This window comes from Cupressus sempervirens, chromosome 8 (assembly GCF_028749045.1).
Source record: "Cupressus sempervirens isolate cs-2001-9-10 chromosome 8, ASM2874904v1, whole genome shotgun sequence".
In the NCBI taxonomy this organism is placed as follows: domain Eukaryota; kingdom Viridiplantae; phylum Streptophyta; class Pinopsida; order Cupressales; family Cupressaceae; genus Cupressus; species Cupressus sempervirens.
Window position 1 is genome coordinate 831,028,419 of NC_143125.1, and position 72,089 is coordinate 831,100,507.

A 72,089-nucleotide genomic window follows, 5' to 3' on the forward strand; every position below is an offset into this window, starting at 1 on the left:
AAATAGAAATGAACCCCATGTCTTGCATGTTTTGGGATTGTGCATTTTTGTGCATCTTAGACTTCTCTCTTTTCATGAAAAGTAAGACCATTAAAGTATGTGACGCATGTACCAAAAGTTTTTAGCAAGATCATCTACAAAAACTTAGGAGTGCTTCTAGCGAGTTCATCCACCTCTAGTAAGCACGACACCTTTGGTGAGAAGCTCAAACAAGTAAATAGTTTGGCTGGTATATAAATGAGGGGAAGGGTAAACCTTCTTGCTCCATCTCTTCAGTTTGAGCAGCATGTTTCTGCGAGTAGTCTGAGGTGGGAAAACTTTTCCACAATTTTATCATGTCCAAAAAAGACCCTTAAGTGGATCACAACAAGTAACAACCATTGTAGAGACTCCATACACCCATTTACAACCCTCTTAGTCTAAAGTATCTCACTTTCTTTCATGGTATGTTATTCACAATGCAAGGGAAATAACATCCCTCAAGATTACTCACCATTGTGCTCCCTTGGTAGAGGCATAAGGCCACTTGGGTTTCATCTCCAAGGGTCATTGTTCTCGCAAAAGGGGAACTTCTATTTTCCATGCCTTGAAGGTTCTCTGATGTGTATCCTTTGTCGATCGACTCTTGTATCAACTCACCTCTTCGATTAGAGGGAAATATTGCACTAGAACCAGGAGATATCAAGTTGTGGGCCGTTGAATAACATATGACAATCAAATTCTGACTTGTAGGGATAAAGTGTGTGTTTGAACTGTCTTAAATTGTGCTCAAGACCTCTGAAAACATTTGTTGAACATACAAAATTCAGTGGTTACTATCCAAAAAATCCTTTTGCTAAAGAGATCAACTATTTGTATTTCTCAAAGTTTCTTTGTCCTTTGACAAATTGTTTGCTCATTTATCCTTGTATCAGAAGAAAGAAAGTTTCACCTTTGTCATTTCCAAACAATGGTTGTTAGCAAGTCCATTCGCAACAACTACTTGTCTCCCTAGTCATATTTGTCCATTTGTTTCAAAGTGACCTACTTATTCCCTCAAAAATCACTAAGAAGAACCTATGTTATAAATCCTTTGTTGGCTCAAAGTCTTGCTCTTTTTAAAAAATACCTTTTCCATTTACCCTACTTGACCAAAAATATCACAAATTTTATCTTTGAGAGACCTCACCTTCATATGTAAGAAATGGTTGTTAGCAAGCCCACTCGCAACATCATACTTTTAAGTTTACCTTTTGCCTACACTTATTACCTAGAGAATACCCCACAAAAGTCTAGTTACCAATGAACCCCTTTTTCTCTAAAAAGATCCAATAGTTGCTCATTTCAATATACCTTTTGCTACCAATCTACTTGACCAAAAATGACACATTTTTCCTTGCCTAGAAGTTAGTTAGCCAAATTCATCCTGAAAAAAAATCCAAAACTTGCTATTTCTCAATTGGTTTATGTTCCAACCCAAGGTCTAGAAGGTATACTTAGCATAGTCACTACCTCCAAAAACCCCATGGTTGTGATTTAAATCCTTGGAAATATCTCATGTCAAGCCATTCCAAGACTAAGTTTAAGAAGGCTAAGCTTCCTCAACTACTAGCCTATAAGGAAATCGAAGTAGAGCATAAGAAACATACCCCTAACCCTAGGTTGCCAAATTGGATCAAATTGAGAAAGACAAAGCTGAGGTAGCATTGCAAACTGAATGAGACTACAAAATCCAAAACCTAACCCTTCGACATGGTGTTAATATGAGCCTTATCAACAACTCTACTATTACTCATTCTGAATAGATCCTTCCTTTCTCCACACACACTTACACACTTATAGGTTTAGTCTCTCATCTAGGAATTGCACTATCCCATTCAAGCATTTGAAGTTAGACCATCTCCTTTCATCTTACGTTGTTGAAGAAGAATCCTCCACATGCATTTTTAAAATCTTAGTGTTATTTCCTCACTCACTTAGAAACATTTTTGCATCACATCTCTCATCATCTTGAGTATCCTTGAAACACAACACTTTGCTAGGAATAGGTTGTTATTGGTGTCCCACATCACCTTGAGCCAAAGATTAGTGTCACACGTTTCACATCACCATCACATTTTCACATTCATATTTTAAGAAAACACAAGTCTCTTGCACTTAGCACCATATCGTTTAGACTTCCGTAGTATCATACATCCTTAGTATCATCCCTCACGATATTTGCATCTTTAGAAAAAGTATCCTTTCATGCCACCCATCACATGTTTTGGAAGGAACACATGAAAAAAAAGGATATGGATCCTACTCATAGTGGTAACACATCTTGAGCTTAGCCATACTCTGTAGTATCCATGACACCATCAGACCCACCACCACAAATCTTAGAAGAACCAAGATCATCCATAGATATTGAGGCTTTCATGAACCAACCTAGTCATGCTACCATCATAAATGCCATCATAGATTGCAATAAGGAAAACATAATGGAAAATTTCTTATGGGATATTTTTGGTGTCTTTGAGTTTGGACGTCCACCACCTATTGACATAACAGATCCTACTCACCCATTGTTTGGATGGAAACCACCATAGTTAAAACCAGCAGACCCAAATATAACCTCGACCCAAGTACCAGTTCCCATTCCACATAATACTCATCCCATTCTCACTCAACCATTAGTGCATACTACATCTCAACCAACCTCAAGTATACCATCTGCATCTGTTTCCACCACTCATTTTTCTGCTCCACCAAATCCTCCATTTGCATCTAGCAGCATGACCTTTTCACTTCCGCCCCATATCACATCTAGTCCATTTTCTACTCAAATACCACCATTAGGGTCCAATACCTCATCTTCCATCACACCAAACATCGCTATCAACCCTTTTGTAACTAGCCAAAGCTCTTTAGCTGCATTTCCTTTGGGACCTTGGAATACTACTGTAGCATAGGTACCTATCACTAGTCTTCCCCCTAGCACTATAGTCAAGTTTGCACCTCCAACACTGTCACTAATTATTTCTCCATGCCACCTTTAGGAAATAGCCAAAATCCACCCTCACTATAGTTCCCTACAGTAAACACTTTGCCTCAAATTAACTACCTTGCACCTATTCCAAATCAGTCCTACTCTCAAGCAAGCATACAACCCACATATATTGGGCATGGTATATATTCCCAGAGCATAGCACAAGCATCATCTGCATTACCACCATTTTAGCCATAGTCTTCACATCAACAGTATGCCCAAGCACCCACACAAGACTATCTCATAGGGCATCAACCTCATAGTTATCTACCACACCAACCTCAGTAGATGCAATAGTATGCACAACCCACATTCTAGCAAAGCATAGTAGCCTCTCCACTAGTTATGCAACCTATTTTTCCACAGACACCATATGGTCATCAAAATTCTCCACATCACACTTCAAATTTTGGCACGTATCCTACATCGAGGGCACCTAATTGCCCACCTATAAATTCTAAATGGGAATAGATAAAAAATACCCTCAAAGCCCTCAAGGATGGGACAGACACCAAAACTTTCAAATTTGAAAATGATTGCCCATATCCTTTTGATAGGACTATCACATTGACTCCATTTTCTAAAAATTTTGAGATCCCCAAGTTTGAAAAATTTATGGGGAAGAGTAATCCAGTCACACATGTTAAGGAATTCTATATGCATTGTCAAGAGCTAGCTTATAATGATGTGTTCCTCATGTGGCTCTTTCCCAAGAGCCTAGCAGGACCAGCCTTGGAATGGTTCTATCATATCCCTCCAGGTACTATTAAAACTTTTGTAGAACTTTTTGAGGCCTTTGTTCCTCAATATACCCATCTTGTTGAAATTGAATTATCTATAGTAGACCTCATCCACACTAAACAAAAGGGAGGAGAAAGCTTTGCAGAGTACTTACAATGCTGGTAGATCCTCACAACAAGGATCTCTTGTAACATCCCTGAGCGCCATCTTGTTAGGATGTTCATAAACAATGCACACCCTAGCCTCGCTCATCATATGGTTATGAACTATTTGCAAACATACAAGGACATCAAAGAAAAAGGAATGGGCCTTGAGCAAGGCCTCATTAAGGATGGTGTCATCAGATTGTACAAAGAAAACACCCAAGATCATGGTCTAAGAAGTGACAAAACCCTATTTTGGAACAAAAGCAAGAATACAGTGACAGATGGTGCCACTAACACTCAAAAGGTCCATATTGTTGGGGTGCACCAATGTTCCCACCACATTTTTCCAACAACAAACTTATCAATAGAAACCCCATGTGTATCACCAACCACCCATGCAAACTCATCAGCAAATACCTATTCTTCATAATCAAACTAATACTATCACACTATCGGCATGTAGTAAACCTCGTGTTCAAAGGAAATCACGAACATACACCCCATTGGGGGAACCTCTTGATACAATCTTTGAAAAATTGGCCAAAGATAACCTTGTTTGATATCCACAAACACAACCCTTGGAACCCAATCAATCTAGAGCATCCTAGTACAAAGCTAATGAATATTGTAAATTTCATCGTGTCAAAGGGCACACTACCCTTAAATGCATGCAACTTAAGGATTATGTACAAGAACTCATTGATCAAGAAGAGATCATAGTGGGGGCACAACCCTCACCTAATGCTGGATTAATGATGTATCAAAATGCTTTCCCTCCTCAACACGAATCTAGGAAAGGCACCTACAAACCCTCCTATCAATAAAACTAACAATGCTTCAGGTAAACAAGGTGACAACTAAGACATGTCTCAAAATTATACCTTAGCATACTTAGACTATGGTATCTTAATTGGTTGCATATCACAAGTTGAACCATCCATCAATGTAATCAATATACAAGGCCCAGACACTCAATGTGCAGTTGCTACCCATCAAACATGACTTTATATAGCTGGTCCACCTATATCTACACAAATTAGACCACCATTAACGTGACCACCTCCATCTCAAGCATCTCCATCAGAATCACCTTCACTAGGGCCATGGTATAACATCTTGGAACACCTTGGAAACACATCAGCCTAGATCTCCATCCTAGATCTCTTACGGACAAGTCCACTTTATCAAGAGATCCTTAACAGCACTCTACATGAGTCATGCATCCCCTCCAACATAAACACCACTGAGTTTTACAACTTGATTGGCCATCTGTTAGCCTCATGTGGCTTATCCTTCAAAACCACTAATATCCCAACAATTGAACCCGATCACATCCTCCCACTTCGCATCACTATCATGGTTTTTGACTTTACAGTTAAATGTGTCATGATAGATAATGGATCAGCTCTAAACCTATGTACTATAAAGTTCATCAAACAGGAAAGATATACTGAAGTAGATATCATCAATGAGGTGAACACCATCAAGGCATATGCTAATTTGGAGCGTACTACTGAGGGAACCATCTTGCTCCCTATTAGAGTTGGCCCAACCACTCAAGAAACACTCTATCACGTAGTTGATCTTAATCTTCCATATAACATCCTCCTTGGTCATCCATGGATTCATGCCATGAAGGCCATTCCATCCACATATCATCAGTGTGTCAAATTTTTTCACAATGGCACTGAGATAACCATCCATGCAGATCGTGAACCCTTTGCTTATTGCAATGTGGTTCAAGCTTCATACACCAATCACTATCTTGGGATCAAAATTGGTACCACCATGGCTAGCTCCTCTGGCACCTACCATGATCTAGACATGATTTTAGCCTCCATTCTTTCCATAGTTAAGATCAACTACCAGGGTTGTGGCAAGTATAGTCTCAAAGATGCTTTTGTTGTTGGCACACTACCACTTGACCCACATACTCAAGGATGCCCAACACATCAAGGGCCTATATCAAAAACCACCTCTCGACTTCACTAGTTGGGCCCTACCACATTTTTCACCAAAGGTATCCTTGTTGGAGTAGAAAACACACCAGACATTAACACATGGCTATACAAAGAGCCACCTCCTAAAAGTGAAGCACTTCTTGATCACTTTAAATAGAAATATCCCTGGTCACATCGCTTGGCCATGGAGCAATGGGATTATCAAGGAGGTGGCTTAGGCCACCAAGAATCAAGTATGAGACACCCTATAGTAGCAAACCAAGGATAGAAAACCAAAGGCTTGGGCTATGGACTCCCCACAATTGGGGGCACTACAATGGAAGGCCATGCCTTTATGAACATCCAAAACACTCTCATTGAGGTTGAAGACATCCCTAAGGAAGTTGAAAAGAAAGCTTATGATGTTATTTTCCTTGACAAAATAATCCTTGGAGCCTCTGTGCTCTACCAATTATCCTTGAATCTCATAGACCTCCCCCTCGCTCACCCTGAACTAATAGATTGATACCAACCAATTGTCGTTCATGTTGATGAGTTCTCTATCGAGCATGTGCTCCTTAAATTCATGGGGGTAAAAATGCCACATAAACGGCCATCACCACCATCGGCATATGTCTATAAGTTGGATCCCGTAGGTTACTTTGGGGAGGAGGAAATCTCTTGTCGCAAAAATGAAATTCAAAAAGAAACAAAAAAGAAAAAAGAAAAAAGAAAAACATCCCATCGTGAAAAATCCTCTGGAGCACCATTGGGTGACTCAAAAAATGAAACAAAAATAAAGGATGTATCTGATGGTGAAAACCTCTCAGAGGCACTTGAGGATGGAGATTTTCTCCTCCCCCCACAAGAGCATCGACCTCCTATATCTTCAATTTTGAAAAAAGAAACTCGACCTATAAATATTAGTTTGACAGAAATACCATTTATCACATACCTTGCAGCCTCTCTACCACCTGAGCAAGCAGATCTTCACATTGAGGTTCTCCATGAGAATGTGGGTCATTTTGCATGGTCATATCAGGACATGCTAGGTTTGGACCCCAAACTAGTTGTGCATCATCTAGCAGTGGATCCACAGGCCAATCCTGTCAAACAGAAACTTCAAAAAATGTACCCCAAGGTGGCTTTATTAGTCAAAGCAGAGCTAGAGAAGTTGTTAGAGGCCAAAATCATTCAACCAATAGATTATTCTAAATGTATTTCTAATATGGTATCTGTTACCAAGTCCTCTGGTGATATCAGCATTTGCACTGATTTCAAGGATCTTAATAAAGCTAGTCCAAAGGATGACTTTCCACTACCAAATATCGACATGATTATGGATCTTACCATAGGTCATGAACTCTTATCGCTAATGGATGGTTTTTTTGGGTATAATTAGATTCATATTGTAGAAGAACATTAGCATAAAATGACATTCACTACACCTTGGGGAACATTCTGCTACACCATGATGCTATTTTAGTTAAAGAACATCGGGGCAACCTATCAGCACATTATGATGGTTATCTTCCATGACCTGATCCATAAGATACTTGAGGATTACATGGATGATATTCTAGGCAAGTCTCTCAATGCTTTGGATCACTTATCTCACCTCAAGGAAGTGTTCAATCGACTGGTAGAATATCATCTCATGCTAAATCTAAAGAAGAAGTGTCTTCAGTGTTACTTCAAGAAAGCTCCTAGGCTTCATTGTGTCACAGCATTGTATTGAGATTGACCCTAAGAAGGTCAAAGCCATCATGGATATGGCCCCTTTGAAGACACTCAGGCACCTTCATTCTTTGCAAGGAAAACTCCAATCAGTTTGGTGGTTCATTTCTTAGCTTGCTGATAAGTGTCAACCTTTCACTCACCTGCTTAAGAAAGATTAGAATTTCAAATGGGACTCAGCTTGCCAATGCAATTTTGAGCTCATCAAACAATACTTAGCTAATCCACCTTTTTTGGTTCCTCCAGTTGTAGGGCACCCACTCATATTGTACATCATAGCTACTCACACAGCATTAGGTGCTCTCCTAGCACAACTTGACAATGCAGGAAAGGAACAAGCTATTTATTACATCAACCAAAAATTAGTGGGCTATGAGCTCAACTACATGCCAATTGAGAATGCATGCTTAGCAGTGGTGTTTGCCACCCAGAAGCTATGTCATTACATGTTGAGTCATATTGTGCAACTAATATCAAAGATTGATCCATTGAAATATATGCTCTCTCGCATAGTACTCACTAGACGCCTGGCAAAATGGGTTATGCTTCTCAGTGAGTTTGACATTCAATATGTTGATAGAAAGGCCATCAAAGGCTAGGCTATTGCAGATCACTTGGCTGATGCACCCTTCATTGTAGATGACCCACTCATCATGGAATTTCCAGACAAATACCTCTATTTGATAGAAAAACAATCACTCTAGAAGTTATATTTTGATGGTTCCTATACATCTCATGGCTTCAGTGTGGGCATACTCTTGGTTACACCTAAAGCCAATTATATTCCTAAATCTTTCAAGCTACAATTTTGATGTACCAATAACATTGCAGAGTATGAGGCCCTTGTTGCAAGACTAAAAATCACCATTGAATGGAATATCACAGAGCTTCAGGTCTATGGTGATTCTCATCTTATCATCAAACAAGCATTGAATGAATACCAAACCAAGGATGACAAGCTACTACCTTACAAAGATCTAGTTGATCAATTAAAGGAGAATTTTACTCAGATCTAGTTCATATAGGTACCTAGACTCTAGAATAAGGCAACTGATGCTATGGCTATTATTGGTTCTCTCTTGAAAATACTGCACGAAGCTACACAATATGAATTCTTGGTTGAGTAGTTGCACGAACCTACATATGAGAATGATGAATCAAAATGGGTTTGTATCTTGGTTGGTCCCCAATCTCCATGGTACCACAAAATTCATGGTTACCTACTAAATGGTATCATATCTCCTCACCTCACATGAACCTAATGCCAAAACCTTATTCGCAAAGCTTCCCATTACATTATCATCACCCAAACCCTATATCATCGTGGTTATCATGATACTCTCTCTTGATGTTTAGATCAAAATGAGGCTGTGATGGCTCTTAAAGAGATACAAACTAGACTTTGTGGTGCTCACACGAGTGGGATGGTGCTAGCAAAGAAGATCCTTTGAGCTGGATATTATCGACCTACTCTAGAACATGATGCATGTGAATTTGTGAAATGATGTTTACCTTGTCAACAGCATGCTAATTTAATCTGAGCTCTAACACAGGACTTGCAACCCATTGCACCACCATGGCCTTTTTCCTGTTGGGGATTTGATCTTGTTGGTCTTATTGTGACACTTTCTTTAGAAGGGCACAAGTGGATAATTAGAGCCACTGATTATTTCACTAAGTGGGTCGAAGTAGTTCCCTTTGTTACTGTCATGGGAGTTCAAGTGTCCAAGTTTATATTGTATCATTTCATATGTCACTTTGGCATCCCAACTACCATTTTCATAGACCATGGAGCTAATTTTGAAAACCTAAATATGGAAGAATTGTGCACTTCTCTTCACATCTATCACCACTTTTCTAGCCCATATTTCCCACAAGGTAACAGTCAGGTAGAGGCAACTAATAAAACCCTACTTAGAATCCTCAAGAAAGTTGTCAATGACTCTGGCCGTGATTGGCATTTGCAAATTAATCCCACCCTATGGGCATATTGCACTTCATTCTATATAGCCACTGGCACAACTCCATACTACTTGGTCTATGGTGCTGAAGTAGTCCTACCTATTGAGGTTGAACTCCCATCACTTTGCATTTCTCTATGAGGATAGATATCTGATGAAGAATATAGAGTGGCTCAACTTACTCAACTTGATCTACTTGATGAAAAAAGGCAACAGGCCTATGACCACCTTATGGTCTATCAAAGTCACCTCAAGTGCCATTTCAGCAGGAAAGTCCATCAGCATAGTTTTTAGGAAGGTGATATGGTCCTTAAAGAGAATATGAAGGTTCAAGTTCACAAAGAAAAGAAAGGCAAGTTCGAGCCCACATGGCTTTGTCCTTATGTGGTCACAACGTCTTTTGGCTCGGGAGCCTATCAACTATCTATACTTGAAGGTGAAGTCCTAAATGATCCTACCAACATTATTCACCTCAAGAAATTCTATGCATAAGAGCAGAATTTGCAAATAAAGAAAAAAAGGCATAGAAAAATAAAGTGTCCAATGGTGAAAACTTGGCAATTCAAGCACCTTGGATAGGTCCCTAGTGAAAACCTAGCAAATAGGCGCTAGGTGTACTATAGCTCTTCCATTATCTATCATAGACATGCACCCCTCTATCACCCCTCCATATTATATCACTCATCCCCCCTCGCTTTTCCAAGGTGTTTCTTATTGTTTTACTATTCTCCATGCTTCGTAGCATCATCCTCTAGCACTTTGTACTATGCAACATCCCACCTCATTCCTGTATTATAGCACCTCATGTATCATACTCGATGTATTTTACCATTGTAATCTACTAGATGTACCCTCTCAAGTTCTTTTTATCCTTGGACTTTACCATATGTAGCATATACAGCCCATATAACATGTGTCTCATACCCCTGCACTAACCATTGTCTCCCATGTACCATACCTATGTAAATGCAGCAATATCTAGACCCTTGTACATAAATCATGCTTTACATAATCCCACCTAAAAAAACCCGTGTATCATAGCAATGGTATCTCCTCATCTTGAGCTTTCCCTCATCATGCATATATGTTTTGTTATCTAGTCTCAAGTTTCCATGTCCTTGAATAGTCATACTTGTACGTACTATCGAGCTCTTGTGGAGCCCTCTTGTGTCCCTAAGCCCATCAGTAGCTCATTAGTTGGTCTCTTTAGTAAAAGGTAACTTTTTCACACTTTGCAAAATCTTTTGTTGTATATTTTTGTTGATCATTTCCATGTATCTTTCATTGTTTCCTCCTCAAAATCACCATGATCATTTCATATCATGGTGTGTTTTGACTAGGGCAACTTAGGAGGTTGGTTTTGATCATGGCCTTTTTTTTCTTAAGAGTCAGTGTGATATTATTCTTTCATATTTCAAGCATGTTTTCATCTTTCGATAAAACATGATGCACTTGGGTAATCTCATTTGTTGGTGGATCACTCAACATCATTCCAACAATGATCTCTCTGAGACTCATGTGTGATGCTAGGGCAATCCTTGCGTGCTTGTTGGAGTCAGTCCTATGGAATTTTGGGGAAAAGGCCTTAACATTCTTAGTAACCTTGGTAGATCCCTAACAATCCTATAACAAATAAAGTGCTCACACTACATAGTGGTACTTCCTCACGAAGTACCCCATGCTCAAGCTTCTCCTATGCCTCACATTTATTTTTTGACACCCTGGTATCCTTCTCCTTTTCATCACCTCTCTCCCTTGAACTATCATTTTTTCCACCCTCAGAATCATTTGATTCAAAACCTTCAACATCAATTCTTATTCATTCTCATCATGATGTGATCCCTATCATAAGTTACTATCACTAGTACATTTGAGACCATTTTTCGACCATTAACGGTCGAAATTTTGACCCAATTTTCAACCAAACTTTGACCAACTTCAACCAACCCATTGGTCAGAATTTTTTTGGTCAAAATTTCCACCAACCTTATGTTGGTCAAAATTTTGACCAATACGTTGGTCAAAAAACCTCAATTGCCATTTGCAAGTTTTGACAGGAATTGGTCGAAATTTCGACCAATAAAGGTAGAAATTTCCACCAATGAAGGTTGAAAGTTTTGACAAAGCAAGGTAGAAATTTTGACCAATGAAGGTCAAAAATTTTGACTGGTGAAGGTCAAAAATTTTGACCAATGAAGGTAGAAATTTTGACCAACAAAGGTGAAAGAAGTTGAACCAAAAAAAGTAGAAATTTCGACCAATAAAGGTCAAAAATTTTGACCAACGAAGGTAGAAATTTCTACCAACAGAAAGGTGTAAATTTTTTCAGGCATTCTATAAAACAGTCATATGTCTTGCGTATGATATGACATTTTGCATGCATCTTGCACTCTCTCATCCGGCTGATGATGGATTATGGAGAGTGATCTGAAACCATGATGCTAAAAAACACACACAATCAAATCCAAAATGAACTTGCATTACAAATGGATTGTGGAAATCTGATATTGTTAATTTTGCATGCATGTCTACCAGGACAAATATATGTTTAAGTTGTGATTGTCCTGGTAGACATGCATGCAATTTTACCAATATCAGATTTCCACAATCCATTTGTAGTGCATGTTCATTTTGGATTTGATTGTGTGTTTTTTAGCATCATGGTTTCAAATCACTCTACGTAATCCATCATTAGCCGGATGAGAGAGAGTGCAGGATACATGCAAAATGTCATATCATACGCAAGACATGTGACTGTTTTATAGAATGCCTGAAAAAAATTTACCAGTGAGTTGGTCAAAATTTTGACCAGATAAATTTTGACCAATGGGTTGGTCAAATTTGGTCGAAAATTTGATCAATGAAGGTCAAAAAATGAACCCAAATGCACTAGTATGCTCGCCAAGTTGACTCTTTGAGTTCGGTCATCAAGCCACCCCAACAAAGTGCCTCAACAAGGTCAATCTTTAGGTCTACTCATCGAGCTTACTCCCCAAGTCAGCTCGCCATGTCACATCTCTAAGTGGCCTCGCTAAGTCGGCTTGCCAACTTGCCCCACCAAGTTGCCACTTTAAGCCCACTCACCATGTTAGATCGCCAGGCCAGCTCCCAGCCAAGTCAGCTCACCAAGCTGACAATTGAAGTACGCTCACCAAGTCAACTCTCTAAGTTCACTCACCAAGTCCGCCCCCTAGGCCAACTCTCTAGGTGAGCTCACCAAGTCACCCCCACCCAGTCACCTCAACGAGTTGACTCATTAAGTCAGCTCACGAAGTCGACTCACCCAATGGTTTTACCACCTTGCCCCACCAAGTGAGCTCACTCAGTGTGCTTACAAACTTGCCCCATGCAGTTGCTTCTCTAAGCTCGCTCACCATGTAAACTCACTTGGTTGGCACGCTAAGTTTTGTTATCAAGTCACCCCACCAAAGCACCTCATCAAGATTAGTCTTTAAGTACACTTAGTAGGTCAGCTCACCAAGTTGCTTTGTGAAGTCGCCTCACCAAGCGGCCTCGATGATTCAGCTCACCAACTTGCACCACCAAGTTTACACTTTAAGTCGACTCACCATATCAGCTTGCCAAGCTAACTCTCATAGTCAGCTCGCCAAGCTAACAATTCAAGTACACTCACCAAGTCAACTCTTTAAGTTTTCTCACCAAGTCCGCCCTAGGTCAACTGTCCAGGTCAGCCCACCAAGTCACCCCCATCAAGTCACCTCAACAAGTTGACTCTTTAAGTCAGCTCACCAAGTCTACTGTTCAAGTACGCACGCCAGGTCGGCTCGCCAAGCCCACCAAGTCATGTCACCAAGTTGATTGTTCCAGCTTTGTTACTTTTATACCAACTAAAGCTTGTGCTTGGACTATTGACTTGACCTATCAGAGGCTCTGCAAATGATTCTTCTTTTACATTGACTGAAGGAAGTGTATAGCCTGAAATTTTTTTTGTACTTGCAGAGTTAAGGGCACTACTGAAAAATGGCCCAATTCCTGATGTTGATGGTTGAACTTCCTAAAATTAGAAAAGACGACATCAATTCATCAAGCAAATTGTTATGTGCTCTACTTTTCTAACATAAATATTGGAAAAGCACCCAAATGCTATTGTAATAATCAATAAAGCACACAAAAAAATAATATGAAAGATTAAATTGTATAATGAACATATAACCCTGTCAAACTTAAGCCAAGAAATATGACATAACTTCACATTTCATTACTTTGTAATTCCAATAAGCAGGAAAGCCAACCTGGTTTAATATAGTTTTTCCAATTATAGTTACCTTTTGGTCAACTTAACTAAATTGCTAATATAATAATATTTTTAGCTCAAAAAAGGGACATGTCCCCTTCTCAGTCTTAATGCATATTAAAAACTTGGTGTATGCAATGTAAAGGTGGAAGGCGATTCAATGATCATTAGCCATGCCATTCAAAGCAGGAGATTTTCAAACTGGACAAGCATCAATATTAAACAAAAACATTGACTTATCCTATATCGTCAGAGCCCTTTCCCTACACCATGTATATAGACTTTAGAGAAATCAATGATGAAGCAACTAATCAACTAACTATACCATTGATAAAGAAGTGGAGTGCGTAATTGACAAACATGTAGATGCGTAGAAATCTTTTGATACTATGAAATTATTAAAAAGTTGCTGTCTCTAGCATTGATCTTCAATCATATAGTTTGGCAAAGGGTAAAATTTCATAGGATTTGGCCTTACACGATAAATTATTGATGAGAAGAATTGGTGACTTGAGAAGCATGCAAATAAACTGATTTCATAAAGAAACATAATGGGTGAGTACAAAAACTGTAATGACATTTATGTAGGAAGAATTATGAACATTAAGTTGAAAGTGACATCTATGCTGGTTGTGATATTCATATCTGTTGATATATAATAGCTTTAGTCAGATTATCTTCATAACAAGTCTGAAACTATACTAGCTTCATATCTAAGTAAGTTGAATCATGTGCATAATATATATATTCAATATCTTGTATATGGATCAATTATATTGGATTCAGTGAGTTATTGAACACCAACTAATCGTGACCTTTCACAATTAAGAACCATGACCGATCCTAAAGTTGCTATTGAATATAATATATATATGCTTTCCTGATGGGAAGATACACATTGAAATCAATAAATGTGACATACTTCCTACAGTTCACAGATCATCATATTTGCATAACAATACTTATCATCTTAATCAACTATCTCATTTTAGCTGGTATCAGAGCAAAATCTGGGAGACATAAAAGTTATAGTAGGATAGTCAATTGGTAGGTGAAAAGGATTCTAGTTGTCCTATATGAAAATAACTTCATGAAGCGATAATGGAAGAAGGGCGTTAACATTAGAGGAAGTATTTCAACACCTTCTTAAAATTGCAATATTAGAGCCACTCGATCTTAGGGGTCTTTCGAAGGACTAAAGTTGAATAAAAAATGGATTGCTGATAAACTTGAACTTATTATGAATATTTGGAGCACAGGTGGTGAGACAAGGAAGTGAGAGCACATGTCCCAAGTTTCAGATCTCCTGCACAGTGTTGTGAGATCAATGTTTGGACGTGTACTTGTGTAGGTCATAGTATAGGATGGAAAGCTTCAATGATGAATCAGAAGTCTATGTCACTCATGAATGTATATACAATGCTTCTTCACTCTTCGCATGGATGTCTTAGCATCTGTGGCACATTTTGGGACCACTTGTAGCTCCCAATCCATGTTCAGGTTGTTGAACACTACAAAACTCAGGCGAGTTAGGCAATCAATTATCAATGTTGTGATAGATGCAAAACATGTTCAACATTCTTGTTTGCACTTCAATGTTGCTGAGCATCGGAGGGAGATAAGATGGACAATGCCAAGAAGAGATATTGGAGAGTGTTCGATGTTAATGCTCATGGGCACCATGACTTGGGAATGTTAAAATGCCAATGGTTGATTAATGTCAGTGCTCAAGTCAGCACCAAATGTGGGCACTGTCGATGTTTGATGTTTGTTTTGGCATTGCAGATTAATCAAAGTTTGGATCACATGATGCTTGAATATGGTTGCTTCAAGGAAATGTCACATGATGTGCTTAATCTGCTGATACAATGTTCTGGGAACATTCTGCACATCAAATGTCTAGTACAATCAACATTGAGATGATTTCTTTCAAGGCGCAATAGAATATACTGAGCACTCCCTATTTAAAGATGAGGATTTGCAATGAACACGGTAGATTCTTGCAGATGATGCAAATTTAAGAGAAATAATCATCTTTCCAAGCACTTGTTGAATGGACTTTAGGGATGACACGACAGTGCTGAGATGGAGATGTATCGTTGGGTTTGATGGATCTATATGCTATTGGGGATTGGGCTTGCTGGGTGGATGTGCAATGCTATGACAAAGCTCTACAATAATTGACTTCTCTAGATTGAAGATAAAGATTCATGGTGGCTTGGTGTAGATAGCTCAGCCACGATATGAATGCTACCTATGTGACTCAGCTGATCATTTGGAGTAGATTGGGTGGTTGCTAGGAGAGATATAAAGTAATAAACTTTTCATCAAATCAATCGGAGCTCTTGATTAATATATTTTTTGTGATTTGATTGATTGCATTTGTACCTACTAAGAAATCACCATAATATATGAGGCAATCATTGTTGGGTAGTATGAGCAGTCATCTAAGAAATTATCGCCATGCAAGATTACAGAATCATAATTAGAAGAAACAGTTTCATTTCTCAATAATGTTGTCCAATCTGCAAACTTAGTGTAAGAGAGGTCGCAGGGAAGGACTTCCATCAAGCCAACTAGCTTGGAGGAGAAGTAGGAAATGAAACTAAGACAATTCTTGAAGAAGCGTCTGATGAAAACTTTCTTTCAAAATCACAGGCTCCTATGGCATTGAATGAAGAAGAAGTCACTGTTGTAACTTTGAGGGGGTTTGGGATCTTGCATTTGAACACCCTCATTCATTTGAAGGCCCAAAGATATTTTTTTACAGGCACTATACTTTTGAAATGTTTACATGAATAGCTTAAAGTTCTTTCCTTAAGTTTTTGGCAATCCAGTAATCTAAAAGTCTCCAACTTACCATAGCTCGAAATCGATACAACAAACAAAATTAATCTGTCCTCAACTCCTTATATTCTCAATGAGACTAGCAAATTCAACGGTAGAATTCACCACAATTGTTTATGATCACTACGCGCCTTGCTCAAGCTCAGTTATAAGAAAATGTTTTGATAATGCAAAATGTGGCTTTTTCAAGTCAACGTGTTTTATAATTGAAAGTGGTGAATCCAAGCCACATGCAAGCTAATTTATAGTAGTTCGGAGTGCACTAAAAAGTATGGTTAAAACAAGAACATTGATTATTAAAATTATTGATAGTTGAATTCTTAGATAAGTGCAACCAAGTCTATTGTCTAAAGTAAGGACACAATGGCCTGAAAAAATAGTCTGAGCCAAATCAATAGCAATTTTTGACCAGATCATTGTGGAAGGTGGAGTTAAAATCTGAAGAAGCAATTTTTTATGTCATTAATGGATTACTAGTCCAAGGGAAGATAAATGTTCGTTTTTATCGGTTTGACTCAAACATTGAATATGCCAACTGCCAATTTCAACTTCCACAAGAAGACCTCTCACAAAATGCACAAGTTCTCAGTTACCATACAGAAAAAGGAACTTTAATCAGAGTGACAAACGAAACAACTCATAAGCAAATAAATTCTAAGTTTTTTAATTGGCATCAAAACATTACTCACATGTAACTCACTAAAAATTAAATAGTCATCTTTAATAGATTGCTTCCGTGTAATTCACTAAAAATTAAATGGTATCTTCAATAGATTGCTTCCGTGTAACTGACTACTACACTCCAAAAAGCTTTTGTATCAAATACAAATAGTGTAAACAGCTCAATCAAATGCAGAAATAACCTCTCATCTAGAAGAGGGATGTTCCCTTCCCCTTCTTATCTCCACCAATCTCAAAGTGTTTGCATCGCTGCAAAACAAAAAGATATGATAAAGGCATGTACTCATGTGTAAAAATAATGTAGTTTTAACTTTATATACTCTTTGCCATCAAACACCAATTTGAGACTGAAAAATAAAATCTCATAGCAACTTACCTTGATTGGATGCTGTGAGAGATGTTTGCAAGACTGGCATTGCAACCTCAACACAATCTTCTTTGTTGTTTTTGCCTACAACATTTGCAAAATAACAGAATCATGAATTTACTAATCTAAGGGCTTTATATGTCGAGCAGTCCACCATTAGAAGATCGTAATATTATAAAGGCAAATCATATTAGTAGTCATAAAGTTCTGCTTACTTTCTTTTGAAAGACAGGTTTTGTTTGGCCTCCATAGCCTAATTGTTTTCGATCATACCGACATTTTCCTCAAAAAATGAAATAAAACCAGTGATCTAATTTCGCTGTCTTACACCAAAATAAAACAAAAAAGCAAAAATAAAAACAGAAAAACTTTGGCTTTTATATCTAGATAATACAAAAGGAAAGACTCACCCCGGGCTGCAAGACTGTCCTTGCCTTTCTTGTACTGAGTAACCTTGTACAAAGTGTGCTTTCTGCATGCTTGTTTTTTGCAGAAAGTTTTCTTAGTTTTTGGAACGTTCACCTATCAGCAGATTAGCATAATACAAGGTCAAAGAAGTATTAATACCTTGAAAAACACGAGCATGAACTAGTCATGTTAAAGCAAAAGTTAAATGTGGAGATTCATTACTAATCTCAGTAGTGTGCACTCTTTCAATTAATGTTCTGATGGGAAACTCAAGAATTGGTGATTTAATAGTTTAGAACTATTTAGTATACAGAAGTCAATACTAATCTAAGCACAGTGCACTCTCTTCAAACTATGAACACAACTAGTAATAATTTAGTTTCGAATTCTAACAGATTAAGCAGTTAACCATAAAATATTCAAGCACCATTCTTATTATGGAAGCAACAATAATAAACACTTAATTGGGAATTTAAACAGAAGCTGCAGTTCACTGTACACATTCCTTGAACACCAATCTAACTGTGAATATGAATGATGCAAACTTGTGAAGATAAAAGTATATTATTAATACCCCTTACTTGGTTCAATTTGTTTGCTTAATATAAAAAGATTACAACCAAGTCAATTTCCACTCAGAAGAAAACTACACCATATATGTCATTAGTACATAAAGCTTTCTTCTTGATGGTAAAGAGTATATAAAGTTCAAACTATATAAAGATTACACCCAAGTCAATTTCCACATAGAAGCTTCCAATTCCACATGAAATCAACAGGATTGTAAGCATTTTCCATACATGTCATTCAATATATGCAGGGAACAGATTTCGGGAGTAAATAGAATCTTTTAAAATCATTTGTTTAGACCTTGAATCAAGTCCTCCAATGAACAGATTTCACTTCATGAAAATATGGAAAGACTTATCAAGCTTCCATGAGCTCATTTTCTTTGGTGCTTTTTCTACCAAGGCATCCCAACTATTTAAAGGGTTAGACAGATGCCAATTTCCCCACATTCTTTGCACCACAAGCTACCAAACTAGCATTGAACAAATTTTATGTTTCTCAACATGTTCTATTGTTGGATAGATTTACCAGTAAATTTCGCACGGTGTGTAACATAATCAAATTTGTCAAATCTCCTGGGCACACATAAATTTATTTTTAGAAAGAATGAAGCTTTTGATTTCCAATTTTCTATCACCAACACAGTTCTCTCATATCTTACTTAATGCATAAGATAAGTGCACGTGTAGAAAGTCTGTCTTGAGATGGAACACCTCTAAAACTATCTGGATGGGACATGTAATGTCCTGTGTGTATATTGGAAACAAGCAACTGGTGGACTGATGATTAGTTGTTCGAATCCTAGCTGGTCTGTGAAAGTTCAACATTGTATCAGAGTCAGGCAAGGTTAGGAGGGCCAAGCACCTCCGGTGTAGCCTAAGAAGATTCACTCCAAGCAATCCACACCAGATCAATTATAGGTTGGCCATAGAAGGCTGGCTAATAGCTCAATAGAGCACTTTAGCAGCAAGTGGAAGGACTTAAGTTCAAGTCACTCCAGATTTGGCCTCTGTCAGAGGTTAGATGCCAGAGAAATCAATGTCTTATAGGTAAGTTACCGATGCTGGTTCTCATGCAGGGATGCGGGGATTTTTTTTTTGAGGATTTTAAGTGCGTCTATCTATATATATAATGCGGGGATTTTTTTTTTTTTTAGGATTTTAAGTGTGTCTATCTATATATATATATACTATAATTTATGTCTGCAAAGAAATGAGCAACGAATGGCCTATATTAGGGCCATTTTATGGTTTTGGGGCAAAAAGGAGAAAAAATATAATTTAAAAAACAATTAAACACATGTTTTATTAAGTCACTTAAGTGACTGGACACTCAAACAAGCCTGATGCTCTGCAGATTCGCCCAGATGCTATCCTAATTCTCTCTGGCTTCTTTCCCAAGAATCTTGCATGTATCCTCAGGCAGGGAATGCGCTTCCTCCAAAAGCATCTGCGCATCAGCACCCCTGCATCCACCCAAAAACTAGACACCTCGGTATCTTAGCCTTATAGCATCATACTTATTTCACCATATTCCGAGAAGCCTTCCCAACACCTACTTATTAGCAGTCACCTATCACCTATCATTGTGAAAGCATCATTGTTCATGTAAACGTTATGAGGCCTATGGCTAGGGGTATCGGATCTTGGGTATGGTCCAAAAGGGTTGATATTGAAACTTAGGGAGGATGTATAGATCCCAAAAGGGTATCTTAATCAAGTTTTAGTTTTCGTAGTTGTTTGGGAACTATTGGAGAGAAATCCAAATTAGTGACTGGTGAAGGCTACTAGCTTTAAGGCTAGATATGAATGTTGGGTAAGAGATTAGTTGTCCAAAATGAATGGATGGATGGAACATCGTGGAAAGGCCATGAGGAGATGATTCACAAAGGAAGAATGAAGGTTGAAGCCTTGGAAGAAGTTATGGTGTGTGGGAAACTCTAAGTGCACTTGGGGTAGCGTGGAAGGTAAGTCCTTGAGGGGACATTGGAGTAAAGAGTTGTTGCTAAATGAATGGATTTGCTATCTCATATGAAGAAGATGGATACCACACACCACCTCTACATCATAGAGTAAGAGTGCATTGTGCTTGTTATGGCACTTGGGAATGTAGTTTCTTCATGTGATGCATTGGTCTTGGGGATCAATCTCGATTCGGTGTCAATGTTGGGATTCACTGGAGTGACCTTCGAAGATATAAGGATGAAATTTTTAGACGTTTAGGTGTTATTCACCATTTGACTAGTCACTTTGTGTCCCTGTTTCATCTAGAGATTGATTGGGACAAGATTCTCAATAAGGATTGGAGCATTGATCAAATTGGTACACTTGAGATCGTTGCTTGGCAATCCTTGGTGAAGGAAGGCTCACTCCTTTCATTTTGAACTTATTGGTTGGTTGCAGACCAGCCACACCACTTTGTAGTTTGCCATAATAGTAGAGAGTTGGCAAGTTCTTCTTGGCCAAGGCGGGGAAAGTTCATAGTCTTAGACTTGTGCAGGCTTCTTCCAGCCACTTCTGAGGCAATCTAGACTGAGGCATTACTCAAAATTCATGCTAAGACTATAGGCCACTCCTATGCTTCGAATAGAGTGTTGAAATTGGTGATTTCAAAATGTATTTCACAAATTCATGTTATGGGGAGCAGTAGTCATGGATCATTATAGACCTACCACATGCGAAGTGACCATTTTATGTTAGTTTGAGCTTCACTTGGTTTCAAGAATACTATAATATTCTCTACTTAACAAGGCCAACCACATGAAGGTGGAAGCTCGTCTAGCCTCACCCCCCTCCCCCTAACATCAATCTAAAGTACCCATTATCATCTAATTACATACTTTATTGATTCATTCATCCATTTATGAACCATAACATTCATTAATATGATATAAAATTCATTAACACACAATGATAATCAAGACTTCATTAAGACATAACAATATTCATTAACATAAGATAGAAATCAGTATTAATACGCATCATTCATACATAATTACTTAAAACAAAGTTCTTTCATTATCCAACAAGGTTTTTGAAAGAAGATTTTGAAAACATCATTTCTTCTTTTTGTTTTTATGAGCTCTCTTAAGAAAAGTGCTCATAGGAGCATCCATATCTGCATCATTCTCCTCCTCTTCTAGCACGTGTAATGTCAAATTATGATGGCTCCTTCTCTTTGCAGGAGCAGGAAGCTGCTGCACTAAAGGGGGCTCTGTTGCAAGAACAAGTGAATGGGATAAATTGGCATACTCTTTTTATTTTTTTAACTGTTACTAGTCTATAATTAAGTACTAGTACAACATAACATGCATTTTTCTTACCTGACAATGCCACATCATGTACATTAACATTTTGATCCGCTGCCATGTCAACATGTTGAACACTTGGAACATGTTCCACTCCTTCGAAATGATGTTCAACATGCTCTGAAATATTCAAAAAAATATTATCATGAGTGATGGATTCATTTTGAGCACTGCACATGAAATATGAGTCAATAAATTTGACTCAAATACTACACAGTTAAATCATGATAGCAATATCAAAATATTTACTCTATGAGATTTGTTAGAAAAAATGATTTATCAAAGTACAAAGTTGGAAATCATTATCAACTACTGATCAAAAGCTTAAAGATCCCTATTTTAAAATAATGAATATGTTTCAGCAACCAGAGATAATCTTTAAAGTAGTGTTAGAGAAATAAAAACAAAACTATGTGAATGATCCAAATCATATAATAAATTGCCTTGCCAATCTATAAACTTGGTTCTCATTGCTCAAGAATACCCTAAATACATAATACAAGAAATGCAAACTACTATGATTTAATAAACAACAAATAGCCAAGAGAAAAGTCTCAGCTCAAACAAACAAAATCTCATGTACACTGCAATGGAATTGAGCAGCAACACAGACACACCTTCCAGTGATGAAAACTATAGTTATGGATTTTCAAATCATACAGTAAAATAGCCTCAACGATCTAAAGACCTGGTGGTAATGGCTCACAAACTAATATCAGTCTTTAAACAATACATTTTCTAAAAGATCTTCACAATGAGCATAGAATATATGTTTCGATAAGAGCATGCTTGGACAATAAATGGAAGGAGAACATTTCATATTTTTTATTGCATAATTAATTTCCAATAGAAAATTAATACCTCCACCACTATAATGCACATTATGGCCTTCGTTACAAGTAGATTCTGTGGTAGGATATGAAGGCTACAATAAAATGTTACGCACATTGTTATGTAGTCAACTTACGTTCAAAACTAATACCAAAAAAGAAAAGGATCAACTATTCAATTTCATTTACTTTTCATCTAACCAATTTACCTATGAGATATCATTTGCTGAACTGGATTCTTGAGCAAGGCTTATAGATTCTTTGAGTAGGCGTGCAGCCACAAATTTATAGCCTTCCTTCAAGGCAAGTTTTCTATCTTCATCTGTGACCTCCACATTGAATTTTGTGCCCTGTATTTTTTGCTTAATATCATCAATTTTGTATGTATGGTTTCACTAAACAAAATTTTTTGCAACATTATATTAAAAAAATTTATTTCATATCATTGCTCCTACTTACAACTCGAGACTGGAGATTCATATAGCCACCAGAGCCAAGTTTGTGTTGGCCAAAATTTTCTACTCTCGCTTTTGTAGCCACGTATGTGTCCTGCAATCTATGAACAATTTCAAACATCTTAGATTATATATTTACAAATATGAATAATTAGTGCATGATTACAATGTACTTAATACTATCATGACATACCTCTTTTTTCCCTGTGTTGCTTCATTACCTCTATCTTCAGATTGCCTTTTCTCCTTTGCATCTTCTACTATTTCATTCCACTCCATTGGTGGAATCATAGCTGGACGGTCGTACTTTGGGTTATCCTTAAGAGCCCTTCTATATTGATCCCTCACAATCTTTATATGCATTGCTGCTCTTTTGAGAAGTAGGCCATTGTCAAACATGTCTTTTCCAAATTTCTCGTCAAAAGATGTAATGAGCTAATTTTTTAATTCCATGGTTTGTAAATTCCACCTTTTTAAAAACAAATAGATTGTTAGATCAATAGCTTTAATATATTACAGTAAATGAAAGAAAAGAAAAATTATGTAGAAATGATATGAAACTATGTACCTTTTACGTATGGTGGGTCCGAATAGTCTCAATGTCATATGAAAAAGATGTTCAAAGAAAACATTATTACTTACAAAAACATAAAGGATTTATCAGTCCAAAATGAGTAATATAAAAATAGATTTTTTTTACACTTTAAATAAAAACAATTTTAAAGCACCTGGAAGCTTTCGTTTTCTTAATGGAAACATAGTTTTCTTATTGAGCAATAATGTCCCTTCATATGAACCAGTACTAATGACACGAACTGCTCCAGGAAATGGATCAACTTCACCAGTACTGCTCTCTACTAGTCTATCAACTGAAACATCATGACAATTAAAGTAGACACCAAATGAATTAAAGCATACTTATGGATATAATCAAATTGAAGAAATTGACTAGCAAAAATGTTTTTTCCTCGCATTCCATTAAGGATTTAATTTAGGATAATCAAATAGTGTATTAAAGATACCATATTTTTAGAATTCATGATATATTGTTGTTTATGTTTATGATAAGATAATGTGTGATTTTTAATCATCTATGTTTAGGATAGCTGTCAATGGTCCATGGTCTATTATCACAGTGACAGTTCAAGAATATAAAAGTATTTATGCACATACATCGTACAAAAACATCGTAGAGAAACATAAAATACAAAATTAAAATATATATTTTAAATGATGTTCTAGTTTACTTTTGGATTCAAAGGTTAGACTATTTTTTCTATGTGAATCTGAAACATTAATTCAAAAAGTAGCACAAAATCTTGCCTGCGTAGTACAATATATGTATGTATGTATGTATGCGTGGTTTGTGTATGCATGTGTTTGTGTGTATGCAAGCTTATGTAGACATCATTTAAGCACTGATATGCTACTTCGTTGTTCATCAACTTGTACAAATACATTACAAAATATAGAAAAACAAGGTTTTACCAGTTCTAGTGGGCATAGATGAAGATGTTTGCATGGCCCTTGTTGCCGACAATGCACTACGCAATAGTGGACCGACAACCGAAGGAGGAGTCCACACATCATAATGAGCTTAGGAATACAATATTGTTAGCAAAGACATTTGCAATGGATAAAGATCAAATCGGATACTAGCTAGAAATGTCCACAAAAAAAAAGTAAGTGTTATAATGTTGATGAAAACAAAGTGCTACTTACACGAAGGTTGTGCGCAACGACCATCTCCGTGTTCACCATGTGATGTCACAAATGGCACAAATGTCTATACAAGTACACATAAAATTAGAGATCAAGATCCATAAGATAGTATAAAATATTCATATCTATTGAACTTCTATTATTGCTTTAGTCGAATTACTACTTACCTGCAAAGATTGGATTCTATGGCCCAATTCCGTTCTCAGTGCGTCTTTCTCCTCACTTTTGTCACCCTCGATGATAATGTTAAAAAGTTCATCAGTGTATCTTTGCTTGATTTTCTGGGTGATGAACACAGGGTCAGTACTAAGGGCGATGTTATGTAGATATGAAGCTCGTATTTCAGATCGCATTTGATCAGCAGTCATTCTAGCTTTTTCCTATCATTTGTGACATTAAATATCAGTAAAATTTCATCAAAAAAACTCCAAATCCATAAAGAAAAGAACATAATAATATGAAATTTGTTTCTATATTAACATTTAAATTTACAATATTTAATGTTTACCTCTACTGAAGGTGTCTGAGATGGTGCATCCATATCGCCCTGTGAAAAAAATTAGTAACTCTTAGAAATCAATAGCGAAATTAAAGTAATAGACTTACCAAAAAAAAATATTAATAATAAAGTAGATTGTATATGTAAATCATTTGTCTTAAGTTAAAAATTTAGTGTAACTAATGTGTATATCGAAAAAAATTTGACATGTTCTACTTAATGTTTATATGTGCACATATGGTTTACAAAGAAAAGTTTGGTCGTACAAAACCCCATCATAGTTGACATTGATCCTAGCTGGACATTTCATTGATCATCATGATCTTCATCCATGTCATCATCATCATCATCATCATCATCACCATCTTCATCGCCGTCATCATCATCTTCATCACCATGATCATGATCGTCATCAACATTGTCATCATCATTATCACCATTATCGTCAGCATGACCAAAATCATCACCATCTTCTTCATCTTCATCACTGGGTAACTGTTGTTCCTGATAATCATTTACTTCCTCTTCTGCTTCTTCAATTTCTTCTTCTTCGATCACTTATACTTTGCTGGCCTTCCTCTTGGGTCATGTCTAACAACAAATGACCAACCTGGTTTCTGTGGAACACCAAAATAAAACACTTGCTCGCACTGGCTTGGAAGAACATAGGGCTCATCTCCGACTGGCTCAAATGACCTTGTATTAATCATAGTAAATCCACTATCATGTTCAATAACAGTCCTATCAGGATCATTTCGATTTAGTCGTAACCTGAACCATTTGACGACAAATAGAACTTATTTGAATGAATTAAAGTCACACTCAACTATATCATCCAAAATGCCATAGTATCGATTTTCAGATCGTTGAGGATGTATGTCAGTTCTAGATGAAATATTGGTGACCGCGAAGACATCACTTATCCCGAAATCACACATTTTCTTCGTTTCATCTGACTTTTTGGTGCGGAATTTATAGCCATGGTAGTACATAGCTTTGTGGTGTTTGACCTGCAATTATTCAAACATGTCAAGAATATTTGCATCGATCTATGAGTTGATATTAAACTTATGTGTGATGATTACTAATCTTGTGCATACCTTTGTATCTCTTAAGCCATATATTAGATCAAGTACCATTTCTGTAACATTGGGATCTCCATTACGAAGAGATTCTTTAACCAACGATACAACACCATCCCATGTTAATGAGCGACCATTTTCTTGAGACTGCTCAATCCATACCGTCATCAAGTCAAGATTTTTTGCAATATACAAGTGCAGTGCATCCCACTCACGACCAACTATAAGGAAGACAATTACACTAGTTAGAAACAACTTATATATATTGATAATGAATAATAATTATTAAAATACAAAAAAAAAACTTATAATTACCTGTCACCCTCCTCAATCTACGTTTCCCCCTCAGGTACTCCCCTTTGAATTTGTCATTAGAATTGGGATCCCAAATGCGATCTACATGGATATCTGCTGCAAACTTTGGAAGATATTCAGTAATGTACACCATGGTCTGGTATATCATATATCCCTCTATCATAGAACCCTCAGGATGTGCTCTTTGTCGAACCAAGCCCTTCATAAATTTCAAGTGCCTCTCAACCATCCACATTGATCTAGCTTGTACAGGTCCACACAATTCAATCTCCTCAACTTGATGTATGAGGTAGTGTTCTTGAGCATTGAAAAAGGTTGGAGGTAACCAATTTTGCATTTCACACATAAGCTATGGAATTTTTTTCTTCCAGTATTTTATGTCTTTTTTGTCAATTTCTTTAGATGATAACCACCTAAAAGAGATTCAACACACAAAACCACATAAACGAGATTTCAAATAAAATTATACAATAGATTTAAGAGACATCTACAAATCTAAGAAAAAACACTTCTAACCTCGTGTATTTTCCAAGATCATATATAACTTGTTTAATACTGTTGTCAAACTGTTGTGGAAGGGATAGAGGTAGGACGAATTGCAATCATTAAAAATGATCATTTCAATATATTATTAAATAATGCAATAGGTAGTACATTCAATCTTACAAATATACTATAAATGGAGAACATGACTTACCTTGAGGAAGGTATGCCAATCATGTGTTTTCAACCCAGGCCCAAAATCACCTTTCTTTGATAGAAGAGTGCTTATATTTGTAGCAAACCCTGTTGGAAATTTTGTTTTTTTTTATGACTTCTTTTAATGCATCACTCTGTTGCTCCATTAATAACCAAGGAAGGGCGCTTGTATTTATGCAGTCTCCATTGCTATTTGATTCAATGGAAGCTTTTAGTGCATGATTGGATTCATGAATGTCGGTACAAATTTTGGCAATTTGTTCTCTATCACACCTTCCATCCAACATTTTCCATAGTGTCTCTGTTACATTCTTTCCAATATGCATAGTATCAAACAAATGCGCAATTGGGATATCCTTGTAGTACGGTAACCTACTAAATTGAGTAGGATAACTTTTCATTCCTCTAGGAAGTTGGTCATTGATGCCTTGACGACCTTCACAAGCATCAATTACAACATTAGTAACTATAAGACAATATCAAAATACAAATTTTAAACTTCGGACGACAAATTGGATATTACCTCGACAATTTAGTTGATCATATTCCAACTTCCATAAATGAGGTGTCATTCTTTGTGGCCTTGATGATGTCTCTTCTTTCCCATTGAAAAGATGTTTTTCGGCAATTCGATACCTATGATTACTATGGAGAAAGTGTCTAAATTCATCAAACACCTACTTTCTTAAAGTTCTCGAATGACGAGATTTCATCTTCGGACCACAAACTGGACATGCGAATTTTCCCTTTGTCTAAAGACCTACAAGATCATGTAGAAGTGGATCATGTAAAATTATCATGCGCAACTTAAACATTTGATAGTAATGTGTAAGCATTATAACAGACCAAAAATATGTGATATTAAAAATATAACATACCACAAAAATGAGTTAACCCAGGGGTATCATGTATTGTCCATACAAGCATTGCATGGAATTGAAATTGTCGATGTCCTATCGATCTAGAGATATCATACATAGTGATGCCATTCCGTAACTTCAACAACTTGTCAATCAGGGGCTCAATATACACGTTCATATCTTTCACTTGGTATTTACCTAGCAATTGAATGAACATAAACATTACATTATTATTATGACCATTTTCATGCTTTATTTATAAATTAATTTAGATAACTATAAAATGATAAAAATACCTAGCACAATCATTGACAACATTATGTGCTCCCTCTTTATGGACATCCAAGGAGGAATGTTATTATTAATAACAAAAATAGGCCACACTGAGTAAACAGATCTCATATCTCCATATGGATTGACACCGTCCGCTGCCAATGAAAGCTTCAAATTACGAGGTTCTTCTTTAAAGTGTGACCATGTTTCTTCTATCTCTTTAAATGCAAAACCATCGGCAGGAATTCGCATAATGTCATCCTGACTTCTATTGCGTGCATGGTAATCCATAAATTGTGCCAAGGTAGCGCACCTGAATAACCGTTGAAGATGTGGAATAATGGGAATGTACCGAAGAACCTTGTGAGGCACTTTTTTTGTTATTTGATTTGACCGATATCTACTACTATGACAATCAGGGCATTCTGCTGCAAATTCATATTGATTATGATATAGAATGGGATCATTGGGACATGCATGTATTGTTTGATACTTCATTCCAATCTGATCCATAATGTTAGATAATTCTCGGTACGAACGAGGCAAAATGTTTGATGGTGGTAACAAAAACTCACTAATCAACCTACAACAAAAAATATGCATTGTTAATATAATGAATAGTAATTGTATGCTAACATTGAAAATGACAAAAATGACATACCTTAGCATACGTGACATTGCTACATTAGATATACCATTCATAACCTTTAAGTTCACCAACAACACTATAGCCAAGAGTAGAGTTTTTTGGGAGCCTTCGTATAAGGGCTCGTGTGCCTTCTCAAGCAAAGGTATATCAAGACCATCTTCATCATCATTATCAGATTCGCTAGTACCATCATTGTGAGCCTCTTCATCACCTGCCCCAATACCATCTCCCTCAATCATGTCCTCTGGCACATTATCATCTTCTTCCATAAGAGTGTTATCCTTAGCTTGGATATTCACACCTCCATCTTCCTCCAGTAGGAAATCCACATTCAGCAATGGACGAAAATCGTGGCCCCCTTCAACATGACCATGTTGCCTATAATGACTTTGGGCTGTTGTGATTAGAATTCTTCGAGTCTTTAAGCCTTTACACTTCTTGCAAGGACAATAACATTTATTAGGTTTTCTTCAGAACTGAGCCCACAATGCAGCCATTGTCTCATTTTGTTCAGCGTTCATATTGTCAGGCGTGGTCTTTCTTCACAGGAAAATATATCTACAAATAAATTGGACATCATGTGATTAATGTTTATATCTGCACATATTGTTTTTCTTGATTAATGTTTTCAAATGTAACTAAAATGATCCTATAATTACTAGAAGGCATAGATGTTTGCAAAATATGCAGTACCACCCTTCTACCAAAAAAACACACCTAGTATAGGATAATGGATAAGATCAAGACAAAAATAATACTGGTCCTTCTATTGATACACCTTTTGAAGGTTGAATAAGGTCATAATTTTGCTAACCCACTCTGTTTTATCTGCTATACTTTCTGCTTTCAGCACAATTGCACTATGTGCTGGAATAGAAAGCCATGAAACAAAGATCAGCAACCATTTGAGCATAGAAGGTGCCAATTTAATATACAAATATGTGCACTTGTAGTTTGAAACTTGAACCCCAAAAAGACACACACCTTTTAGTACTGTTATGTATGAAACCTTGTTGTTTATTTTGAATGTAAGACTTATAGCTACAGCATCAGAACCATTTTCCTTTTTTGAGTTTTTAGAACTTGATTTAGCTAGAGCTGGAGAATTAGAAGTACCATCATTAATTCATTTATTCAAAGACATTAATTCATTAAAAAGTTTTGTGGTGCTTTCTAGATAATGAAGAAAACCAAATACTCCATATAAAATTACACAATGGATAAACAGACAGAAACAGTCAATCTCATTTTTCTATTACTTGATTTAGAAGTTTAAAGGTTCCAATTACAAAACAATTTTTGTATCCTTTGGGGAACTTTTGAAAAAGACCAAAAGCCTTTACAATCACAAGAGATCAACTTATAGTATACTTAAATGTTAGTAAAGATCTGCATTGTAAAGTTTCCTGGAAGTGACTTTGGCACATTACAATTACTATGCCACTTAGGCACCACGATATTGCCACATAGGCACTACGAAAAACTTAACCATTTCTATTACTATGCCACTAGCGTAAGAGTCCTATACCTTATCAGTCAAATCCTACAACTCTTGTCATCTTGGTGTGACCCTTGACTAGAGGTGTATCCAACATCTTAGGATTTTCCTCGTTGAACTAGTGTACCTAGGGAAAGGATTTCAGAACTATGAAGTTAACCTCTCATCCTATCCCACTTGAACTTAAGTCATGTTAGATCATGGGGTTACTAAGGAATAAGATTCCCTCCTTTGGTATTCAAATCCTAGAGATACATGAATTTAACTTCTAATTACAACTGTTGAAGAACATCATCTCATAAATTATAATGATTCTTGTCCATGGATTAGTTTGGTAAGTGTAATTTTAATTTAAAACTTGGCTCCAATGGATCAAATGACGCTATACTTGGAATTGCCCCACATCTTGTCCATTTGTAAGTTTGATCTGATAATTTAGAATTCATAAAATAGTTGAAAGTGTTATAATTTTCTAAATAGAAGAAATATCTTCTACCATCATGTTACATGCTAGAAGGGAGAGAGAACATACAAAATTTAGTTGTGTTACTGGAAGGGTAATTTGACTATTAAAGTATCACTTTCATATGCTTTGACTTTTGAGACACAAAAATTCAAAGCTCATTGTTAAGATAGTTTCATATTATAGCAGATGATTTTTTTTTCCATTTACATATTTTATTTTCACATTAAATTCAGTCTCTTTGGTTTTGTCCATCCTATTGTCAACTGATACAATGGTTTCTTCTTCTAGAGTATTTAGTCAGTTTTCTTATTCAAAAACTATGGTGATTAGCACTACCATTTTTTATTAACAAAAAGGATATACAACATACTAGTAAATGATGTAATTACAATTTTCTCAAGGTTTATTATTTCTAGGTTGTGTATGTTACTATCTAGGCTCAAAAGTTTAGTCTTTTTGAAGATTATCTTATAGGAAGAATTATTAATGTTTATATTTCAAGAAGAATGTAAAGTAAAAATGTAGACATGAATACCTTCTTGGGCATGCTATAACTATAGAAGATTCAAGATCACATATGGAAAGTTTTAAAGTAGAATAAAGAATTGATAGTCTCTAGGGAGCTATAGCTAAGAGGTTAGGAATTTTGTACATTCTAACTATATATGTTAAGGAATCTTAATGGAAAGATCAAATTAAAGTAAGATTTTAGAGAGATTGGCTACAATTAACATGCCAAAACCTTTGAGAGTTATACGAGGCATAGGTGACTTGTAGATGGAAATGTATGCTAGAAAACTTGGTGCAGTTCTTTATTACTTGAGAGGGGATCTCAGTGATAGCAATCAGTCACTACTTGTGCAGTATTCTAAATTAATGCAAACCTGCACCGAACACCAGCAAAAGGAAGGAAACAGAGCTGAATTTGCATAGTCTACTCACAGCACCCACCTGTAGACACTTGGACCATTCTTGGCTCAATTTGTAAATCTCATTAAGAATGGTTCCAATTTTTGCCATCGCTAGATAACAAAGAGGGATGTCAGAGTCATTGCCAGTTTTTTCACCATTCTTTATGCTGAAATAGAGATTTAGAAATGCCTGTAATAAAATCTATCGGATCGCACGTGTAAAATTCAAAATAATATACATCTAGTATTCATGTCACGTCATCCCCAAAATAAATGAAGATGCATAAAATAAATGCAACAATACTAATAAAAAGAGGATGAGGATAAACTAAACGTAGAAAAATGCTTCTAAATTGTCTGAAAGGCTCACTTAGATATAAACAACGGGGAAAGACTTCTTTTGAAGGCATGGAAGACTAGATAATCATAAGATAACCATAGTAAATTCTGGCCTAAGATATAAGACACTTCTGATATGCATAAAGGGAGCATAGGAATTAAGGAAGGATTGATGGAAGAAGGGAGGGGAAGATAGTAAGGAAGTACCTTCATTTGGTCAACAATGATGAAGAGTTTGACCTTATTTGAAGGGTGGTAATTGTGAAAGGCTGTGACCAATGCAAGGGGCACATGTGGTGAACAGAAGTGACTCTTACATTGTAAGATATAAAGAAGAGGTGTTGTTTGAGGAGGGCATCCAAGGGAGATAAAGTTGGGGAATAACATATTAATTTAAAGTGGTGATTCAATTTTTATGACAGGTGTTGAACCTTCCACGAATAATATATAAAAGAAGAAATTTTTTTATGATCATTTACCATTCATCACTTCCAAATACATTAAATCAGCACACAATCATCACTCCTCAATTTATGAATTACAACATTCATTCAGTTGTACTTGCATCATGTGTCTTAGTTTTTTTTAGATTAGTGGAGTTGTGCTTGCATCACCTGACTTGTATTTTTCTAGTTTGGTGGAGATATTCTGCATGTATGTGACAACATCTCCTATCAACCCACATTGGTTCTACATTTGTATCTTTTAATGGTGTATTCTATATATCCCCATTTGCATCTTATTGTGTAAAACTGATAGTAGATTTTTTTGTACTGGTTTTGTACATCTATTTTATAAATTTGTAGAATTTGGTCAAGGTGTTTGATCTCTTTAGAAGTTTCAAGAATACAATAGTGAACAAGAGAGTATTATTAGAAAAGTTATGGTTTATTGTGGTTGAGTCCTCTTTTAATTGTTGGGTGTTGTATTGCTTCTTTTATTCATTAGTTTTAGGAATTGTTCTACATAGTTTCGCCCACATTATTATAAACAGATATGGGCCTAGACATATCCTTTTTTGAGTTCTTCAAAGAAAGCAAAAATTTTCCTACTTCTCCATTAAGCTTAGTTCTGTAGGTGGGAGTGTAGGTGCAATAGTCTATCTACTTGATTGCTGACTGATTGAAATAAAAAACCCATAGTTTAATGTTTATGAATTGTTGGTTACACAGATCTAAGGATTTAAAGATATCAAGGTGGGTCTTAAACTCAGGCCGAGTCTACAAGAATGAATCAGTTTTAGTATTTGATTCCTTCTCCAATTGTTGGCATGCCATTATGTTTCATTTGTTCCTTGGCTTGATACAAGGTTTTACATAGATTCTCCTACAAGGGGCTCAAGGGATCTTCTGGTTGGAGCTCTAGAGGGAAAGCTATATATAGATTCTCTGATCTTAGTATAAATGGATAGGGACTCAAAGGATCTTTTGGTTGGAGTCTTGTAGAGAAGGTGATAGATTGTCTCATTTCCCTATCAATGGTAACTTTGTGCATATGCAACTATTTAGCCATTTCATTTCCAATTTATTGAAACAAAATGCCCAAAAAGTTTCAACTTTTATTCATTGGTTATGGACTGAGTCTATGAAAGGATTTGGGGATATTTAGCTTGATCACAAATTGGGGAATTTTTTAATTTCCTAGAATAGATTAGATCCTTTAGTGTGATAATATTGTTTTTAATTTTTTTCTAGGTGGAATAATTGAGTGTGTTCACTCTCAGCTCAACAAAGTGATGCTTTATCCTTAAAGCCATTAATATTGGTAGAAATTAACAAGACATGCTACATTGGCTATAAGGTTGTATTGTTCCACTTTTATAGCTTGGGTGGCCTCTAGGATAAGAGTAAGCTTTAGTATATTTAAAATAGTTGAGTATCTTCTAATTGATGATTTATTGTAACTTCAAAAACTTGATTTCCTCCTCAATCACTAGTTTAGCAATGTATTGTTGTTCATTTAATTGATAATGTCAGGGTGCCAAAGTAATTACTATTGGAAGAATTTTTTTTTTTATTGGTAGGCTTTTTGCTGACATCTTGGAGATATTCTCAAGGACTTTAAATGTAACACCAGTTTCGGTCCCTTCTAATTTTTTCAAACCTTCCAGAGGTCTCAGACAAGGAGACCCCCTTTCGCCCATATTGTTCATCATTTTAGCTGAATGCTTAGGAAGGTTTATAGACTGTAGAAAGCGTGAGGCTTGTATCAAAGGGATCCTTCCCTCCTCTAATTGCGTTCCCTTCACTCATCAGCAATTTGTTGACGATACTATCTTGGGGGGGGAAGCTTCTGTCAAAGAGGCCAGAGCCCTGAAGAAGATTCTTGATACTTACTCCAGTGGGACGGGTCAGCTGATTAATTGGAACAAAAGCTCACTCTTTTTCATCAACACCTCTGAGTTTAGACAAAGTAAAATTGCCAGGATTCTGGGTTGTGGGGTAGGCTCTTTCCCCTCTACCTATCTTGGTCTTCCCTTGGGATCCTCACCCCCGGAGTCTTTTTGGAATGATATTTTGGACAGATTCAATAGGAAGATGGCTGGTTGGAAAGGGGTCTCTCTTATTCAAGCAGGGAAATGCCTCTTAGTCAAATCTTCTCTTCAAAATCTGCCAATCTACTCCCTGAGCCTCTTTGGAATTCCGGGGAAAATAGCTGAAAGAATGGAGAAAATCCAGAGAGACTTCCTCTAGAATGGTAATGAAGGGAAGAAAAGATATCCTCTTGTTGCTTGGGAGAAGGTTTGCCTCCCTATGAGGTACGGAGGTCTGGGCATTAGAAAGATCACTCACCTCAATAAGGCTCTCCTAGCTAAACAAATATGGCGGATCTTCAGTAGCACCGGTGAATGGAGGGACACCCTGGTAAACAAGTACCTTAGAAGACCCACTCTTCTTTTCACCCTTTTTAATGAAGATATCCCAAAAGGATCGAACATTTGGAATGGGATCATGAAAGCCAGGGACCTGGCTAAGGCCAGGATATCATGGAAATTGGGAAATGGGAAGGACATCCAGTTCTGGTCAGATAGATGGCTTTCCCAAGATCCACTTATCAATAACCCTGTTTTTGAGAGATGGATGCAAGCTTGTACTGATCAAATTGGGTCCAAAGTTTGTGATTATTGGAATGGCCAGGAATGGAGTGACCTATCCCTCATCTTTGAGGACTTGACTCCTATAATGCTTATGCTCAATTCCATGATTCCTATCAATTTGGGGGATGAGCTGGTCTAGAGGGATAATCCCAATGGAAGATACTCTGTTGCCTCAGGCTATAATTCCCTTTGGAGCTTAAAAGAGAAGGCCCCTTGGGCGGAGGCTTGGATTCCGGGTCTCACTCCAAAGATCAACATTTTTTACTGGCTGGCTCTTCAGAACAAAATCCTTACTCATGACAATCTCATGAAGCGAGGACATGTTATGCCCAGTAGATGTCCCTTGTGTAAGAATCAGGCTGAGACCGGAAATCACATTTTTATCTTATGTGACTATGCCAGGGAGGTGTGGAATGTCATCACACATGATAATGAAACCCTCTGGTGCAAACCGGATAATCTCATGGATTTTTTCCATTAGTGGAAAGGTCTTTGTAAGATTGCTGGTCGGCAGGATCACTCGAACTGGATTTTACCCCATTTTTGCTGGGGAATCTGGAAGGAAAGGAATAATATAATATTTAGAGACAGAGAGGAGCCGGCTATAATCCTTGGCAGGAAGGTCTCGAAGAATATAAAGGAAAATCTCCAAGTGCTGAAGGAGGAAGAAGAAGAAGAAGGGGACAGAAAGATAGCTAAAGAAAAAGACAGGAACCTCAAAAGGCAGGATGCTAGCTGGCTTCTCCCCCCAGATGGTTGGTCAAAAGCCAACTTTGATGGGGCCTCCAAGGGTAACCCAAGCCCTTCAGGCTGCGGTGGAATCATAAGAAATAGCTATGGGGAGGGAATAGCTGCCTTTGCTTCCCCGCTGGGAATCCAGACTATTCATCTGGCTGAAGCAAGAGCTGCGAGTAAGGTGGTCAAGTTGGCTTTTGAAGCTGGGATTACTAAACTCTGGCTTGAGGGGGACTCCAAAAACATTATTAATACCATTAATGGTATTTCACCTCCCTCGTGGACGATTGCAAACATAATTGCTGAGACTTGCGCCACTCTCACAAAGTTCGATAAGGTCCACGCCACTCATGTTTACAGAGAGGCAAACCCAGTCGCTGATTGGTTTGCTAATAAAGAGGTTAACGCCACCAATAATCTATCCTGGCATGCCGAAAAAGATTTTTTGGCAGAGGCAAAGTTGCTCATCGACCAAGATAATATCTTGGGAAGGACGGCTCAAATCCAATGCAATTATGGATAATAAAGATTGCTTAATAAATGGTAAGTGCCATTATTGGCATCGTGATTTGCACCAGCAAAAGTGGTTTCCTCTGACATTTTGACACGTTCGAAAGGATGATACCATTATTTTCAGAAAGGGGTTTATTCATGGGTATCATAAAAGAAACATCACCATTTTTTCGAATGCAAATAACTTGCACAGATCAGAGTTCATGAGAATTGTGGAAGTTGATCAGGTAAACATGACGGGTGAGAGGAGTAGAAAGGAGCCAGTGGGGGAAGTTCAGAAGTGGAAGAACAAGGCCAAAGTTTGGAGAGAACTGGAAAAGGGTGGGGTTACTAATTTCTTCGAGAAAATTCATGGCTCGGATCCTGAGATCACTAACAGCATGGTGAATTCGTGGAATAATGGTAAGGTTAAGATGAACGGGGTCTACTTTCAAATTACTGAGGATGTGGTTGCTGAAGTCACGGGGATTCCGATGGAGGGGCATAAATTCTTCAGAGACAAGAAGATGTCTTCTAATGCTATCAAGGATTTTGTGAAAAACACTGAAGAGCTGAACAAGCTGGGCAAGAAAGAGACATTTTTTGTAATGGATACTATAAAGAAGCTCTGGAGGTATGTTCTCTACGCTGTCACTGAATATATAACCCTAGACCCCAGGTTTGATAGGGTTAGGACTCACCATTTTGTGATTCTGAATCATTTTTGGCATAGTAGTAAGATCTCCTTCCCGTATTATCTTTTTAACTCGATGAACAAGGCCATTTCTAGTTTTAAAAAGAAAGCTACCATCAACCTGGCACTGCATGAGGGTCTTCTGCTTCTGATTCATGAGCATTTCCACGCTCAAACCATTAGCAAAAACCCTATCCAGGGGGCGGATGTTGAAAAGAGCAGCTCCAGTTTTTCCTCAGATTTTGACGATGTCGAGAGCATCAGCTCTGATGAGGTTTTTGAGCATTAAGGTAAGAAGACTAAAAGCCATAAGAAGGATTACCCCTCTATCAAATTACCCAGCAGAAAGAGCCCTAGAGGTCATACCCCAGCTAAAATTGGCTCTGCTGAGGAGGAGCAAGAAATGGATACTGATGATTCTGACAAGGTTTCGAAGGAGGAGCTGGATGAGGAGAAACTGAGAAAAAGATAGAAGAGGGAAGGAGAGAGCATGGAGCGCTCCAGCAGTCAGGGAAAGGATTCTCTGCCCATTCCCCTCTCCCCTATACATCCTCAGCCTCCTTTGGAGGAAAATGACAACTCTGGACAGATTGAGGGGGAAGTGCAAGTTAATAATAGAAGGAAGGCTTGGAAGAACTTCAATGTGAGAACGGCCACTATGGGAATTTACAGAGAGGCGATGAACCCCCAACTCCTGGTGGACGACCTCGAGAAGCCTAGACTCAATGAGCTAATTGACCCGGCTATGGTGGCTATTTCTGATAATGCAAGAGAAACGGGTATGAATCTATTGAACAATGCCCGCAATAGCATGATCGAAAACTTCAGATCAATTAAATGGCTTTTCCATGAGCTTGAGGATGTCAGAGATAGGCTTTCCCAAATGGAAAAAATCAAGAGCAAGACAGGTGCTGAAAGCCAAGGCGACCGGAATAGCTGGGAGACTCTGATGGAGAGGAGAGTAAAAAATATTGAGAACTACAATCACAACCTGGCTAGTCGAATGATCTCCCTCCTCGCTTCGATCAACAACAACATCCTCTCTCTCTTGGATAATCTCAAAGACAGGAACCAGATGGAGGAAGATGATAAATAGAACAGAGACAAAGATAGGCTGGATGTGGATAAAGCCAAGGACAGCACTATGGAGCAGGATTTGACGAACGCCCAGGATCATAAGGTAGAAGAGAAACAAGAGTGCGCTGAAGCTGCCCAGACCATGATCGAGATGGAGAAGTAGTCTGCTAGGTTTGGTCTCTGTCCTTTGGTTTTTGTTTCTCCTGGCTTTGGCTTTTTATCTGGTCTCTGTTTTTCTGGTTGGTTCTCTAGCGTTTTTAGTGGGCAGCTGTTTCGGGTTGGGCCTTTGGGCTTATTTTCAGCCGTAAGGATTATGATTTGGCTGGGCATTTTTTCGCTTATTTTCAGCCTTTCTTGTTGTTAAACTTATGGGTTTCAGGACCCCTTAAAACCTGTTTACCTTATCAAAAACACCAGTTTCGGTCCTTTAAATAAGGTAGACAGCTCTACTAATGAACATAAAATCAAGATAAGATATTTCCACATTTCATTTATGATACATTGGGGTCCTAATGCAGACCCATCACTTCTAATGCAATCAAAGAAAAACTAAGTGAAAGGCCACCTTTCAAGTAACTCTTTACACACAATCTCTTCTAACATAAAGAAGGAATATAATTAACTCATAACTTGCATTTCATTTGAGCATCCAAGATCAACATAACATAAAAGTATTCAAAACTCAAGTTCTAATTACAAGTTGTGATCCATGAATCTAGTTGCAACTACATTTATTGGCACTTAACTAGCATACAAGGTCACCAAACTTTAGTACCCTTATTTTATGTACTATACTGTTAACAAATAACATCATCCTCAGTTTCTTTTTCTAACAACCCTTGTTGTTCTTTCAACACCATAATTGATAATATCACTATTTACCTTTAGTGTTACCTCTATCTTTTCTTATTTTTAATCTACCTTGGCAGGATTCTTGGCTTATAATTCCACCAAAAGTAACCCATCTTTTTCAACGCTTTTTATCATGTATAGTATAGTCATCTACATACATGGTCAATATGATCAGATGCCAACAACTACACTCAACCTCCACTAATATTAGTTGTAGATAATTGTAGGTAATAAATATTATTATCTATACCAACTTCATAGTCAATAGTTAGAATATTGCCTAACATTCTTTAAAATGCTCAATAGTATAGTTGTTGCTATCATAATAGTTGCCAAAGGTCATGTAGTTCATAGGCTATGCTTGCAGAACTATCCCATTAAGAGCAAGTAGACATGAAGTTTGAAATGATAATATCCAATTATAGTTCTTGCAACAATAAAGAGAACCCAAGAAATTGCACCAAAGAGAACATATAAACATTCAACCGGATTAGCAACAACTTTTAGTAGGAATGTACAAAAGGTCCAAATGATCTTGCACCATCTTATCCTTATTGAGATTTCAAGTCATTGGTTCTTTTCTTTCAAGGAAACTAGCTTTTAGGTCTTGTCTATGCATGGGTACACCCTATTCTCCATTCTAGAATGTCCATGCTTTTTGGTACATTTCCAAGATATCTCTTTGCACAAATGATTTTTAATGCAATGAATAACCATGGTACTAAATGGTGCAGACGTTTGAGATCCTTGCTTGGGGTTTACTTATTAGGCATGGATTAGGAGGGTTCAAACCATTAAACTTTAACATGTGATTTAGTGAAAATAGATGGTCCCTTGATGTGCCATCTAAACCAAAATTTCCACCCCACCTCCTTTGCCTCAAGAATATCTTCAAACTCTCCTAGTTTGTATATAAGTTTCAATATATAGGTGATTATGCTTCATCCTTTTTTGACATTTCCTTTCTCTTTGGAGATTCTCCTTGGGTCCTCCAAGCATTGGTGTTCTTGGTTTTTAAGGTCACTTTTATTTTCTAGTCTATTGACATTTCTTTGGAGAGGTTTCATCATCTTTCAATCTAGAGGTTTCCCTCCTCATCTCTTTTTGGCAAAGAGGTGAGTAATCAATCCATTATAGGATATATTTATTGTTGACACATCTAGATCACTTGGACCTCCCTTTGAATTTTTTCATCCTCAAATTGGCTTCCAATACTTTTGACATGTTGTAAATGGGAACATAGTTGGACCCAACCATCTTCAATATCATTGTTCTCATGGTTTATGGATCCCACTTAGTTGATGAATGTGTATTTAAAAAAATTATAAGTTGAGACTAAGCACTATTTTTTATAAATTTAAAAGCGTGTCATATTGTTCTTTCTAGGAGTGGAAATTTGGGAGGATTTTATTTTTGTAGTGTCTTGTCTACTTTATATGTGAGGGTACCATTTTTAATATAGAGATTTTGGTAGATCTAAAATGCTTCTGTAACCTTGATTAGAGATGCTTGCCTCATTTTATTCTTAATGTCACCACACTTTGTCATATCTATCTTCATGAAGGCCTAGAAACTACAAAACTTATTACTTCTTTATTTTAACTTCTTGTAGATGCATTTAAGCACAATTCCTAGACTTGCCAAGTCTCACTAACTCTTAACATGTTCTTAGTTGAGTGACCTTGGTCGAGTCCTAGTGGTGCATGAAAATCATCGAAGATAAAACTCCTAGAAACTTGTTTTTTGTTGAGTCCTGCCAAGTTTTAGCTAGTCTTGTTGTATTTTTTTCAAGTCCTGAGTTGGCTTAGCCTTGCCAAGTCTTGAGTTGGTTCAGCCTTACTAAGTCCTAAGCTAGTTTATCCTTGCCAAGTCCAAGACTCATTTCTAATCATTTAGTGCATTTTCGATACTCTCAATACAATCATAGACATTGAAGTTAGAATGATTGCATAAGCAGGAAAGTGAGCATGCTTCTATTGCAGATGTTCTTTTAGGATGCCTCACGCATCCAATATGGTTGTTGCATGTTGTTTGCATGAATGTTGCCCTTTGAAGAATAGGCATCGCATAACCTAAATATTTTTGAAAATGTTTCCCAATGGATCTAGAAGAGGCAGCATGGATGTGCAGATCGAACGACTTCATAATTCCCTTGTTTTATGACATGCAACTCTATGATGTTTGATACTCTATTTTATGAGGTGCATTCGCTCAGGCATTCTAGAAGCATTGCAGCCATTTAGAGCGACAGGATGAAAACACTATCGAAGAATGGAAGAGAGCTCTTCATCAAATCTCTAGTTTCTTTGGTTGGTCCCTCCAAGAAGAATCTAGGTAAGCAGTTAACATAATCTTTTAATTGTCAGGTCAAGACCAAAGATATATGGTAGAATGGAAATAACCATGTACTACAATATAGAGAAAATTTTCCCATTGAGATGTATTTTACATCCTATTTTTCCTTCCTTTTAAATCAAGAGGAGTAGAAGCCATGGCCTTGCTTGCCTGAATATAAGTAGATTTAGTGTTGTTGAGGAGCTTCTCCATTTCATACACCGAAACTTGTATTCCTTCAGTGAGAAACTCTTCAATGGGGCTTTTGTATTTCTTACAATCATAATGTTCTTCATATCTTCACCTCCTTGAAATTATTTCTTGAGAGCCGATCCAACATTCTGTCCTGTTTTTGTGCCAGATTAACCATGACTATTTTCCCTTTTGTCTGAAAACCAAACTAAAATGATTGAGTAAAAATAGTTGTCAAACTTTCATTGTTAAGAGTAAAGAATAGAGTAGGTGTAAACCTTAATAACAAACTATAGCATGTATTGCAGAATGGTGTCAAAAATTGATTCCTTTCCTCTGGTAATGGGAGATACACAATCAATAGCTAATGAATGCTACTTATTAGGGGATCCACCTTTTCCCACGCCTCATAACCCTACAATCCTATCAAATTTATTTCCTTTTCCCTTCATTCATAAATTACAGAGAGAACACAAATTAATGGCCTTAAGAGGCAGCAAGCAGACCACTTGTGAGGTTTTTAAGAATTAAAGCTAACAAATGCAATGAAAGATGTATCTTATTTGGAATCTTTTAAAAAATAGTCCGGAGCAAATAAAAAATCAGATTACATTAAATTATATAAATATGGCCAACTCTTTATATATTCACTTCGTATGAACTGAGAAACTGAGCGATGTAAATTCTAGCATTAAAAGTATCTGGCATGATACAGTGCTATATCTCCAAAGCATGAAAATATTGAGGGTTTTAATGAACGATGCAACCTATCACTAAAAAAAAAAATGTATATGCTACCAGATCAGGTAACAACATGGACTTACCTCACCTCAAAGAGCTCCCGCACGTGGTGCACATGCAGACAAACCCACCTTTGACCGGCGGCAAAATGACGACTCGTTTTTCCCTTTTTTTCTTATGATGAACCTGAGTTGGTCGAAATTTCAACCAACTCGAGCATAAATGAGTTATGTGAACCCAAGTTGGAGAAATTTCGACCAACTCGGGCATAAAAACAAAAAAAAAATTATTCATCAAGCATTTTAAGAGCATTGGTCGAAAATAAAGGTCAAAATTTGATCTAAAATGTACTAGTGTATCCTAGCTCTAAAATCTCTACTATCCTCTTGATTGCGAGTTTGTTGGTCACTCCTTTTCCAACATTATTCTCCTTAGAGTCAGTATCTCCTATGTTCACTTTTCCTATCATAGAACACTATGATAAGTCAAGCATTGGTTATCCTATTCCACCATCATCATTTGTCTTGCATCTCCTAGAATCAAGTATGTTGTATTATCATAGCTTGTATCCTTTTATCATATCTCGAAATATCATTGCATTTGATCTTTTATGTTATTCTCACATGCTTATCATAAATCTCAGGTGTATCTTTTAGGTTATTTTCTTTTTAGCATATCATAAATTTATTATTCTCTCTTTTAGTTTGCTTAAGCTTTAGCATTATAGTCATTCATCATTAGATTATGGTTCATTTTAGTATAGTCATTTATCATTAGATTATGATTTATTTTAGCATAGTCATTTATCATTAGATTATGATTTGTTTTAGCATAGACATTCATCATTGGATTATGATTCATTTTAGCATAGTCATCCATCATTGGATTATAATTTATTTTAGCATTGTCCTTTATCATTAGATTAGGTTTCATTTTGGCATTATCATTCATCATTAAGTTATAATTCATTTTAGCATTATATTTCATCATTAAGTTGTAATTCATTTTAGCATTGTAGATCATCATTAAGTTGTACTTTATTTTTTGTATTTTCATCTTTTATTTTGTGATTCATTTTTCAATCTTTCATCCATCTTCAATTTGTGTTAACATATCCTAAATGTCATGACATTATATTAATTTTCCATATCATAAATCTATTGTTTATCCTTTAGTTGGTGATTCATTTTACATTTGTCACTTTTTTTTTTTAGTTTGTACTTATCATCATACAACAGCATATTAGATACTCTCAAAAGAAATCACATTCTCTAGGATCACATCACATCATTAGGATTGTATCAAAACATATCACACCACATAACATGTATCATAAAACAAATCTCATCATCATCAAATCTAAAATATCATAAGGAAAATCATGTCATCAAGGATCACATCAAATCACATCACATCACATCATATATGCACTATCGTAGCCAAACTCATATCAAAAACATATTGTATCATATATACAATATCATCAAAAATCACATCCTGCATCACCAATTGTCAGCAATATCATCAAAACATCACTGCCTATCCAACGCATATCAACCACTATACATAACATCACCAATCCATAACCCATATCTCACTAGAATCATCAGATCTATATATCAATGAAAGAATGAAAGAATAATAGTCCATCAGTGTACAATGTCCATATCATACAAATGGGTCTAAGCCCGCACAAAATCTTCAAGTATATCAAAAAAGGTGATATATACCAAATAATCAATATCCCAAAAATAACCTACTCATTGATGGTCAACCCATCATCCCTACATCATCAGTCTCCTCGTCTGCCCCTCTCCTAGCTCATGGTGGCGGTGGTGGTGGCCTCATTAGTCCTCTCCTATCCTAGAGCTCTCTTTCTCCTCCCTCCTCCCCTGCCACTGGCTCGACTCTACCCTATGACTATGCCCTATACACTTGGACCTACCTATACTCTCCCCTCCTCCCTGCATCCCTATGTGGGTACCTACTATCCCTGACCGAGTCGGTCGCCTGTAGTGCTCAATCTATGATGCTGGCACTACGGCATGGTACCTCCCTCGGTAGAATCTAGTCCTCTCCCTCAAATCCTCCATCTCTGCTCGATGTCTTCACAGCTCATCCAAAAACCCTCCCACCACCACTTGCACCTATAAGGTCGCCACCTCCAGTACCAGGCTATCTCGCTCCTACTGAAGGGTGTCTAGTCTCGCCTGCACCCCCTGCCGCTCCAAAGTCATGGCATCCAATCTCCCCTCCACCTGACCCACCTCCACACCTACCCTATCTGCCTGCCCCTAGGCTCTTGCTACCACAACCGTCTTGCCACATACCACCCCTATTAGGCTGCTTGGGCTAGCTCACCTGCCACCATTGTTGAACTTGTGCCTTGTGCTCTCCCCACTGGTCTTGGTTGCACAAAATTATCTTGGTACTCTTATTTGGAGCCTGCATCTGCCGCCCTATCAAACCAATCCCACTGTTATGGCTCTAGTTCTAGCCATGCCCTCAACAAACCATCCCTCCAAAGGGCTGGCCCATACATCAATATTGGCTCACATGTCACCTGCTAATACCAGTTCAACTCCCTTGGTGCCATTTGCTACCATCCAAACTATCGTAGCTGCTTATCTGGCCTGTACTGCTCTACCACATACTCCCACCTCTCAAACACAAAACATGGGAAAATAGAGTATAGGAGTTGCTCTCCCTCCTTTGCCCAAGGTCCTAGGCCCATGTATGGCCTCCACATCGCTGTCACTATATCATCAATGCACACTCTCCAGTAGTCCATTAAATCCATGTAGTGGTATGTCAATGGCTCAGTCTAGCTATAAGCCAATGGCTCCTCTGCCTGCCTATCTCTGTGCCCCAATGGCCTGAACACTACAATATGCTCCCATGCCCATACCTATAATAGTGTAGGAAACCTAATACTCCTCCCCTGTCGAATGCCACCCTAGTATACTATCTGATGTAGGTCTCGGTATAGCTTGACCAACATCAGAGAACCCCATGCCATTGGGCATCCTGCATCCACAATCCACATCACCACTAGAATCAATGCTAGTGTAACCCTTGTACCACATGTATCTGGGGCAATGTATCCGCCACACATAGAAATAGATCTGCCGCTCTGCCGCCATGCGATCTAGATGCTCGTTTAGTGCAAAGTGTCCTCGTCGAATCCTGTACTCAACTCTTGGCCCCTCCAGTCTCTATACGCCTACCTCCACTATCATCTCTCTGATCTCCATGACTAGTGTCCCTTGTACTGGTAGTCTGAATATCCGATACACATCCTCTTGCATCACCATCATCCCCCTTGTCGATAAGTTGAATGTCACTATCTCACTGTGCCATCTGTCGCAAAGAATTGTGACCATCACCATGTACATTCGAGTATGGGGCAACCTCATCAAGTAGCCCAATCTGATCACCTCGATCGGTACCCAATCAACAGGTGTTAGCATCTCTCCGACGTGCAACACTATTGCTCGTCACTCCTGTGACACTAGCACATCCAAGGACCACTACACACCACCAAAAAAATTCCAAACGTTAGTTTTCTATCTCCTTGTTTATCCTCCCACCCTCCCTTTTCTCAACCCCAAATTTTTCTACCTCTTTCTGCACAACCCTAGTTCCCGCAGAATTGCATTATTGTGGAATTTTATTCCTATGGGATTGCGGTGTTGACCTTGGTATTACCCTTGACCCTTTTAGTTTGATCCCACTAGTGCATTCCCACAATAGATACACCTGGCAATCTCACTGATCCTTGGTCCTGCGGGATCGTGTTCTCCCACTGTGCCCATGTTACCACTTTCCTACTGTGCAAGCCCTTAAACCTCAAGTTCACGTTCCTGCAACATGACTTACATTCCTCTTTGCAGATATGTGATCCTTCCTAACTAGCCCTATTCTTGCATCAATTTCCATCGAGAGAATGCGTTACTGTAAAACACTATTTGAATCCTTGCTAGACTCCCTAATGACACTAGTGTCATGGGAACACGATCCTACTAATCCTGCTAGCATTCCCACTAGACCCGTGCTAGTGGGATCACATTTTTTCTTTTGGGGGAATGTGCTAACAAATGGATACACCAAAATCACAAAGAGGTTTTAGACCCTACCGATCGATTGGGCATCCCTCGTACTCGTACTCATCGCACTATGTCCAGTCAATGCTCTGGTCACCCAATACCTGCCATCATAGTCTCCACTACAGAGCTCCTAACCAACAATATCTCCTCCTTAATCTGACTACAACTGACACCCTACTAGTAGCCTCTTAGCCACTTACAGCCCACCTAGGTGCCCTGTCTATCCTTCTCGATCATCCACCACTCTAGTTTTCCCTGCCCCTTTTTTTTTTTCCTTTGTTTTCTCTTCTTTTATCTTTTGTTCCCTCTTGTGTGCCTTCTAGGCCCTTAACAACTTCCTACTTTTTTGTCAAGACGTCATAGTGTCACTTTATCTTTCCCCGCTGCCTTCTTGAGGGGGCATCATGCAATCCATTCTCTCCTCTTCTACTCAAAACTGAGGCAATTATGTTGCTTTAAAAATTCTTCTTCGTGTCGTTTATGTTTGAACTCCTTTGAAATAGTGTTGTTTCAACACTATGCCAAAGAGGGGCAAAATATAGACACCTAAATCTGATTACATCAATAGGTAATCATATTTAGTCATCTCCTAGGACATTATTGATTAAATATTTACTATTTAATTAATTAATCATCATCCCTTGGTTAATTAATTAATTTAATTATCTATAGTCCAATTGATAAAATCAAATGATGACCCAAAATTAATTTATCAATTAAATCTCTCTTCCCCTATTAAATTGAATAAATCATCAAATCTATTCAATTTAATTCCATACTATCCATTTTATTAAATAAATCATTTAATAAAATATCTAAAATCCTAAGAGCCTCCCTAAACCCTATCCTAACCCCTAATCCAACCCATTCACACATACTAACCTCACTTAGCCACCTAACTAATGCATCCCATCAAATCTAAGCCACTTACCCCCTAACCCCCTTTCCAAGCTAATCTTAATCCCCCCTCCTAAACATGTGACAACTTTAAGTAAAGGTTAAGCCTTGCTAACCCAAGCCAAATTCAACAATTTCATCCTCACCCTCACCCTCCAACATTTATGACTCTTACACCTCTCCCATCCTCACTCATGAATCTTACGTACTCAACCACCCTCATCAAGCATTTGACCAACCCTTATCCTATCCTCTCACACTCATCCTCCTTGTGACAAGTATCACCTCCCCATTGATACTAAACTAGCACAATCCTTGTGCTCCCTTTTGAGTGCATCTTGACCCTCCCTCACCATCTCATCATCTTGACATCTTGGCCCTCCATTTCTCCAACCCTTGGCCTATAAATTGAACCTCTTGCCTTCACAAAATCTTCCACCTTTTCATGCAAAGTTATAATGCTATTTTGATAGCTTAGAAACTACCAAAATACCATTATAATGTTGAAATACCTCCATGACTCCCTTGTTGAAACCCTCATCCACACCTATATTTGATTATCACCCATCTACTTGGAGCTTGAGCACAACGTGAGCATACATCCCCTCTCATCAGGGACATAACTTCATTATCATGAGAAACACTTGAGGAGTTTACCATCTTTGGTATACTTTCCTCAAGTTTGTCTTCTTTTGTCCTATCTTAAGTGTTAGTTTTGTTTAATATGGTTAATGCTTTCCTTAATAGATAGTATTCAATTTATACTACTAAACTAGGTGATACCAACAATTTGCATCAAAGCATTACGTCTTTGAAAGATAAGTTTAACAACTTTAGAAAATTGATGCCAAATCTTTTTAGAAGGAATAGTCCTAGATATGATGGGGTCATCTATGATAGTTGGAAGGAGAAGATGAAGACTCATCTATTATGCATGGGTTTGGGATATTGGATCTTGCCAAAGTGAAAGAAGAAAATCATTAAGGAAGCAAAACTTGAAGGATTCAATGAAGAAAACTAAGATCTATTCATGTGTAACATGAGAGCAAGAGAAGATTTACTAACTTGTATTTGAAGGAAGTTGAAAATAGTTTGCTAATTACTGTAATATTTGTTGATGACATCATTTTTGGAGATAATAATGAAGCAAGTGATAAGTTTGCTAAAGAAATGAATAATGAATTTGAAATGAGCATATGATAGGATAAATGAAGTTTTTCCTAGGATTGCAAATTATGTAGAATAGTGATGGTATTTTTAATTCATCAGCCAAGTATTTGAAAGACATTGAAAATATTTGGTTCAAAAAATTGTAAATTGGTTGGTACACCTATGATAACTAGTCACAAGTTATCTAGTTAAGATGGGACACCTACAGTAGAGTAGAAGAAGTACAAATCCATGATTGGAGGTTTCTAGTATCTAACTCACACTAGACAAAATATAGCAAATGCACTTGGGATTGGAGGTATATTTCAAGATGGTCCTAAGGAATATCATTTTGTAGTAGTGAAGAGAATATTCAAATATTTGAAAGGGATAGTTGATTATGGAATTTTGTATGACAGATTGAGTGATTTCACTCTATGTGCATATACTTATAAGAATTGGGTAGGCAGCATGGATGATAGAAAGAACACCATTGGTAGAGAATTATTTCTTGAAGGAAGATTAGATTCTTGGTTAAGCAAGAAGCAAGATTGTATTTCATAGAGTACTTTTGAGGTAGAGTATGTTTCAACAGAAAATAATTGTAATCAAGTTATGTGGATAAAGGAGATGCTAAAGAATATGAGAATTAAGTTTGAAGAACCTATTATCATTTATTGTGATAACACAAGTACAATTAGTATGTAAAAGAATCATGTATTACATTCTAAGACTAAATACACACACACACACACACACACAGATTAAGTATCATGTGCTGAGAAGGAAAGAAATAGAAAAGGATATCAAATTGGATTATGTGAGTACCAAAGATCAGATTGCAAATATCTTTACGAAGCCTTTTTCTAAAGATACTTTTGAGTACTTAAGAGGTATGCTTTGGGTTATGTCCCTACCTATTTTTGAGTAGATAATCCAAATAGTGCATAAGTCCAGTGGTACAAAACACTATTGTTAGCCTAGACTAAATGTTGATGTTTCCCATATGGGGGAGTATCTGTGATGATCTAAGTCATTGAGGACTCTTGGTATTTGGTATTAAATAGTGTCGTTGGACACTCAAGCTAGTTGATGAACTAGTGCATCATATTAGGAATTGGTATTTTGTAACATTGAGATTGAGTTCCTTGACATTGATGTCAATGGGGGAGAATATGCATGAAAAACACATCTCCTAAGTATGGGGGAGAGATATCTCTATAGAGAGATTTAGAAAGATGGTTTTTCATTTATGTTGCCATTAATGGTAAAGGTAGATATTGTTAGCATGAATGTTGATGATACTAATTTGGGGAGTATCTTGAGCATTGGAGAGTATTGACATATTGCATTCATTACTATATTTGTCATTGATATCAACATAGCATGGTTTATATAAAGACTAGCTAACTAGTAGATAGAGATCTTGATGGTATAGACAATAGTTTGATTGTCTAGTGATGTGTAGTTATAGACATGTTCAACATGATATCTTGATGACATGGTCAAGTGCATAGAGTTTTGTTTGGAGATGTATAGAAGATGTACTTGATTTACATAGAGCAATTTAGAGATATAGTATTGGGAAAGAAGTTCCTAATGTTTGTTGGCCATCTTACATTTGAGACATAATGAAGACTTGTATAGTAAAATAGTGATAGAGGATAGTTATTTGATGATGTCAACAAATGTGCAAGCCCTAGTATTGCACGTGTGAAGTTTTGTATAGACTACATGAGCTGCTAGTGCTATTATAATTGTAATTAATTAATTATCTTATTACAATTAATTGGGCAAGCCTCAAAGTTGACTTAAGGAATTATAATGAAGATATGGTATAAAGGAAAGATGTCTCCCTTGATTGGAGTGCATGTTCAAATATTGTGATTTTTGTTGAAGTGCTAAGCCCGAAAAAGAGCAGAGTGCTTACTAAATGTGTGTAAGTGATCCAAGGGATTACTAAATGCAAGATTCATGATTTGGTTACAAGATTAGAAGGAGTAGAGGTCTAGTTGATATGATAGAGAAAAAGGAAGGAATAGTATAGTACCATTCTATTATTCTACAAGAAATAATACATAGCTCATTTGGACAATGGATTTATTGGTTGTATCCTTGAAGTTGTTTGGGCAGTTGGTCCAACTATCTTCCAAAACTCCTAATAGGGTTAGCACAACTACTAACAGGGTTGGAATTTTTTAACAAGGATTCAAAATCTCCTAACAAGGACTCATATGTACTGAATGTATTCATAGAATACTAATAGGATCCATCCTTTAACAAGGAATATTTATCTTAGTACATCACCTTGTGGGTACCATCCCCACTGAGCTTTTCCCTCTGAGAAAAGGTTTCCCTAGTTAACATATCTAGTTTTATTATGTATGAGTATCTTATTGAGCTTTCAATTTATATTACTTGTTTATAGTTAAGTTTGTTTAAGGTTGATAATTAGGATAATAGTTGGATAATGGATTCACCCCCAACCCCCAATATTAGTGGACTATATATTCTAACATTAGGCCCATTTCCATTTGGGTCCTTGTGACCATTGCAAGGGCAATCTTCACAGGAAACTGTAGTTGCACTCTATTCATCACCCTTCATCATAGCCATCTACTATTTTGTTGTTATTGGTACTTCACCTCTATATTTTACTCTATGTTGTCCATTATTAAAAAATAATGTTTCAAGGTCTTGCTACTAACATGTTAGGATTTCAATCTTCCCTTCCAGTCCACGGTTGTAGTGGTACTATATAGCATAACCTAGTTTTATCTTAGAAAGATAAGCATATTTCTTAAGTACTAGAGGATAAATTAATCATTAGATAAACTCATTGCATTAATTCAATTGATTTATAGTTTATAATGAAAATTGCATCTCAAGAAAAGATATTCTAGAAACTAGTTATCTAATCTTGATTTTTATTTTTATTTAAAATCTCCTTGATTACCATTAAAATTTACACACAGAATCTAAAATAAATTACAATTTATCTCTATTTTTTTAATCTCACCTATAATACTTACTTAACTCCTTTGCTCATCTAAAAATTAAACTATGACAACTTATTGACAATTTTATTTCTCTAGGGAAACAAATTGTATATTATGTTTTTTGATGAATGCATTGTTTATTTTTTCTATTTCCTTTCCTGAAGGAAAACATGGTGAACTATATGATAAGATAATATGACCCTCCCTTATCTATAAAATATTAATTGTCCAAATTTATTATGTGGGAAAAATACAATTATACTTCAACAAAATAAACTTATTCTTCATTTATCAATTCGTTGGAATCATCATTGAGAATTTAGGTTAGTGGAGGAAAATGAACTTGAAAGTTTTAGATAGACAGATTGATTAAAACCTCAAAAAGAAGTTTTTTTTGATCTGTTAGGCTTTCTTGCTTCATGTAATCTTTCAATTTATTGTGTACAGCTTTTTGTTTGAACTTTCCCTCTGTTAGCTCCACTTGTCACACCACATTTAATAGAGAAGTTTTTAGGCTAGGATATAATGGCTCTAGCTAGTGGTGAACCAGTTGTTTCTGGTGTTCACACTACTGCTTCGGTCTACCATGGCGCCTCATTAGAAAAAATGTCCATGCAAGTTTGTCCCAAAGGTTTTTCATGAGGCAATCCTGAAATTATCCTTCCTTTGCAAGAATTTGATTTTGCATGTGATTGCTTAGAATAGCAGACCTTGATAGGTTATTTTGTGGGTAGGACTCCCATTGAGGCTATGCTCTGAGAATGGTTAAAAAGAGTTGGACTCCTCATGGAGTCTGCCTTGACACTGTGCAAAACCTTACCAATGGTTTTTTTTAATTTTGCTTCACTAAGCCCTTGCAGGTAGACATTGTCTTTAACCATGAACCATGGTCAATGCGTTGTTCATTGCTTGTTTTTCAAAAGTGGTCATGAGACTTTACAATCTTAGATGATAAAAAGCTTAGGGTTCTTATATGGGTCAAGTTCCTAGGTTTAATATTGCCTTGTTGGCCTTTCATTGAGTCCATTGCCAAAGCCCTTAGAAAAGTTGTCACCAAGGAGCCTGAGAAATTCTTCAATGCCCAGCCACAATGACACATTTGCATAGAGGTGGAGCTTTCCAAGGATCTCAAGGATTCTGTGCAAATTTAGATTGGGACTAAAACCTTCTCTTAGAAGGTTCTTTACTTGAACCTCCCCATCACCTGTTATAGGTTCCAATCCATGAAACAAACGATTAAGGACTACCCTTTGGCTACGCCTAGGGTCCATCCACACCTAAAGAGGTGCCTATCAAATAGGTCAAAGGGAAAAACAAAGAATGGATTATTGTTAGGCATAAGGGAAAGGTTCCCTTGAATCCCTTGCCCCCCAAGCAGTCCTATGTTGTAGTTACTTTGGTTCCTCCTATTCCTATAGGAGCATAAATTCTAGAAAATGTACGAATGTAAGCAGTGGAATAAGGAACTACTTCTGGAGTTTCACAAGTTTCCAACCCTGCTGGCTTGCAGGGGATTAAGGTAGTCGCCAGGGTTTCTACCTTGGCTAGGGTGAAAACTCCTCTTGTTTCCCATTCCATAGCACTACTAGTGATGCAACATTCTTATAGTCCTCCTGGATGTGCAAAGATACTAGAGGTGAAATGTCAGGCTGTAAGTCTAGAGGGTTTTACGTCTAACTTCAACCATGTTTCTGCCTTCTTGTAGAATAGCTACTCCTCTCTTGAGGACAAAGATGATATAGAAGAGTTCTCATGAACTTCTTATCATGGAATGTTCGAGGTCTCAAAGACCTCCCTAGAAAGTACTATGTTCATGATGTCCATCATAGACTTGGTAATTTAGATTTCTTTGTCTACAAGAAGCTAAAATTTATGCTTTCATGCTTTCTTTGGCATGTCGTGTAATTTGGCAGGATGGCATGATGTTTTCTTCCTAGTTTTTTTTTTACCTTTTCACTAGATAGTTGGGGAAAGACAAGCCTAGTATTACATGCACAATAAATTGGGCCTTTTTTATCCCAATACCAACCACCACCAGGATAGTGGGGTTTGGTACACTTGGTCCAACTTTCAAGCTCATTTTGACCGCATATTAAAATGCCTTGATCATGCTAAGATCACTGCACAATCTTTTCTCTCTTTTTCTAAGGAACGAGATTGTTCTGTCATTCCCCTAGCAAATGTGACATTATATAGCCACTACCCCATTTATTTTTTCATTTCTTGGCAAACAGCTATCCCAAAGGTGGCCAAGTCTTAGTTCTTCCTCAACACATCTGTGTTGATGCATGCTTCCACCATTTCTCACATCCTACATGTTTGGAACTTGGAGCCACATCTACATTCTCAAAGGGGATGGATTCAATGGTGGAATCATGCCATTACCAAAACTGCTCAGTTCCTATACATTTATGGGTGACAATTGGTTATATTTTGTAAACGGTCATATGAAACCAACATGCTTGCCCTCAAAAAATCCTCTTAGGTCCTCACCCTCAATCTCTTTAATGTGGACTTGCAAATTCAGCTTGCTAAGCTTCACCATGACAAAAAAATTGCTGATAATTATGTTACGTGGGGAGCCCAAATCAAAGCCCATCTCCACTAGTTGGAGGTTGGTGACAAAGTCTCGAAGGAGTTTTTTTAGGCTCATCATGTCCATCATACCAATGCTGGGATTCAAAAAATCAAACAAGGAAATGTTGTTCTATCTAGTCTCCCCGCCATCCTGCAAGCATTTGTTCATCACTATGAGAACATGTTTGCTTCGTAGAGAAATTTGGTTGCTCAGGAGGAAGCTCTCAGAAAGTGTATTTATGTTACTCCAAACCATCTAGCAGCTAAAAAAAATGCTTTTTGTGAGTAACTTATTTCTCTCTGAGACCCTAAAGAGGTAGTCTGCTCCATGGCAGATGAAAAGTCCCCTAGGTGTGATGGGTTTCCTTATGAATTCTACAAATACCTTTGGGAGCATATAGGTCCTGATCTGCACAAATTTTATCTTGAAGCCTATCACTCTACAAGCTTAGGAGCCAATATATACAAAGGAAATATCAAATTCATACCTAAAGCTAGTGATCCAGAGGACATATGTAATTGGAGACCCATTGCCCTTCTGAATGTGTTGTATAAGATCATTGCCAAGGCACTCTCTCTCAAAATCAGGCACATGTTGCCCTTAATTGTGCAACCAGAGCAAACTAGATTCATGAAGTCCAGATATATTCTTGAAAACATCATTGCTATCTAGGAGGGAATGGAATGGGCTCACAAGTCCAATCAGAAGGCCATCCTTTTAAAGATAGATTTTGCTAAAGCCTATAATTGCATTGAATGGCCCTTTATCTTGGCTATGCTCCAGGCTCTGGGCTTTGGCCCCGACTTCCTCCAATTCATGGATATTCTCTTTGGGGATGCCAATGCATGCATTACCATCAACAATTTGCAATCTAAGGCTTTTGGAATTTTTTGTTTCATCAGACAAGGTTGTCCACTAACTCCTACACTTTATGTCCTTGTTGTGGAAGATTTTGGATATTTACTTGTCCATTTTGTGTCCTCAAGATTAGTTCATGGCATTTCCTTGATTGAATCATCCTCCCAATTAGTCAATGGATAATTTGTTAATGATTCTTTTCTCACTCTTTTAGAGGATGAAGAAAACATCAATAATGCTTTAAGTTGCCTGGACACCTTTTGTCAAGAATCTAGTTCTACCATTCAATGGCACAAAATGTTGTACTTCCACTAGTCTTTTTTGCCAGCTCCACCTTGGCTTAGCCAGTTTGACTGGAAATGGGTTGCTCATGACATTTATTTTTCCTTCTAGGCATTGCCTATGGAAATTTATAATGTTGTTCTAGCTAAGATTAACAAAAAGCTCAATTGGTAGATCACAAAGTTACTCTCCCTCGTGGGAAAATTCTAGATTTTCTTTAAGATTCTTGTGGCCACTCATGTATTACTCCTCCTGTTGGGCTCTATTCAAAGCTCCTTACATGAACCTGGAAAGATTAATCAGGGACTTTTTTTGGGCCTCTAGTTCTGATCACCATGGCTTTCACAAAGTGGCCTGGGATTTCTTTTGTCCCTCAAAAGAGTCTAGTGGTCTTGGATTTCTTTCCACTCCAAGACAAGGCCTTGCTCTTTGTTCAAAATGGATTATTAGGGCTCTCTTAGGAGATGAAGCTTGGAAGATTCTGGTTTGGCACTGCATTTCTTTCAACTTCCCTATCAATAGGCCTACTTGGAAGGGGATTGGTTTTCAAACGCCTCTCATTATGCATGAGCCCATGGTCATTTAGGGCTCCTTCAACATCAAGAGCATCTGGAAAGCCTAGGAGGCTATTAAGCCCTAGCTTTGATGGGCTGGAGATGAATTCTGCAATGGCCTCTCCTTGAATTAGCATAACATATGGTGGTCTCCCCTATTTTCCATTTAGCATACTCCCCTCAAGGGGCCAGTGCTCTATGTTTTTACAAATGTGGCATTAGAAATCCTAAGGACCTCCTTTCACACATTACCATGAGTTTTAGGACCTAGGAAGATATGCAAGTATAGTACCACCTTGTCCATTCAAACTGACAGACTTTTGACCTTCCACTTTCTTCCATCCTTGTTCACTTAGTTCATAAAGTGGGAATTCAGTCTGTTCGCCCTTGGTGGCTTGATTGGAGGTGGTTTCTTGCCACTCCTTTTTCTAATTACAAGCCAATTTTGGGTTATAAATGGCTTTCGCCTCATCTTCCCATGGTGGATATGCTAAACCACATATGGCATTTGCAATCTTCTCTTTCTCAATGGAGAAAATGCTTTGACACCATATGGAATGTTGTAACTGAACCCAAGATTGTGCATTTTTCTTGGTGCCTAGCATTCCAAGGTCTTCCCATGGGACCTCGACTCAAACACATTAGGGTTCTTGACCCTTGATGCCACTTTTGTGGATAACTAGACTCTTTCTTGCATATTTTTTGGTTCTGCAAGTGCACTCAAAATTATTGGCACTGGATTCATGATTTTTTCAAGCCATTCAGACGTAAGTCTTTCTCTTGGCATATGATTTTATTGGGTGACTCTCCCACATTTCTTCAAAAATTCACCCAAATTTGGCATACCTTCAGGTTGGAGATCCTGTTGGAGTTTTAAAAAGGACTAAAACTACTAAGCACCAAAATGCTTAATACCAAGATGATAATACTCATACAATCTAAAGGTCAGCCAATTCTTGTTAACAATTTTATGTATAAAAATTTTGGATCCAACTTCTACAAAACCAAAGGTGGTTTTCTACTCTTTTGGCTCTGCAAAACCAGGGTGGGTATACCCAGGGATGATTCAAAACTGGAACAACTGTATGAGGATTATTCTTAGTTTCATTCTGATTCTCATTTCAAAATCCTCAAACATATACATAATTCTTACTAACTTGATAAACACATCCCATAAAATAGATATGGCCAAGAATTCTTCTATAGATCTGCAGATGTTCTTAACAATAGTGGCTAACTGAAGCTAAAACATTCCATGCAGACAAGTGCTGGCTAGCTTTGAAGATCTACAGGAAATAAAAGTAAAATTTGATTTGATGCTGCATTTTGATAATCATTTATGATATATTTCTCCTTCAGCTAAATCAATTTGATCAGTGCCTAATCCATTGGGGTTCAAAGTCTATAGCAAATTCTCAGATCTAGTTTGTTGGCTTACAACAAATTCAGTCAGCAATTCTTATCAGAATTCATCATTCAAAACCCTTTCCACTACTGAAGAAACCATACCACATTTACCAAATCTTTTATTTAATCCATTGAATTAACATCAATGATAAACAGATATACAACCTAACTAGATTGCATTCAATTGCACAAGCCTTTACTTATACAATATCAAGATAACCCAATAATAAAAAGGAGACAAGATTCAAAAAAGAATGATATGGGGACAGTTCACAATTTGTATTTATTTTCTTTGAAAATTTTATACCATTTTCAATAGACTCAGAATGACCTTCAAAAAGAAACACAACTCACTCAATATTCATGTATCCTTAGAGAATTGATAGAGAAAGTACATTATGAATTTGCTTTCAAAAAATTTGGACCAAACACAGACTAAGCATATCACTTAGAAAATTACAATTTGGACGGTTTTGATTTAAAAGTAAGAAGCTTTACAGCTTTTAGAATAATGCTACGTGTCACAAATGTACTTCCCCACATTATTTAAATTCCTACAACTTCATAAGGTGAGGATGCGCTGGCCCTTGATCTCTGATAGATCAACGATCAGACTAATCCACTTTCTATTAACAATTGGTTAATCAAACTGACCAATAAGAAATTTCCATATGAGTTCATACTGTCTAACAACATTCTACGCCAGCAGATCCCATATCTTCTTCTGAGCAAGCAAGTACTTGACATCATCTAGTCCATGTGTCACAAATGTGCTTCCTCGCATTATTTAAAATCCTACAACTTTATAATGCGGGGATGCACTAATCGTTGATCTTCAAAAGATCAACGACAATGCTGATTTCACCCTACCGGGCATCTAAGCAAAAAAATTGATGTCACCATGGACACGTGTCTACAGGGCACATCCTCACTTTGTTTAAACTTTGTTCAAATACAAAATGTGGGGAAGCACCTTTCATTGATCAAGACAAAGATCAACGATTAAAAATAATTTTTCATTTCATGCTCACATTATCCACTTGGGCCAATGATATGACTGTTGTTAACCCGTGTGTTCTAATTATTGTATTTATTTCTGACACATTTCTAGCCCACATGGATGAGTAGCTCCAGCTAAGCACAACTGTTAGATCTTATGGCGTGACTTCTGCATTCTTTACAGTCTGGTCCCACTGTGACATGCATCACAAATGCGCTTCCCCACTTTACTTAAAAGCCTACATCTTCATAATGCGGGGATGTGCTAACCGTAGATCTTTGAAAGATCAATGGTTGATAAGATTTCACTTCCATTCAGTAGCCAAAATCCTTTAGTGCACATCTGGGAGTACACATCATCAGTCGTTTACATTGTAGCACACTGAATTACAAATACCTGACCCCACTTTGCCACGCGTCGCAAATGCGCTTCCCCGCTTTAATTAAAAACCTACATCTTCATAATGTGGTGATGCACTGGCCCTTGATCTCTAATAGATCAACGATGATTGAAAAACACTTCAACTTGGCATCCTTTCAAAAAGAATATCACAATTAATGGCACATGAAAGGCTTATCACAAGGATTAAAAGATATTCTGATGTGAACAAAACATTTGGATAAAATATCCCACCAAGATGTTTGAAGAAAAACCCTTTTTTTTTTAAATTTGAAAACTAGGGCAACATAAAACAAAGGTATAAGGGTTTTTCATGCACTTGGGGCCTTTTTATGGATAATTTGAGAGCCAAACCCTGAGAAATTAAAAGGAAGATACAACCTACATAACAGGGCATAATTAGGGTAATCTAACAATTTTCAGGATTTCACAAAATAAAACCCTAGTCTGCAAGAAACAAAGACTTAACTAATTTTTCTATACTGTGAAAAATCACACCAATAGATCCTATTTTCTTTATGGAAAGATAGGAATGCTTTTATTTTCACACACATTTTTTTGGATGTTAACATTGCTATGTGTAATAATGTAATTATGTAGATTCAGGTGCAAACTAATAAAGTTGCACTCAAAGTTGCTCACCTACAAGAGTTGCTCAATCACTGGGGTAATGCTTCTTGTACTGTCACCAAAGTTCCTCTTGATGCCTCAGCAGAAACCTTAGCGCCACTCCTTGGACAACCACACACACACCCTATGCTCCCAATCTTCTCATTGCCACTCTCCCAATGGTGGTGATGGCAGATGGAGGCATTTCTTAGCTTCCCCCCCTATGGTGGTACTAGTTGGTCCCTGGCTCCTCCTCTTGGTTCTCATTGTGTGCACTCTGGCAAGTGGCCTCACCTAGACTTGCCAATTTCTCCTTTGCGGCTAGAGGTTAAAGATGTTGAGGTTGCCACTATTGCTTCTACTGTTGATGATGGTTGGACTGTTCCCAACCTACCCCCCAATCATAAAGATGATTGGGGTTTTCAAGAGAAAGATGATCAAACCACCCTTGGCTGGCACTTCTTTGGCAGCTTGAGGTTGTCTTATATCTTTTTTTTCTTTTTTTTTGAATAGTTTTTTATTTCGGCTACTACCGTGTTTTTAGTCTGGCTTCAGCCGTGTGAACTCTTTCATGGTGTGATCTTGTATCCCCTGACCCCTTTTTTGTGAATTGTGAACTGTGTATATTTTATTAATAGAAAAGGTCACTATTCATCAAAAAAATAAATTTTTAGGTCAGTAGTATATCTACCATTTTCTTTATGTAAAAACCTTCCCTTCAAGTAGCATGGCCTTAAAATCATATAATGTTTGGTGCATTGGTGAATAAAGTTCGAATACCTTTTGTTTAAACATTCAAGGGCCATTAATCCTCCAAGCCTCTAAATTTTCAAATGTTGTGAACTACTGCATTGTATTGATGGAAAGAAACAACTAATTACAGCAATAAACTGATCTTCTGAAAGTATTATAGTAGGTATTAATTTGTGAGTTTCTCAGCTTCATGGGAGTGCTAGAGAGCATCCCCTGCAACTCTTGTTGATTGCCTTTCCCACAAGTTGAACTTGTTACCTCTGAATGAGACTGAACATGGTTTTTTTATGGAATCCTCAATGAAAACCTTAACTTACATATTTCTCCATGATCTCAAAATTTGGAGCAAAAACATAATGGGGCCTTCAAAGATACCCACTTGAAGGAAAACATAAGTAGTGGTGGAGATCCTTGCGAAATCTCTGAGCATTCAGAAATACCAAAGTATTTTCTAATTTCTTCTCAACATGTTTAGGGTTCATACCCTTGGACAAATCTTCAGGAAAACCCAATAGTCTTACACTAAATATCACTAAAATCTAGGTTTGTATTGGTAGCTATCGAATCTAGTATCATTACAATATCTTCAAAGCTAATTGTCCTACATTAATAAATTTTGATTAAATTAGATTTCAGCCTACAATCACAAAACAATAAATATCCCAAATGGCCATGGACAAAAAGCTTACCTTAGCAAACGGTAGTCTTCCATTAAAGTCATTCTTCCTTGGTGAGTTTCTTCTTCTTCTTTTATTCTTTTCCATTGGCTCTATCTATGCTATTTCGTCCTTTCTACTAACATCAACATATTTTCCTTAATAACTTCATCCAAAACCTTTGTTCATTCCCATTCAAAGCTGATGAGTTCAACTCTTTGGAAAGGCAACCTACAAGAGTTGTAGGAGAGATTCTTCACATGGAAGGCTTGAAATCACCATTTTTGTCAAGAAAAGAAAGAAACTATTTGAATTCCTTGAAATTGCTACTTATTTTAATGGAGAAGATGGATATACCTTAAGACTAAGTATTATGCATTATTTTTCATGAGTTTCCCCATCCTTCAAATGTTAAAGGTGGAGAAACATATGATCTGAGGAGGAAGAGGAATTGGAGAAATGGGCTAGATGTATATGCATGACAACAAAATGTGTAAATTAATGTTCCATAGTCAAACCACATGAAAGACCCTAAAATGGGACTTGCCAATGTTCAAATCAATATAAAAGTTAAAAGCTTTGGCAATGCTATGAATATCATCTTATTGATGGATGCATCAAGAATTCCTCCCTTCCACATGTTTTCCATTCAAACTTGATGGCTAGGAAGTTTAATAATTTTAATGTTGACATTTTCATATTATGCCTTCCCTTTTAGCTACTACTTTAATTTTGTAGGATTTTTCTTTCATCACCATAATTACTTGTTTGGAGATTATTTTAATTTAATTTTATTTCATTTTTTTTTCTTGATAAATAGTCCTTTTCTATTAATAAAATATACTAGAAATACAATTCACAAAAAATGGGTTGGGGGATACAAGATCACATCGTGAAAGAGTTCACATAGCCAAAGCTAGATTTAATAACATGGCCTCATCCAGAAACAACAACTATTCATTAAAAAAATACAAAATAAATCACCTTAGGCTACCAAGGCAGTGCCCGCCGAAGGAGGAGGATCATCTTTATTAGGAAATCCCCATGTATCAGTGGGATTATAGGGTGGACTAGGAACAGTCCAGTCATCATCAGCAGTAGCAAGATTAGGGGCAGCCTAGACATCCCTAACCTCTAGCTGCAGAGGAGAAATCACCAAAGCTAGGCAAGGAAATTTTTCAGAATGCACCCGTCGAGGCCTAGGAGGAGGAGTCAGGGACCAACTAGAACCATCGCAAGGTGGGGAAGTAGACTGGGACCTCCATCTGCCATCACCACTATTGGGAGAGAAGTGGCAGGAAGCTTGGGAGCACAACATGTGAGAGTGGCAGTGAGAACTGTGGCCATGAGGCATCTAGAGGAACTTTGGTAATGGTACAAGGATGATTGTCCTAGTGCTTTAAAAATTCCTGTAAGTGAACAACTTCTAGGGAAACTTTATTAACTTGCACCTAGATCTGTGTAATCACATTGTTACAAATGCATGCTTTAGTATACATAGCAATGTTAACATCCAAAAAACTGAGTGAACAAAACATCATTCCTCTCTTTCCATAGAGAAAACAAAATTTTCATCTTGAAGGTATGCCAAATTTAAGTGAATTTCTAAGGAATTTTGAGGAAATCACCCAATAGGATCAAATGCCATGAAAATGGTTCTGGCCTGAATGGCTTGAAAAAATCATGAATCCAGTGTGAATAATTTTGAGCATGCTTACAAAATCAAAAAATATGCAAAAAGGACTCGGGTTGAACACAGAAGAGGCATCTATGATCAGGAACCCTAATGTGCTTGAGCTGAGGTCCCAAGGGAAGACCTTGGAACGAAAGGCACCGAGCAAAGTGGGCAATCTTGGGTTTTGTAATAGCACTCCAAATGGTGTCAAAACATTTACTCCATTGAGAAAGTGAAGATTGCAAATGCCACCATTGGTTAAGCATGTCAACCATTGGAAGATGGGGCAAGAGCCATTAGTACCCCATATTGGGCTTATCATTGGCAAATGGAGTGGTAGGATACCACTTCCAATCATGCCACCAAGGCCGAATAGATTGAATCCCCACCTTATGAACTAGGTGCATAAGAATGGAAGACAATAGAAGGTCAAAAGTATGCTGATCCATACTAACAAGGTGGTACTAAACTTGCATATCTTCCCATGACCTGAAACTCATGGTGACTCTTGAAAGGAGATCCTTAAGATTTCAGATGCCACATTTGAAAAAAAGCAGAGCACTGGCACCTTGAAACTTGGCGAGAGGAGTTCCCTGAATTGCAAACAAAGGAGACCACCAAATGTTTTGTTGATTCAAGGAGAGCCCATTGTAAAACTCATCTCTAGCCTAATGAACCCATGGCTTAAGAGCTTCCCAGGCGTTCCAGATACTAATAATAATAAATAAGCCATTGGTTCATGCATGATGAGAAGGGTTTGAAAACCAATCCCATTCCACACAAGCTTGTTAATAGTGAAGCCAGAAGAAATGGAGTGCCTTACCAGAATCTTCCAAGTTTCATCCCCAGAAATATCTCAGATAATCCATTTTACACAGAGAGAAAGGCCTTATTTCCAAGTGGAAAGAAGGCCAAGACCACCAGACTCCCATGGGAGACAACCAAAAATCCCAAGCAACTCTATGAAAACCATGATGGTTAGAACTAGAAGCCTAAAGAAAATCTCTGAGAAAACATTCCAGCTTGAGATAGGAAGCTTTGGATGGTGCCCAATAGGAAGAATAGTAGACATGAGTGGTGGCCAGAATCTTAGAACAAATCTGGAATTTACCAGCAAGAGAAAGTGGCTTGGTGATCCAATAGTCAAGCTTTTTGCTAATCTTGGCAAGCACAAAATTTGAAATCTCCACAGGAGAGGCTTGGAAGACAAAGGGAATGCCAAGAAAGTTAAAGATTTCCCTGTGAGTAACCCATTTCTACTAGAACTGGCTAAGCCAAGGTGGAGCTGGCAAAAAAGACTCATGGTAGTAGAGCATTTCATGCCATTGGATGGCAGAGCCAGAGGCTTGACAAAAGGTGTCCAGACAATTTAAAGCATTTTTGATATTTTCTTCATCCTCAAGAAGCATAAGAAATGAATCATCAGCAAATGACCATTGACTAACTGAGAGGAAGAATCAGGCAAGGAAATGCCATGAACTAGCCCTTAAGACACAGAATGAGCTAACAAATATCAAGAACCTTCAGTACCAAGGACATAAACTGTTGGAGCTAGAGGGCAACCTTGCCTGATTGAATGAAAAAGTCCAAAAGCCTCAAATTGCAAATTATTGATGGTAATGCAAGCATTAGCATCTCCATAGACTAAAGAAAATTGGGGCCGAAACCTAAAGCCTGAAGCATAGCCAAGATGAAGGGCCATTCAATGCGATCATAGGCTTTAGAAAAATCAATCTTTAAAAAGATAGCTTGCTTCTTGGACTTGTGAGCCCATTCCATACCTTCCTAGATAGCAATGATGTTGTCAAGAATATATCTGGACCTGATGAAGCTAGTTTGCTCAGGCCGCACAATTAAAGGCAACATGTGCTTGATTTTGAGAGAGTGCACCTTAGCAATGATCTTATAAGACACATTTAGAAGGGTAATGGGCCTTCAATTGCATATGTCCTCAGGATCACTAGCTTTAGGTATGAATTTGATATTCCCTTTATTTATTATCGCTCGTAAGCTTTTAGTATGATATTCTTCAAGATAGACTTTGTGTAGGTCAGGACCTATTTGTTCTCAGAGGTGTCTGTAAAATTCTCGTGGAAAGCCATCACACCCAGGAGACTTGTCATCCACCACGGAGTATACTGCCTCTTTAAGGTCTCTAAGGGAAAGAAGTTGCTCACAGAAAGCACATTGCCCAGCCGCAAGGTGGTTTGTGGTAACAGAGATACACTTTCTGAGAGCCTCCTCCTGAGCAACCAAATTTCCCTGCGAAACGAAAATGTTCTCATAATGATGAATGAATTTTTGTAGGATGTCAGGGAGACTGGATAGAATAGTTGTTCCTTGCTTGATCTTTTTAATCCCAACATTGGTATGATGGGCCTGGAGTGCCTAAAATAACTCCTTCGAGGCTTTATCGCCAACCTCCAACTAGTGGAGATGGGCCTTGATTTGAGCTCCATGGGCAGCATAGTTGTCAGCAATTTTCTTGTCATGGAAAAGTTTGGCAAGAGGAATTTGAAAATCCACACCAAATGGGTTGAAGGTGAGAGCCTCAGAGGATTTTTTGAGGGTAAGGGTGTTGGCTTCAAAAGAGCGTTTCCTAAAAATTACCAGCTAGCACCCATAGATGCATAAAAACTAGGCATTTCTGGTAATGGCATCATTCCACCATTGAATCCATCCTCATTGGGATGGCGAACATGGCTCCAAATTCTAGACACGTTGGATGTGCGAGTTGGTGGAAGCATGTAGCAGTATAGATGTGTTGAGGAAGAACTGAGACTTGAACACCTTAGGGACAACTTTTTGCCAAGAAATGACAAAATAGATGGGATAGTGGTCAAATAATGTCACATTTGGTAGGGGAATGACAGGAAGATCTTGATCTTTAGAAAAAGAGATAAAATATTGTGCAGAGATCATAACACAATTGAGAAGTTTTAAAATATGGTTAGAGCCAGCTCAAAATTTGGACCAAGTGTGCCAGACACCACTACCCTGGTGGAAATTTGTATTGGGATCAAAAAGGTCCAATTTATTTTGCATGTAGTACTAGGCTTCTCTTTCCCCAGCTGTTCACCAAAGGGGCAGAATGAAATCTTTATTAGATGCAACTTCAACCATATTTAAATCCCCACACATGACCCAAGTAGCAGGAGGCAAGTTGTCAGCTAGCTAAACCCACATCTGGGACCTTTCCACAGCATCAATGGAAGCATAAACATTAATGACTCCAAAAGAATGATTGTTAATGGAAACAAAAAGCCAGATATTTCTATGTGTGGGTTCAGAACTATGCAAAATAATAGCAAAATGAAGGTGAGGTGATAGGAGAGTAACTACACCACCTCAGCCAGGTTCATGCTGAGAGGAAAACATAATGCCATCCTGACAAATGATGTAGGGTAAAAGCACAAACCTGTGTCACCTTTTATAAAGAAACGTGATATCAAAATGTGACAGTTCAACATTAATGACAAAAAAATGGTATTTACATTTAAAATATGGAGATGATGTAAATTGATGAAATGTGTAGAATTGTATGAATTTTATGCCTATAATTTTTATTATTTTTTTGACTAAGAATTTATTCATTTTATTTTATTTTGAAGTCCCTTTTTTAATTGTAAAAAATATAGGATGTAGTTCCCGTCAAACAAGTATGTGCAAATCATCTTTTTTTGTTATGATTTGAAAATATTTTATAGATGACATGTATAGCTAGTGCACAAAAAAAGAAATAATTATTTTTTATGTATATTTTCTTTGTTATAAGTACTCAAGTTTGACCTTGTCAGAATCCAACAGTTTTTTCCTCCCATCAAAACATCCCTATCAAATCTATACCTTCTTGAAAAAAAATTACATATTCATGAAGATGATCCTTTCCTCTAGTGATAAATATATATTTTTTATTTTTTTGATATGATTTACTATTTTTTTTCATTTTTTGAGAGAGCATCTTTTGAAATGTTGAAATATCAACTTATAATATTTTTAGATTATAACATATTATAACTAATCAAAACACTCAAAAATTTATATAATGATGATATTGAATTTGAAATCTATAAAAGGATATTTTTAGTTTTTTTTTTTTAAATTATGTTTTGATAGAGAAATGAGATTTGACCAAAACAGGTTTTTGTATCACAAACGGTGACACAGATCTATGCTTTTACCCTGCAGCGCAAAGAAAAAAGCATGAAACCAAAAATCTTAACTTCTTACAGGTAAAGAAAATCTAAATTATCGAGTCTATGATGGGTGTCTCGGACATAGAATTTTTTGGGGAGGTCTGAAAGACCTTGAACATTCTAGGAGAGGAAGTTCATGAGAACTCTTCCATATGCTCCTCATCCTCAAGAGAGGAGTAGCTATTTTGCAAGAAGGTAGAAGTCGAGTGGAAGTTAGACAGGAAATCCTCTGAAATAATTGCTTGTCATTTCACTTCTGGTTTCTCTGCACATCCAGGAGGACTGTGACAATGCCTTTTTGCTGATGGCATGATGGAAGAAACTAAAAAGGGAGAAGGAACCCCGACCATGGAAGAAACCCTAGCGGCTTCCTTAATCCTCTACATAGTCGCAAGGTTTAGAACCTGTGAAACCCATGGAATAGGCACTGTGGAAGCTACTTGTGGCCCCATGCTAGCTAGTGCAGACACTCCTGTAGGAATAGGAGGAACCGCGATGACCATCGCATAAGATTGCTTAGGGGACAAGTTATTCAAGGGACCCTTGCCCTTGCACCCAATAGTAACCCAGTCTTCCTTTTTTCATTTGGCCTGTTTGGCAAGCGCTTCTTTAGGCATGGGCTTGACCCTAGGCATAGCCAGAGGGAAATCTTTGATCTTGTGTTCTGTGAATTGGCACCTATAAAATGTGTTAGGTAGATTCAAGTAAAGCACCTTCTAGGAGAAGGTTTGGGCTCCAATCTAGATTTCCATAGAATCCTTGAGATCCTTGGAAAGATCAACTTTGACGCAAACACGTTGCTATGGGTGGGCATTAAAAATTTTCTCAAGCTCCTTGGTGACAACTTTGCCAAGGGTTTTGGAAATGGATTCAATAAATGGTGAGCATGGCAAGGGAAGACCTAGAAACTCAACGTACACAGGAACCCTAAGCTTTTTATCATTTGAGACTATGAAGTCTCGAGAGCATTTTTGGAAAACAAGTAGAGAGGAATGCATAGACCGAGATCCATTGTTAAAGACCACTTCTGCTTGCGACAGGTTAGCGAAGTGAAATTTTAAAAAAAACCTTTGATAAGGTTTTGCAAAGCATCAAGGTGGACTCCATGAGGAGTCCGGAATTTGTTGACCCAGTCTCAGAGCATAGCTTCAAGAGGAGTCCTACCAAAAAAATAACCTATCAAGGTATGTTACTCTAACCAGTCACAAGTAGCATCAAATTCTTTTAAAGGAAGGATAATGTCAAGATTACCTCATGAAAGACCTTCAGGACAAACTTGCATGGGTGTTTGTTCTAAGGCGATGCCATGGTAGTCCGAAGCAGTAGCATGAGAACCTGAAACAACTAGTTCACAACTAGCTAGAGCCATTATATCCTAACCTAAAAGCTCCCATAGTAATTATAGTTTGACAAGTGGTGCCTAGAGGAGGAAAGCTCAAACGAAGAGTTGTACACAAGAAAACTGAAAGTTTGCATGAAGCAATAAACCCTACACATTATTACATATTTAACTTTAAGATATCATGACTAGTCAAATATATATGTTAAAGGTAAACATGTGCATAATTCTAATATATGGGTCAACAACGAACACTTTTTATACAATTTTAATTTTATATGATTTTTCTTTCATCAACATAATACATTTTTAGAGATTTATTTTATTTTATTTTATTCCTTTTAATTATACACATTATTACATTTTTTACTTTATTATATCATTACTAGTCAAATATATATGTTTAAGGTAAACATGTGCATAATTCTAATATATGTGTCAACAAAAAATATTTTTTATATGATTTTAATTTACGAAATTAATAATATTAATTATATTTATCTTGTTGCTAGTAAAGATGCTAGATATAGTATTATGGTCATATTCTTCATTGTAATTGTTAGAATCACTAATAGAATATCTGAATGGTTTTTCCATATCAAAAGTTTTCTATCACTTCAAATGAATTTGATGCTTCTTGAAAACCTTACACATTTGAAGAATGAGGTATGACTAAACTAAACCAAAAAAATTGGTAAGAATGGATGCTTGAGGTCTTTCATTTTTGCACTGCTAGGGTTTTATGTGTCTCTTGCATATGGCTACCTGTCTGAGCTTTCCTCCTAAGTCTACCATCTATCAAACCACATTTAATGCAAGAGCTCTAGGGGTAGTTTATAATGGGCCCGACTAGTTCTGACCCAGTAGTTGACATTGGTGTTGGTGTTGCTACTTCAAATAGTCATGTCGCCTCCATTGAACAAACATCTTCATAAGTTTGTCCTAAAGGTCTTCCACAAGGTAATCCTAACATTATTATTCCACTACAAGAATTTGATGGTGCATGTCACTGGTTAGAACATCATACATTGATAGGGTATTTTGTGGGTAGGACTCCTCATGAAGCCATGCTCAAAGAATGGGTTACCAAGAGCTAGAATCCTCACAGAGTCTGCCTTGAAGTTATGCAAAACCTTACCAAAGGTTTTTTTAATTCCACTTTTCTAACCCATCCTAGGCCAATGTGGTCTTTGGAAATGGCCTTTTGTTAGTTTTTTCCTCATTGCTTGTGTTTCATAGATAGTCTTGAGAATGTATAGTCTCTAAGGACAAAAAGCTTAGGGTTCTTGTTTGGGTTGAGTTTCCTAGTCTCCCACTACCTTGTTGGTCATTCATTGAGTCCATTGCCAACACTCTTAGAAAAGTTGTTACTAAGGAATGTGATAATTTTTTCAATGTTCACCCTTATACATGAGTGTGCATTGAGGTTGGTCTCTCCAAGGATCTCAAGGATTCTACAAAGATTCAGATTGGTTCCCACACCTTCTCTCAGATGGTGTTTTATCTGAACCTGTCAAACACCTATTATAAATGTCATTCGGTGGAACAAAAGATTAGGGATTTCCCTTGGGTAGTGCCTAGGGTTAAACTACCACCCAACAATGCTCTTGTCAAGCTAGTGAAATGAAAAAAAAAAGAGCAATGGACCATTGTTGGGTGCAATGACAAGGCTTCCTCAGCACCTAAATAGTCAAATGTAGCATCAGCTTCCACCCCTGCTATAAAGAATGGAGAGAAAACCCTAGTCATTATAGGCTCGACAATAATTTCACAAGAATCAATTCCTATCATTTCATAGGTTTCAAACCCTCTTTAGGAGATCAAGGTGGTTATGAGGGCTACCACTCCTATAGTGGTTTGCACTCTCCTCATTGCATCCTTCATTGAGACATAAACTTTATAGTATTCTTGCACTCCACTAGGGTGTATTGAGAAAGTAGAAGAGAAGTGATAGGTCATTATTCTTGAAGGGTTTCCCTTTGGTTTTAACTAGGTTACAACCTTCTTGCAAAAAAGAAACTCCTTACTTGAGGACGAGACATATATAGTAGAGTTTTTATGAATTGTTTTATTATGGAATGTGCAAGATCTTACAAATGTCTCCAGAAATTACTATGTTTTGGATATGCATCATAGACTTGGTAATCTAGATTTCCTTTGTCTACAAGAGGTTAAAATCTTTGGTTTCATGCTTTATTCTTCTTGTCATGTCATTTGACTAAACAACATTATATTTTCTTCTCAACACGAAGTTGGTAGAGATGGTCTAGTTACTCTCCTTTCATCTTGTCTTAATTTTTCTATTATTTTGCATGGTTCTAACCCCATGCACAAAATTATTTAGATTTTTCTTTCTATCAATAAGTATTCCTTTGGAATAGTTAATTCTTATTCTCCCAATGATGTTGTGGAATGCTCTCAAATTTGGTATTAGATGGATGTCAACTTGCCCTCAATTTTTTGGGTTATGTATGGTGATTTTAAGATGGTTGAACAGGCTTCTGAGAAAGAAGGTATTTTTCCTTTTCACTGGACAACTAGGGAGAGGGAAGTAGGGTACTTTATACACAATAATTTTGGCTTTTTTAATATCCCAATGCTAATCATAATAGCTAGAGTAGGGTCTGCCACACATGGTCTAACTTTGTAGCTCATTCAGAGTATATATTAAAGCATCTTGGTCATGCCGTGATTACTGCAAAAAAAAAATTTCTTTTTTTGAAGATCGAGAGTTACTTGTCACTCCCTTACAAAATGTGACATTGCCAAACCACTATCCCATTTATTTTACCATTTCTTGGAATACTATTGTCTGACGATCTATCAAAACTCATTTTTTCCTTGACACATTAGTGCTGACACATGCTTCTACTATTGCTCACATTCTATGTGTCTAGAACCTAGAGCCAAGACACCACTCTCAAACAAGTTGGATTTAATGGTAGAATGATGCTATTACTAGAACTGCTAGGTTTTTTTGCATCTATGGCAAAGAATCATATATATTTAGAAAGAGATCTTATGAATATAGTACCACAACTCTCAAGAAGGCTTCCGAAGCTCTTCCCTTAACCTGTTTGATTTAGATTTTCTAGTCCATCTTGCCAAGCTTCTCCATGTTAAACAAATTGTTGATCTATGTTTTTTGGGGTGTTCAAATCAAGGCTCACCTCCACTAGTTGTAGATTAGCAACAAAGCTTCTAAAGAATTCTTCCTGGCTCTCAGGATCCATCATACCAACATTGGGATTAAAAAGATTAAACAAAGAAATGCTATTCTATCCAATCTCTTTGACATCCTACAAGAGTTTGTGCACCATTATGAAAATGTTTTTGGTTTGCAGGGTAATTCAATTGCTTGGGAGGAAGCTCACATAAAGTGTATTCTTGTTACTCTAAACTAGTGATCGAGTAACATGCTTTCTATGAGGAACTTCTCACCATCATGGACCTTAAGGAGGTTGTCTTTTCTATGGTATCTGACAAGTCTCCTAGGTGTGACGGGTTCCACTATGAACTTTACAAGCACCTTTTGGAGTCTATTGGCCCAGACCTACATAAAGTTTATCTTGAAGCATATCATACTAAGAGTCTTGGAGCCATTATTTAGAAAGGAAACATTAAATTCATACCTAGAGCCAGTGACTCTGAGGATATTTTCAACTAGCAGCCCATCACTTTGCATAATGTATCATACAAGATCATTGCTAAGGCCTTAGCTCTCAAGATTTGACATCTTCTTCCCTTAATCATGCAACCTTATAAAAGTGGTTTTGTCAAATCCAAATATATTCTTGATAACATTATTATTGTCTAGGAAGGCATGGAGTGGGCTCGTAAATTTAACTAG

At 37.2% G+C, this 72,089-nt stretch overlaps 1 protein-coding gene across 1 annotated transcript; it reads right to left on the reverse strand.

The window, feature by feature from the left end:
* Positions 1 to 17,279: 17,279 nt before the first annotated feature.
* Positions 17,280 to 45,925, reverse strand: LOC149544982 (uncharacterized). Its single transcript, XM_089796028.1, has 8 exons — positions 45,748 to 45,925; positions 45,144 to 45,241; positions 25,486 to 25,524; positions 25,145 to 25,357; positions 18,096 to 18,207; positions 17,901 to 17,968; positions 17,695 to 17,769; positions 17,280 to 17,567 (listed from the first exon to the last, which is right to left on the reverse strand). Exons 1-8 carry the CDS (start codon positions 45,923 to 45,925, stop codon positions 17,508 to 17,510), a joined length of 843 nt encoding a protein of 280 aa, XP_089652154.1. The 3' UTR covers positions 17,280 to 17,507.
* Between the last annotated feature and the right edge of the window lie 26,164 nt (positions 45,926 to 72,089).

Coding starts and splice junctions, on each gene's coding strand:
- LOC149544982 (XM_089796028.1), bottom strand. CDS start 45,925: ATGGCGGCAGAGCGGCAGATCTATTTCTATGTGTGGCGGATACATTGC. Junction 25,525..45,143: donor AAGTTCAACAATGGTGGCAG/GTGAGCTAGCCC, acceptor TTTTTTTCACAG/GGCGATATGGATGCACCATC. Junction 17,770..17,900: donor AACCTGTCTTTCAAAAGAAA/GTAAGCAGAACT, acceptor CAAATGTTGTAG/GCAAAAACAACAAAGAAGAT.